At 48.7% G+C, this 71417-nt stretch overlaps 1 protein-coding gene across 1 annotated transcript; it reads right to left on the bottom strand.

Annotated features, from left to right (window-relative positions):
- Window positions 1-15350: 15350 nt before the first annotated feature.
- On the bottom strand, window positions 15351-58545 carry GYPC (glycophorin C (Gerbich blood group)). Its single transcript, XM_082396931.1, has 3 exons — window positions 58343-58545; window positions 18145-18195; window positions 15351-16041 (listed from the first exon to the last, which is right to left on the bottom strand). The coding sequence occupies exons 1-3, from the start codon at window positions 58389-58391 to the stop codon at window positions 15845-15847; spliced, it is 297 nt and encodes a 98-aa protein (XP_082253057.1). The 5' UTR covers window positions 58392-58545; the 3' UTR covers window positions 15351-15844.
- Between the last annotated feature and the right edge of the window lie 12872 nt (window positions 58546-71417).

Here is a 71417-nt window from a genome sequence, read left to right as displayed (position 1 = left end):
TATCCATCTATCTGTCTATCTATCCATCTATCTGTCTATCTATCCATCTATCTGTTTATCTATCCATCTATCTGTCTATCTATCCATCTATCTGTTTATCTATCCATCTATCTGTCTATCTATCTATCTATCTATATTTATCATCTTCTATCTAATCTCTGTTATATCAAGATTGGTGTGCTTTTCAAATATTTTATATCTCTGTTTTATTAAAAATTTTGTTGCTTATTTAATCTTGCTATTCCCAAAACAGTTGTGTCAATACCTCCTAAAATATTGGGTTGGCCAAAAAGTTTGTTTGGGTTTTTCTGTAAGAATGAACATTTTGGCCAACCCAATAATTCTGGATTTGTCTATTTCTCCTTGCAGTTCTATTATTGCTTTATATATTTTGAAACTGTATTTTTAGATGCATTCAAGTTTATAAGTGCTGTAGTAGTTTTGGGGGGAATCAATATTTGCATGATTTATTTTTTACTGTTTTACTTTTATCCTCTCTGTGTCAATATGTTTTAGACTTGTTTCTTGTAAACAACGTCTGTTTTACTTTTCTATTTTGACAATATGTTCTTTTAAATGGAGAATGTAATAAATTACATTTTTTATAGTTCTGATATAGGGTTTTTTTTTTTTTTTTTTGACCATGTAGCTTGTGGGATCTTAGTACCCTGACCAAGGATTGAACCTGTGCCCTCAGCAGTCTTAACCACTGGACCACCAGGGAAGTCCCTATATTTCTGATACAATTGAATTGATTTCCAATAACCTACTTTGTACTTTCTGTCTGATCTTCTCTGTGTTTATTTTTCTTGCTTTCTTTTGAATTGACTGAATAATTTTCTCACTTCATTTTTGCCTCTAATTTGTATAATAGAGGCAAAAATAATGTAGAATTTATACATTTTTTCTGTTATTTTACTACTATTTGTGTTTAACTTACCAAAATCAAAATTTAATTAATATTATTGTCATTTTCCTAAACAATACAAAACCCAAGTATATTTTAATTTTAATTCTCCTTTCTAAATATGGTGTTGATGTCCACTATTTCAGTTTTACTCTACTTCTAAGCACATAAGACATTATTATTATTGTTTTATAAATTTAGCTTTTGTTTAGATTTACTTATATATTTACCACATTTTTTGCTTATCATTTCATCTTGCGTCTTACACTTCCCATTTGGATTCTTTCCTCTGCCTGACGTATTTTAAAATTTCCTTTAGTGAGAGTTTCCTGTTTGTCTGAAAATTTCTTTCTTTATGTTCTTGAAAGATAGTTTTGACAAGTATATAACTCCAGGTTGACACCTTTCTCTTTCTCATTGAAAATATTATTTATTTTTTTCAAATTGTTTCTTTCTTTTTTCTGTTGAGAAGTTTTTTTTTGTCAAAATAATTCTTCATACTTTTAAATTTAATCTATGTTTTCTCTCTCATTGCTTCTGTTTGTCTTCACTGTTAGCAATTTGACTACGATGTGCCTAGGTGTGGGTTCTTTGTATTTATCCTCCTTGGGAATCTTTGGTATTCTTGTACTCTGAAGGTCGGTGCCTTATACTGATTCTGGAAAATTCTCACCTACCTATTGCCTCTTTCCATTTCTCTTCTCCCCTTTTAGAAATCTGATGAAATGTACATTAGATCTCCTTACTCAATCCTCCATTTATCTTTTGTCTCTTGATTTCTCTTTCCATCTTTTTGTTTCTATTTGTCACTTCCTGGATAAGTTTTGCTCAGCACATTGCAGATAATTCATTGCCTTCTGACTTCCTTTGCTGCTATTAAGAAGTCAACCACTAGCCCAGTTGTTATCCCTTTGGAGGCAATCTCTCTTTTCTCTGATTTTTCTGTGGTTTTGCTAGGATATGTCAAAATGTGAACTTAATTTTGCTCATGCTTCATGGCGCTCAGAGGGCCAGTGTTCTCCAAAAGTCTTGTTTTCTGAACTCTGGGTCTCCCTTCCCAGGTGAATACTTTTACTTTCTCTTACCCAGCCAGAGCTATTTCCTAGCAAACAAGCCAGTCCCTCTCTGAATTTCTGATTTTTTTCTGACACCACAGAAATGTCTTCCTTGCTTTCTCCTTTTGTGCTTTATCTCTTATTACCATATGTTTAGAATAGGTTATTCATCTAAAGAGGGAAATTGTACCATCTCAACTGGAGCCATTACTTCTAAAAGTATCTATCTAAAAGTATATAAAAATTATATTAAAAATAAAATAAATGACCTTTCCTATGCTTTGTGAGCTTGGGGCCTGGATTTTCCTTGTCACCTAATCTGAGAAAGGGATGCAGGCTCATGTGCTGTAGGTGTTTTTGTGTTGGTGGGTGCTAAAGTATTAGTAGGTGAGTGTTAAGGAATTACCCAGGGAGATAAGGTGATATACCCAGGGAAGGTATTTGCATGCTGTTAACTCCCTTTCCAGAGATAGTGTATTCTTCTCAATTAGAGACTTTATAAAGTGGTAGGGATTTCCATCACTTTGGCCTGAGGAGGGGGATGATTTTATCTAGTCCATCTCCCCAAATCAGATTAGGCCCGTCCCTGCTCAGAATTCTCAAGCGAGTCCCATTGGTGGCAGAGTGAAAAGCACCCTTCATAGCTTGATACTAAAGGCTATTAGTGAGGTTTCTCCTTGCATTCTCCAGGACCCTGGGCATGCCACACCCATTTATGTCTGCTCACCCATCTCTATCTGAAATTTCTTTTTGTTAATTCAATTAACCGGTAACTCAGTAATTCCTACTTACCTTTTCAGACTGACAAGCAGAATTCTTCCTCCAAGAAGCTTTACTTGATCAACCCCTCTCTTCCTTTCCACCCACACCACCCTTTCTTTCCCTTTCCTTCTATTTTCTCTTCCTCATCCCGCTGGACATGTATGGAAACATCCTGTGGTCCTCTCTCTCTATTTAGCAATATGTGTTGCTTTTGGGTTCCTTTCTATCAATGTCTCTGTCTGTGTGACCTGCTTGAGAGCAGACCTTCATCTCTGTAGACCCAGTGTACGCACAGGGACAGGCACACAGGAGGTTCTCTGCACATGCTCTGTGACTTGGAATGAAGGCCATTCTCCTACCATGGTGGCAGGTGGCACTCTGCCCTCTCAGAGCCGCACAGGTCCTCCTTTGGCAAGGCCAATGAACAAAGCTCTCTGACTTGCCTCCTGGGCAACACCATCCCTCAGGGTTTCCCGCTACCCTGAGAACTGAGTGTCTACATCTAGGTAGGATGTTTCTGGAAGGCAGCACCTTCCCCTCCTCCTTTGCCTCCTCCAATACAAACTCCTCTGGGAAAGCAGGGAACCTCTAAAGGAAAAGATGCCTTATGGTATCTGAGAATGTACTTGCCTGGCCTCTGAGAGTTTACTTGGGAAGTCACGTACGTCAGTCGGAATAAATACCAGCTCAGCAGATAGGAAGGCTGACATGGCTGCCTTGGGGTGCAGAAGAGCTCACTCACCTCATGTTAGACAGGGAGGGTCTCTGGGTACTCTTAGAGCAATTCTCCTGCAAGCCCACAAACCCCAGGTTCCCAGAAACTCACTGGAGCTCTTCCATATCAGATTATCAGTTTCTAAAAAACTGTGCAGTACATGGGCTGAAGCCTGGGTTCCAATCCTGGCTCTGCTGCATTATGCTATGCAATCTGGATGAGGTTCCTCATGTGTCTCTGTCTCAGTTTCCTCATCCATAAAGTGGAGAGAAAATAATAACACTTACCTCAAAGGATCGTTGTGAGCATTCAGTGAGTGAATAGGTAATACCTAGTATGTAGTAAGTGCTCATAAACTTAGAAATAGTCATCACTCACCTTCAGTGCATTGTGTTGTATCAGACAAGCCTTTATCCCACCTCTCTCGGTCTCCCTACCTGTTCAGTGAGAAGCTGGGCTGTGTGACCTCTCATGCCTCTAGCAGCTGGAAGTCCCGGCTGTCTCCCATCTTATCAGTCCACACCCAGGTAGTGTCCAAATATGGGTGGTATGTCTTTCAAGCAATGCCATTGGGCATAGGACTAAATCACTTTCGCCTGGTCTTGATTATAGTTTGGGGGATACTCATGTACTGTTTCTCTGCTTGGTTCTAAAGACCCCTCCTGGGTAGACAATCTTCACTGGGGGAATTCACACAGGGACTCACAGGGAGGGCTCAGTGGGAGGGGTGGGCTGTAAAATACTCTGCATCTATGAAAATGCCACTTCTCGGATGAAGTTCAGTTAATTTATGCTGCTTTTTTTTCTGATTATATATTTTTGGTAGAAGACTTGGAAAGTTTATGTGATAGGAGGGAAATATCCAAAAACAGTGATTGCTACCTATTACTGTTTGTGAAGAAGCTCTGCTTCAGAAGCCGAGGTCCTTGCAGAGCTCCGGGGTGGAGGGAGGTGCCTGGTGTGCAGACTCCCAGGGACCGTATGGGCCTGGCAGTACTGCATGTGGCCCCTTTGACAGCAGGTAGACAGCAAGTGGAGGGGCCCATCCTGAGGGCAAAGAGACAAGAGGCCACAGTGAAGATCCATACTCCAAAGGGAGAGGCGTCTCAGAAGAGCTTCCTTGAGTCATTTGGAAACTTTTCTCATTGGTCTTAACCCTGAGCAGTTACTGTTAATATGCAGGTGAGTTTTCCCATCTTTTCTGTGCCTTTTTAGTGTGTTTGTGTTTGCACTGGGTATGTTGTGTATTTTCATGTTTTTCCAATTTTAGTATATGTGCTGCCGAAGCGAGCACTCATGTTTTTCACGTAATGTTACATCACGAACATTTCCCCAACTTATTAAACATTCTCTGCAACACCATTTTATTGCTGCAGAATATCTAATTGCAAGTCTGCATCATAATTGTCTTAACATTCCCCTAATGATAAACACTTAAACTGTTCTATTTTTTCCTTACTGTAAATAGAGCTATTATGGACCTTTTTAAACTGAAATCTTGGCCTGTATTTCAGGTATTTTCTCAGAACAGACTTTTAGAGGTAGAGTTTCTGGGACAAAGAATGTGAACGTTTACAAGATTCTTGGTGCACTGCCAAAGGCACTGCCAGAGAAGTGATGGGCAGGTCTGCACTCACCAGCGTGTGCCCATTGGACGCTTAGTGGCTTTGGGTAAGCTTCTTTTAGATAATCTCTGTCTTAATTAATAAGATAAAATGTGATATATATGCATATATATGTAAACGTGTGTGTATATTAATACCTTTGATTAGTAATGCAGGTGCACATTTTTTTTCCCTCTTACAATCATTTTTTAATGGCAGGTGATTAACAGTGGGTAGAATAAATAAGTTAGAGAGCTCACTTCTCCTTCCCTGCGGGGTAGCTGCTGTTAGCTGTCAAGAATTCCAACTCAGCTTGGCTGTTTAAACTCTCCAGCTTGTTTTTTTTTTTTTTTTTTTTTAATCAAACTTGTCTGTAGGGGGGAAATCCCTCCGTATAAGCAATCAGAAATAACTTTGTGATGGCACATTTCAACAGGCTGTTGACAGGGGTGAAAAGACCATGGTAGAGGTTTTTCTCTTCATCCTGAGCATCTCCATGTCCCAGGGCACTGGCTCATTCTAACAGTTTCGTGAAGAAGGGATGGTAGGACACTTCATCCCCTTTTAACTAATGAGGAAATCAAGGCTCCAAAAGGGGAGCCTCCTGAATCTGCTCCATGCCATCTCCCAGGGACCAGCTCCTCTTCTTCAGTTAGTAACAACCAACTGAAAGACCCCACGGGTCCCTTCCATTGTCAGACCATGGCTGGATGTAGGGTGCGGGGGAGGGTGGGGAAGCCCAGCCTGGCTTCAGTGGGAGAGTGTTGTCCTCAACTGGCAATGCCTGCCAGGGACACAGGGGTGGGAGGACTTGCACAAGTACCCAGTGCCGTCTAGATGCCCAGTACCACCCAGGTGCCCAGTGCCACCCAGGTGCCCAGTAGTTGCCCAGGTGCTGATATTTACAACATAGGTGGAGCCTGCCCCTAGGATCCCATTTCTTCTTCTAGCAGAGAAATTAGAAGGTTGGACATAAGTACCCCTATTGGTTTCTGTGACCTTATCTGGGCCATGTCCGGTCATTTTGCCTGACTTCAAGCACAGTCTCTTTTCTGTATCCTAGTCCTATGTGGCCAGGATGGTGTTCTGAACTGAGAAGGGTGTAAGAGCTGAGCCTTTGCAAATTAATGAAACGAGAGACATCTCCCTTCTGTGCCCTCTTGTCTCCACCCTGCCCTCCGCCACACAAATATACCTCATCACCTTGTGCTGCTTTCCTGCCTCCAGGCTCTGGTGCCCTGAGTCCTCCACACAGGGAAGAGGGGATGTGTACAGCCTCGCTTTCCCCTGTTTCCCCCATGCCAGCAAGGATGTGTGTGGCAGAGAGCTTTGCAATGTTTCTTCCTAAAGAATAAAACTTGAATTATGGCATTTCTGACTTCCTCGGGGTTGAAAGTTTGGGTAGAAGGCCTTCCGTGGGCATCTCCAATACTGTATAGACAGGCTTTAAGAGGTAACCCTTCTGGATCCTTTGTTTTTGTTTCCCCTCTGGGGTTCTAGCCAGGTATCTTTTGTCCCAGCAGAATTGCAAACATGTCTTTAGGAAGCTGAAGACCTCGGCTCATTCTGTGCAGATTTTAGTGACAAAGGTGGATAAAGAGTCTTCATCCATAAACCCAACACATCTCTCTTGAATTTTTGTTCTGGGGTCCATAGTGTTCTGTACACGTGGCAACCTACAAAGCAACACAGAGCCAGGTAGATTCATAGTTGTGTCCAAAGAGGATTTTGCTTCCATCCTGAGGGATCTGTTATAAGGTGCTTCTCCTTATTCAAGCCTCAACAATTTCTAGGCCATCTTTCTCCCCACAGTATACCTCTAATTCACCTCAACATTGGCCACCAAAGTGATTTGCAAACCAGACCATATCCATACCCTGTTCCCTCCAGTAAGTACCTCCGAGGGCTTTCCACCACCTTTGGGGTAGTAATCAGGCTCCACAGTACGGCAGCCGGGCCCCTCATTACCTGGTTCTTTGCAGTCTCTGGGTCCAGCCTCATCCCTGGTCACTTCCACACATGCCTCATGCCCCAAAAATAACAGCTCACTTGAAGTTTCTGGAACTCACCTCTATTTCTCCGCATCTTTCATCCCTGCATTTGGCTGACTCCTTCAGAACCAGGCTCAGAAGTCTTCCTTCAAAAATCCTTCTCTCAGGGACTTCCCTGGTGGTCCAGTGGTTAGGACTCTGAGCTTCCACTGCAGGGGGCATGGGTTCGATCCCTTTCAGGGAACTGAGATCACACAAGCTGCGTGGTGAGCCAAAAAGAAAAAAGAATCCTTCTCTGACCTCCCACAGGCCTTTTATTTTCTAATTGAAGTATAGTTTATTTACAATGTTTTGTTAGTTTCAGGTGTACAGCGAAGTGATTTAGTTATATATATATATATATATATATATATATATATATATATATATATATATATATATATATTCTTTTTCAGATATTCTTCCCTTATAGGTTATTACAAGATACTGAACATACAGTAGGTCCTTGTCGTTTATCTATTTTATATATAGTAGTGAGTATATGTTAATCCCAAACTCCTAATTTATCCCATCCCCCCTTTCCCCTTTGGTAACCAGAAGTTTGTTTTCCAGGTCTGTGGGTCTATTTCTTTTGCTAGCCTTCCACTGTGGGCCCTTCACAACTTGAGCTGATTCAACACTTTCCCTGTGTTGGTGGGTGTCCTCCAGAGCAGTGGAGTCCTGATAGCCTCCAAATCTCTGGCATTGTGCCTGCAGCACAGTATAAACTCAGAGAACATTTGTGGAATGAATGAAGGTGTTTCACTCCCTGGATGGTGGGGTCTGGGTGCTCACCGTCATTTTGTCCTGACATCTCCACTTGTCACCCTTAGAAGACATTATCTGATGAACAACAGCTGTGCACTAAATGGTCCTTCCCTGGATGACAGTGTGTTTGCCTCTGAGGCATCGAAGGGGCCCACAGGGTGCATTATCTTGAAAGGGTGAATGCAGAACTCTTCCCTAAGTCCTTTTTGACTTAGAGGGAAAAAGAATTCCAGCTAGTTGAAAAATAAGAGTTGGCTGAAGTGTTTGGCTTGAAGTTAGAGACGGGGAGGTCTGTATATCTTAAGCATCCTTGGAGATCTATCATGTTGGCGAGAGAGACCTCTCCATCACAGGACGACCTCAGAAATAGAAGCTGGCGAATTCCATCCAAGCTCATTGCCAGGGCTCTGGATTTATGAATTCACCCATGAACTAAGACTTCCCACAGTGTCTATTTGTGATAGCAAAGCAGCAGAAACAATCACACCCGCAGCCATCTTCCTCATACACTAGCAAAGAGGGACAGAAAAGTCTTCTACTTTAAACTCCCTCATGTGTCTCAGGAAGCAGAAGATGCTTTCTGGGAATTCCCTGGTGGTCGGGACTCCATCATGCTTTCACTGCTGTGGCCCGGGTTTGATCCCTGGTGGGGGAACTAAGATCCCACCAGCCACGCAGCACAGCCGGGGGTGGGGGGAAGAAGCGGAAGTTGCTTTCTGATTTGCTGCTGAGAAGGCAGCGGTCCAGCGGTTATTTAGCTCGTTGCTAGGGGGTCATGGATGTGCACACTTATTCAACAGGGGTTTACTGAGCGCCCTCAGTCCCAGGCACGCGGTTAGGCAGTGCTTACCATGTTGAGAGGCAGTTCTCCATGGGTCTCTCTCATTCCTCACATCGTGTCAGCGAGGCACAGGCTGTCCTTTGTTCTGGACCATCTTTGCAAGAACGTTTGTGGAACAAGTGGCCTTGGAGGATGGAGACAGTGCTTCCCTCCAGAGCGGAGGGTGGGCGTGCTTACTGCCCATTATAATGGACTCAGCTTCTCCTAGCTCAGCACTTGCTTCTGGAACTTAACCCACTCATGTGGAAATGCAGCCACCTGGGACCATTCACATTGCCACGTGGGATTTGGGGACAAAGAGAACTGATGAAAAGGTGCTGGTATTCATGTCCCGGTTGTGCCATGAGTGATGAAGCCCTCGGTCTCTGAACAAGGACTCCCGTGCCTTCTGTCCACACCCCTGGAAGTGTTACAGGCTGACCTGTTAACTCGAAAGCAGGTAAAATCTCAGCGCCTTCACTGTTCCTGACAAGCTTATTGCCTTATTGAATTTTATATTCAAAACACTGTAAAATTAAAATATTTTTATCTTCACTTTGTTCTTTCGAACTGAAACAGAGAAATTAAGTAACTCTTCCTGGGTCGCAGAGCTAGTTTGTGTCACAGGGGAGATTTTTGTTCAACTCTCTCTGATTCCAGAACCACTCTCTCTCCATAACATGTCGAGCTGTTACACTGCAAGCGTTAAAGTGCCTGTAGGTTCATTGTGGCCCTGGGCCAGTTAAAATCCTGTTGGTCCCTTAAAGCATCCCTGTTGCCATGATGATAAAAAAAATACTCAGCAAGGAACGGCAAACAGTTGAGCAGCCTCTCCTCCAAAGGAACATAAACAAGATAAAATCATCATGAGTTCCTTCCATTGCAGAAAAAGTTCTCCTCTAATATTTACATAACAATTGGCTCAAAGCCCTGACCTACTGCCCTTTCTTCTGGTGAGAGGATGAGATCCATTTCCCACCAGGCAGGGCAGGATGGGTTGAGTCATGTGAAATTCAGACTAAACAACAGCGTAGCTGGAGTGAAGGGTGTGCTCAGGGTGACAGACGTCTCGGCCCCTGGGCCGCCTCCAGACATTGATATGCCCTTAGAACCCTTGTACATTTCTACGGTGCATTGCCACATCTTTATGATGGAGACTGACCTGTTCCTTCAGTGGCTCCCTGTTGCCCATGGGACAAAGGCCACAGTCCATCTCTGGTCTACTGTACAACTGACCCAAGCCTTGCTTTCCCTCTGAAGCCTTTCCTAAGTCCATGCCATCCCCCAGGTGGAACTGGCCCCTCCCCACTTGGTGTCCACATTATCTGTATCATTTCTCTTACAGCATCAGTAACACTTTTCCATGTACACTTGTGTGCTTATCTCCTCCACAAAGCCACGCACCCTTAGAGTCAGGGCCTGTTATATTCGGCTATGTCACCCTCACACTTAGATAGGTACCTGTTTGTGGGTTGCAGCTATTCATTCTGACACATACAGACATATATGATCCATCTGTTTCTGGGTCTGAAATGTCATCATGAAATATTCTTATTTTTGAATGGAATACTTTTTAAAAGCACAGATCATCTAATAAGGGTGGGTATGAATGACATGATGTCATCTAGTTGGTCATTTTCCTCTTAATAAGAGTAACCTGGGTGGCAAACTTCGGGGGTGCTTGAGGTGTGGGTGAGGTATGATGGACCTGAAAACACTTACTGTCTCTATCTTGCTAATCGTCCTGCCCAGGGCCAGCTCGCATGGCTCTGAGCTGCCTCTGTCCTTGGCCAGTCCTCAGTGGGAATGGGGATGCTGGCACAGGAGCCCAGGCCATGGCTGGCCGGGCCTGCTGGATGGCAGAGAGCCGGCCTGGGTGCCCTGGCCCCTGGCATCCCTGAGTCCTGCTGCCACCTGCTTTGCTCCCAGGAAGAACTCCCGCTGATTCTCCTCAGCCTGTGGAGGGCAGGAGGCTCCCTTCCCCAGTCCACTGGCCAGACAGGCCTGCATTCAGATGCTCCCTCGGCCTTTAGAAGCTGTGTGACCTCCAGCAAGTCCTTCCATCTTTCTGAGCCTCAGCTTCTACAGGTCTAAAGGGAGGATGGGGCGGCCCTCCTGTGAGGTTATTGTGAGGATGAAGGAGGACCAAGTGCAAAGAAGCTGGGGTTCACATAGAGTGTCCCCTCTTCTTCCAGCCCTCCCCCCTTCCATCACCCCTCTCTTCCTTTCCCCTCCACTTCCCTCCTTCTTCCTGAGCAGCCCTTGGAGACTTGGGGTGTGCATACTTGCTCTTATGTGTCCGGATTATCATCTGTTGCAGGCCCGCTGCATGGAAGCTCCAGTGCGTCGTTGGGGGATGGATCAAAGATAAAGTAAGCATTCTCCCTGCCCAGTGGGAACATTATTTATTTGCACACCCGTGTGTAATGGTTGCTGCGTGCACGTGTCCGTGTCCATTCTCTCACTAAGTTGCTCAGCTCCTTGGTATGGCAGCCTCGCCTATGCAGTCAGCCTGTGACCTCTCCCTCCTGGGTGGCGTCTTCACTGATCCTCCTTGGCCAACCCAGCCTTGCAGCTTCCATGTCACTGAAACAGGAGGGAAAGGGGCAGGGCACAACCTCTAAAAGAATGACATAGCCCTTGAGGACACGACATAAACTGGTTAGAACCAATGAGGTCCAAGATGGCAGAAGATTCGACTTCCAGTGGACCTTGAGCCTCACTCTACGCTCATTGTAATACGTTAGCATCTAAATGACACACCCACAGGAGCCATGACAGTCCTGATGCCAACCATAAAAGGCCAAAAAGTGGGTGGTGGCCCAGTTCCTGAAAAGCTCTGCCCCTTCTCCAAAATTGTTGGAATAATCCTCCCACTCATTAGCCTATGAAATTACCCAGCCTATACAAACTAACCACCCCATATTTTGGGGCCTCTTGCCTTCTGAGTTGGCCCACCCTCTATCTGTGGAATGTGTTTCTTCCAAGGCTGTTCTCGCCTTTTGAGATGGACCACATTCTGTATGCGGAATGTATATCTCTCTAAATAAATCTACTTCTTACCTATCATTTTATCTCTCACTGAATTCTTTCTGTGATGAGACATAAAGAACCTGAGCTTCATTAAGTCCTGAGACCAGGTGTGTGATTTCAATGAAAAGACAGTGGGTGTAAGTCCCAATCTGAGCTGTGCAGTTTCACCACCGCTGCATCTTATTCTGGCTGGGCCTGGGACCCGGTGGGCTGGGGAGCAGGCTGTTCTTCCATAAAGTTTTCCAGGACACTGGGTAAGCCAGGGGGATGAAGCTGAGGGGAGGGGAGGGAAGAAGTGAGGTGCCAGGGAGCGCAGCTCCCGTGGGCCAGTTCTCAGACTGCAGTCAGTACAGACGGACCTGGGGCTGTGGAGGGAGGGAGGGAGGGGTGACTAGTATTCCTCTTCCCACACAGGCACCAGCCCTCAGGGAGGCCCAGGGGCTCATCCTCTCCCTGGAGCCTTTTTAAAGGAAGGCACTTCTGAAACTGAGCCGGACCCTGTGGGGCACCTGGGCATGGAAGCCTTTCTGTGTCCCCCATTTCTTGTTTGTAGGGAATAGACTCCAGCCTCCATGACCTTCCCTGAGTTCCAGTGGGCAGGTTCAAACAGCTGCTAATCAGGGAAGGGAGGGGATGCAGAGACAAGGGAGGAACAGTCAAGAAACAACAGTGCAGCCTTGGGGCAGGGTCCTGGTTCCACCTCGTGGAATGCACATAACAATATCTTTGAGCTCTTCTGCGGAACTAAACCCCCCAACAAATGGAAGATGTTAACAACTTGATGAAGCATTCTTCATTCCAGAGAGAAGGGCACAGTTCGATATCCTTGAGAACCACAGAAGCTCATCAGGAGACCACCTGAGGCCAGATGAAAGGAGCACAGGTTCTGCACTCACCCTGATCTTTATCAGCAACCCCGGCCTTGAACCATTGCTATAAAACTCCTCACCAAATCCTGCCCACCCCCCCAGGTTGGAGCACACAATTTTTGAGGGCATGAGCCCTCTGCCTGGCAAAGCAATAAAGCTATTCTTTTCTACTTCACCCAAAACTCTGTCTCCGAGATATGATTTGGCACTGGTGTACACAGGCCGAGTTTCCAGCATCACTTCTGTGTGTGGGCTCTGTGTGTCCCTCTGTGCCCACGGGACAGTGATCTGTGTTCAAACTCCTTGCAGACGAGGCCATGTGCCCACGTATTCTCAAAAACCTAAAGTGACGTCACAACAGAAAGGAATGTTAGAAGTCATTTAGTATTTCCTAAATGTGGGGAACTCTTGGCCCACAGCTGGCAACAGGTATTCTGGGTAGAAATGGGGTCTCTGGCCAAATACATTTGGGTAACACTGCCTGACTCTCCCTGCCCTGCCGTAACACACACTGGGGTACCGGAGATGCTGAGGAGACTTGGCATTAGTTTAACTTCCCTTAATAGGCCATTTTCCAAACTTATTTGCACATGGAACACCCTTTTGGTTTGGGCTGTTTATCGCCACTTTGCCAAGCTGGTGTTCTATAGCATTTTGGGACATGGATACAGCCAAACCTTTTATTTTATAGATGAGAAAGTGGAGGGCCAGAGAGCTTGGTCCCCTCACCCCCACCCCAGGGAAAGGCCTCAGCTTCTGACCACGTCTCTTCCATTTCTGCTTCTTTCCTTCCCTCTGCTTCTCTCCCTGTGACTTCCAGCTCCCTTAGTTGGCGGCCATCCCTGCGTGAGCTTGGATCCCATTAGTTCTCTAAGGAGAGTCATAGGAGACCTTTTTGCTGCCTCCTTGTATAGATGGCTCAGCCTCAAGAAACCTGAGCCCTGAGAAGTTCCTGGTCGCCTGGGCTGCAGCCTTTAATCTTGGAACTGCTGGTCTCCAGGTGAGGGATTGCTGAGCTGCTGGGAGTCTAGAAAGACTCTCATGCAAGAGGATGGTTAGTAAGTTCACTTTAACTCATGGCTACTCTTGAGGAAGCATTTAAAAGTGATGCACTGAGGAAATTTCATTGACTGATACATACCCACTATACATCCAGCACCAGTTACTGACATCTGAAGACAATTAGTGCTGAGCACACGACACATTTGTTCCTGCCATCAACCATGGGAGTTGGCCAGGGAGGTCAAAAGAGTTGCCCAAGATTCCAGGACCAGGACAGGGGGATCCAGGGCCCAAACCCAGGGAGCAGGGCCCTGCAGTCTGCACTCCAGCCTCTGGGAGCCATTATCACTAATGTTATCATGAGAAGGATGGGGTGATGCTGTGATTCATAAGAAATATATATTTGGTCATTCAGATGACCAAAATACATTTCTCATATATATTTATTTGGTCTTTGTCCACTGTTCCTGGCTCACAGCTTCCAAAACCCTTGGAATTTCCTAAGTGCTGAGAGTGATAAAGGTGTCTTTTGTTATTTGAATGAGGTGATTTTTTGGAAGCCCCTAAGGTTGGGGGCTGGTTGTCAGGGGAACCAACCACCTGACTAGAGGTTTGTAACTTTCAGTCTCACTCCCTTGATTTCCAGGCGGGCGTAGGGCTGGAGGTTGATGGTCAATCATCATTGACCAGTGATTTAGTTAATTATGATTATGTAATGAAGCCTCCATAAAAACCCAAAAGGACAGCTTTTTGGCCCTTTTTCAGAGAGCTTCTTGTTGGGGGAGCCAGAATGCTTCTGTGCCACTGTGCTGGGGCCCTGTTCAGGACCTCATCCTACGCTATCACTTTACCTGGTTGTAGATTCTTAACCTTTAATAACCTTACATATATATATATTTTTAATTGAAGTATAGTTGATTTAAAATGTTGTGTTAATTTCTGTTGTACAGCAAAGTGACTCAGTTACACACATATATTCTTTTCCTCAGTTACACACACACATGCTTTTACGTTATGATTTATTGCAGGATACTGAATATAGTTCCCTGTGCTATACAGTAGGACCTTGTTGTTTATCCATTGTATACATAATAGTTTGCAGTTTGGGGTTCAATAACTTTTGATAGTAAATCGGTAATCTGTGAGTAAACTGGTTTTCCTGAGTTCTGCAAGCCCTTCTAGCAAATCAATTGAAACCCCGGAGGGGGTCGTTGGAACCTCCAGTTTGTAGCTGGTGGGTCTGTCACTGACGTCTGTGGTGAGGGTGGTCCTGTAGGACTGAGCCCTCTACCTGTGGAATCTGATTCTGTCTCCGGGGAGACAGTGTCAGCATTGAGTTGAACTGCTTGTTGCTGTAGGGAAGCCTCCTCCGCACGTTAGAATTGGGCTTGGGAACCCTTTTCCGATGGGGTTCACTCGTATTTTTAACAGGTCCATTCTTTCTAATACCAGGCATTTGGGAACCAGTGCTTCAGCTAGTGCCCTGGGGGCTGGGGCAACCTATTTCTAAAGGGACACTGCACTCGTGCATTTGTTTCCTGAAGCTGTGCCCAGGTGGGGAAGACGCATGCTGGTCACTGGGCCCTCCCTCTCTCCCTCCCTGGTGGGGCCCAGGAGCCATCTGTACACACTGTGTTCTCTGACAACCGCCCCGTGGAGCCCGAAGTGGCCGTCCCAGTATCAGCTGGCGGAGTCGATCAGAGAACACAAAATTGCACGGATAACACGTAAGCCCTGGACAGCCTTCATCTTTCCCTAAACAATCACAGTCATGTCATTCGACTCTGAATGCTCCATTACGTTTCAGATTTATTTCCAATCATTCAGAGCTGCATCCATGGGAGACAAAGGTGCCTTTGAGCTCCGGCACCTGCTGTTCCCCCCAAATGTCAAGGGCTGACATTTGATGTCTTTATCCGCAGTCGGCGTAATGATGACTCACCCCTTGCTCCCCAGCTCCTAGGCCCACAGCCCCATCCACACCCAGCGCGGACTTCCATGCCCCGCACGCCGGTGGCAACGTGCACGGCCCAGGAGGAGCCGACCTCCTCCCGCTCTTCCCTCTGGCAGAGCTTGCCTGGGTCCCCGGGAGAGGCCTCTCCAGCTGGGTTCCTCCTTCGCTCCCTCCCACACTGAGCGGCACCCAGTGTCCCAGGCGAGGTGCGTGTCTTGGGGTGCGAGGGGGGCGCTCGCGGGCTTCCTGGTGCTGCAGGTGGGGGGGGGGGCTTTCTCTCCTGGACGGAGAGGCGCTGGGGGGAGGTGAGTCCTGGTAAAGTCCTTCAGATGAAGTACTCCTTTCTGCTGCTGTCACCGTTGTCCTGGAGGGACGGGTCGTCCTGCAGGGCCGCGTCGGCGCTCTCGGCAAACTCCGTGCCCTTGGCCTCGTTGGTGTGGTACGTGCCCTTGTGCCGGTACATGTAGTGCAGCATGAGGAGGAGGAGGCAGACCAGCACGAAGGCCACGGCCGCGATCACGCCTGCGGGAGCGGAAGCACAGGGCTCTGTGTCGGGGGGGAGAGGCCGGACCGCGATGGGGGAGGACGCAGGCAGGACCCACAAGGTTGTGCTGGGACGGACACACTGCTGGACAGACACCAAGCCCAGACAGGCTGGCTCCTTCCTGCCTCACTCTTGCCCTGCCCAGGGCACTTGCCCCTCACCTGTGCCCATCTAAGCTACCCCTGACCTCCCCTCTCCCTCCGTTCAGCATCCTCAGACTGAGGCTGGGATCTTATCCCATAACTGACCCTGCTCCGAGGCGCTCCCATTCCACTGACGAAGGCAGACCTAAGTGCACCAGCCACAGAACGCAACTCGCGGGTGTGCCTAAAACTGGTAGGTTCACAGGACTTGGAACTTTCAGGGAATTTTTTTTTTTTTTAGAGATAAGTTTAATTCAAAGAATTAGGTATTTTATATGTAGTTATTAAAAGGGTGGAAAAATTATTTTATAAAGACACAATCATTTTTTAAAGCCTGGCAAATACAGAGAAACATAAATGGACGTTAACATGTCCTTAATCCTTCGGCTCAGAAATCACCGCAGTTAACAATTTCATATCTTTCCCTCCCAAGAAGCATTCATGTTTAATCGAAGTTCTACTTCAATCTTCAAATGAATGGCCCTCTCTAAACCTTTGTAACACTTCAGTATTTAGGACTTGCAATCATTTTCAAACTCTTCTTACTGGAGTCCCTCTGGCTGATTTACGATTCTCCAAACACTTTTTATTTGACCATTTTTCCATGTCTTTGCACATGTTCTCTCTGCTGAAAATATTTTCCCCTCCCCTTGTCTTCCTGGTAAACTTGGATGCTGCCTTCAGAATCCAGCCTCTACCACCTCCTCTAAGAAGACTCCTTTGCCCTACTCTCCTGGCCCTGCAGAGCAAATCACTCCATCCCTTAGCGTTTCTTCTATACTTTGTAAATCTGATAACTCTGAGTTTTAAAAGCAGGACAATCCCAGCTGAGGGGTTTCCTAGGCATGGGATTGAAGTGTTAGAACCGGGAAAGTGCCGGGAAGACTGGGCTGAGAAGGCTGCCCTCTGGGCACCAGGAGCGGGCGGGGGCGAGGGCTGCGCCTGGTGAAGTGTGATGTGTGCTCCTCAGCCCACGGCTCCCCTGTGCTCCTGGGAGGTGGGTCTGCAGGAGGGGTTGGGAGGTGTGGCTAGAGGGCCGGTCAGAAGGAGCGGGTCACTCAGGCCTTTGGAGTGATGGGGTGAGAGGGCAGGACAAAAGAGTTTGGGTAGGACTAACGGGTGGCACTCTCACGTGGGGAGGTTCAAGTTCAGGTGTTTGCTTTGAAACCCCAGAACAAACCCTCTGCCTTGACTTGGAAGGTGGGTTTACTGGGGGAGGGGCCTTTGGAGAATATGTGGAGGCTATAACCTTTCCCAAGTCCCAGCTTTGTGGGACAATTTCCTCAACTCCCCGCTGCCTTTAGGGGACACTTCTGTCTGCATGATGTTAATGGTATTGTCTAAGAAAAAGAAGGTCCAGCCGTTCAGTGAGTAGGAGAACATCAGGGTGATTGCTTGCTTTTATTTGTTTATGTTGAAACGTGAAGTTCCCTGAGCTAGCAATGAGCTAAGGAGAAGTGTAAAGCTCAGAAGGACACCGCAAGCTATAGCTCACGGACTTAGTCTGTCCTGAAACACAGTTTGGGGTCACAGCTGTGACCAGTGGGGGCCAGTGTGGGGTTCAGAGCAAGGCTAGGGCAGGGTTAGGATGGAGAGACAGGGGCGTGAGACCTAGGACAAGGAGCAGTGTGGCTTGAGGGAGCCGGGAGAGAAGTCAGGGAACCCTGGTCAGCCCTCCAACCGCACCCCTCCCTCACCAGAGCGGATCTCCCTCCAGCCCCCCTTCCCTGTGGATCTAGGGTCCTGACAGGCCCTGATGCAGGTGCCTTGGCACCTCACCCACCAGGATGCTGTGTTGGACATTTTCTTACAGAGCCAGAGTCCCCTGGTCCACCTTCAAACCACCCTTGAGGGAAGGAAAGCAGGGCCATGGCAGGTCCTCCCCTGAGTGTTTCCTCTGGCCCTCCTGGCTGTTTGAGGGGACCCCGGACAGCGTACCTGCAATGACGGCGATGTCTATCTCACTCGAGGCCATCCCGGGGTCGGGCTCTGTGGACAGAACAGAAGAGCCTGAGGTGAGAGAGGACGGCTGCCCATGCCATGCACTGGCCCAGGGTGCATGGGAAACTGTGTGGCACGCAGACAGGCCTCCGGCCGGGGGCGCACAGAGCCGGGCCCAGGCTCTCCATGTCCGCTGACCGTTGCTGGAGCGCATCGTGTCACTCCCAGGGCTATCAGACACCGTTATGACATCTCCAGGACTGCGCCAGCCATATGTGAGGGACCTCTGCTGCATCCCTGACCCAGAGCCCTGCCTGCACCTGCAGATGCTCACCAGACACCTGCGGGGGTGTGAGGGCAGGCACGACTGTGTTTAGTGCAGTGTCACCTGCCTCTTCAGGCCTCAGCTTTTCTCTTGATGATGGTAAAAACAGGCCACCTGTGGGGTGTCTACACATGTCAGGTGTTGGTTTAGTTGCCATCCATCTAGTACACCAGGTACATGGTATTATTAACCCATTTCACAGGTGGGACACTGAGGCTCAGAGAGTGATGTGCCCACCGTCACACAGCTGGTCTGGTGGGCGAGCTTGAGGCCGAGACGTAAGGCTGTGCTCTCTGGGGGGCACTTTCTCTCTTCTCACTTGAAGATGCCCCTCCCAGGAGGGCTCCTATCCAGAGATCCCTCCCTAAGACCCTCTGCAGGCCTCTGCATCCTTCTTCTGAGGGAAGGGCCACTCGGTGGTGCTATCCAAGTTACTAAGTGCGTTTTTCAGAAGCTCAGTGGCCTAGCCAGAAGGCTACGATGTCCAGGAGAGCAGGGACCTCTCCTCTGGCATATGTGTGAGAGGAAGGATTTATTAGAGCACGGAAATATCAGTGTTCACATGGAAATCCCATGTTCCCGTTACAAGGGCTCCACGTATTAAAGCAGAGAAGGCTGCTTCATAATAGTCATTTCCGCTCAGATAATCACTTTAATTATAGCGTGATGAGGTCATTCTCCCCAGCGCAGCTGCCAGATGCCTCTTTCTGATAAGAAGCTGGCTGGTGGTGGAGGGAAGTGGGGGGTCCAGGCTTGAGGCCCGGAGGAGGAGAGACAGGCTGGGAGCTCTGAGGCCAGCACAGAGCCTAGAGGTGGGGGAGAGGAGAAAACAAGGCCTCAAGTCAGCAAAGAGACAGAGCAGGTATCAGGGCAGGGGGAGGGAAGTACAGACAGGAGAAGGTCAAATGGATGCTGGACTTTGCAATCCAGGGTGGTCAAGTGCAGCCTGGGACTTAGTATCTAGCACATAGTAGGTACTCTAAACATTTACTGAATGCATGATCGAGGGGATAAATGCACACAATAAATGAATGCATACAGAGGCCAGAGTTCTAGAACTTACTCCATCACTGAGCACCTCCCATTTCAGCAAGAAAGAATAGCCCCTTCCTTAAGTTGGCATGGATGGTTGTAGAAGCTCAAATACCCAGGATTGCTGTTAGGAATTTTCCAGGTGAAAGCAAGCCTTCCTTAAGTCAGTTTGTCCAAGGCAGCCAGGATTAGAAAGGACTGCTATTTCTTCTTTTAAAAACAATTAGCAATTGCTTACCATGTGCCAGGTACTGTTCTTAGCACCTAATGTGTTTTAACTCAAATAGTCCCTGTGACAATGCCATTCAGTGGCAGTTATTATTGTCCCCTTTCTACAGATTTGGAAGCTGAGTTCCAGAAAAGTGTAATTGATTTCTCTGGGTCAGAATCTCTCCTGCTTGAGCCTGAGCAGCCTCAAGATGACATGCCTAACCCTGCAGGGCCCTGCTCAGTGGTGAGCCTGGGTAAGCTGGGTGAGGACCAGAGGTATTCGGCTTGGATCACTTGGAGTGAATTTCTTGGCTTGGGCGTAAGGACCAGAGCTGAATTTGTTCAAGTTGCACCATGTGACTGGACTCCAGGGTAGTGACACTTCAGCCTGGCCAGACCGGCCACCTAGGTCAGAACTGGCACAGAGGAGGAAGCTTGGGCATGTCTGGGAAGGTGGGGATGGTATAAGACAGTGGTTGTCAAAGTGTGGTCTCTGGAACAGCGGCATTTCCTGGGAGCCTGTTAGAAATGCACATTCCTGGGCTCCACCCCAGACCTACTGTACCAGAAACGCTGGGGCTGGGGCCCAGTAATCTGTGGTAACAGGCCTGCAGGTGATTCTGATGCACGCTCAGGGTTGAGAACTGCTGGTGTAAGAGAAGGCTTCCCAGAGAGGGTTTATCAGGATGGGCCGTTGAAGGATGAATAGGAGTTTGTGGTACAAACAAGAGTATAAGCATTTCAGGCAGAGAGCTTAGCCCTTACAACAGCCCCTCACCTCTCTCTAGTTCTCAGTTTTCTCCCCAAATGACTGTTTGCCATCCATGGTACCTAGGGTCCTGAAACCTGGGCTTTGATCTCTTGCTTCTGGAGATGCTGCAGTGAGAGTCCTCACTGGCTACACCACCTCATGCTGTTTCAGCCAGCAGCAATGGTATGGGATATTTGCAGAAGGCTAGTTGGAGTGAGCTTGGATCCCTCCCAGGAAGTTGATGGGTTGCTGTGCAACTCGATTACGAGCCTGGAATGAGAGTCCAGCCCTTGCTGAGTTTCAAGGGTAAGTAGGAGCTTGGGATTAGAATCACTCTGAGCTCAGGAACTGGGGTGGGGGCCGATGAGCAGCTTGAGGGGGGTGGATTTTATGGCAAAGAAAGGTGTTATTTATGGCCAAGTGTGCATCTGAGATCAGAACAGACAACGGTCTACTCCTGAGACTGGACAAGCATGAGTGGCCTCCACCCTTTCTATAGAGACCCAAAGCGCCCTGCGCGTTTCCTTCCTAGCTCTCCTCAAGGTTACAACGTCCCCACCGGAGAGAAAGCTCTTCGAGTCCCAGAACCACATCTGTCTTACTCATAGTCCTGCGTGCCTGGCACAGAGTAACCGTTGTTGAGAGTTATTTGAAAGCCTAGTCCTGTCTGGGGAACAGAGGATGAAACTGCGCCCTGCACTGTCCCCATCACTCTGATGGCCCTTGGGTTCAAATCCTGGCTTGACTGACTCAATGGCAGCGTATTCAGTGAAAAGCTTAATACCGACTGGCTTTAGTTTCTGTGTGTGTAAACAGGGATAACAAACCCACTTTGTGGTAAGTGTTAGAAATGATACACACACACGTGACAAATATTGTATATGTGTTATATAGACAGTGACTATGTGGTACGTAGCTCAGAATAGGTGTTTTTCAGTTGTAGCCACTGTTTTGATTGTGAGTCTTATTATTACTCTGGTCTGCATGGAATTCAATGCCATTCACCTAAGGGACCAGTTCCCAGATGCTGTGGGTCCAGGCAGACGCTGGATGCTGGTCGTGAATTCCCAGCATCGTCCGGCTGACAGTCAGACAGCACCGGATGCTCAGTGTCTCTCTTTCCCATATCACTGCAGGGACCAGGAGAGCTTCCAAGAAACAAAACGTGAGTCTCTGACCTCAGGGGGCTTACAGTTTCCCTGGGTGGTGTGTTTGTGATGGATGAATTATTTAGGGCAGTGTTTGTCACACAGGAAGCCCCAAGTCACTGGTGGGTCACAACCAGCTAGAGAGAGAAAGAGGCAAAGAAAGAGAAAGGGAGGGAGAAATGAAGAAAGAAACCAAAACAGGAAAAGAGAGAAGAGACAGAGAAAATAGCTTAGAAACCACCAGATCCATCATAGGCAGTCGGGATACTGTTTGGGGAGCTCTGATTTCTTTTGTGCACACACACCACAAGCATATGCATCTGAGTCACAGTGTAAAGGGGGTTTCTTACTGAGGGCGGCATTTACCACGATTTTCGGAGACCGTGATTTAGACAACAGCACGACAAGAGGGAATACACGAAACCCTTCGTGTCCTACAGTGTCGGGTTCAAGGGTAGCCCGTCTAAGAGATCAAGCAAGGAGCAGGCAGATGGAGAACAAAGCACAGCCTCATACCAGTGAAGGCTGATGTGGGTGATGGCGGCGGAATGGCCAAACAGCCTGACACCTCTGGGCTTCTGAACACCCCCATGTGGCCACTCAGCTGCAGGCCTTGCCACAAGGCCAGGGCCAAGGGCAGGGACAACAGATGTTTCCTGTAGCTGTGGATCCAGAGAGGGAGAGGAAGGGAAGGGTTGTTCCTGCCCCCAGCTCACAGGCAGGGAAGTCACCACCTCCCATGGAGGCATGGTGGGGAGTGAGGGCAGGGATCAGGGAGGGAGACCGATGCTTTCCTAGAGGCCTTGGGAAATTTCGGGGGTGGGAAGAATGTTCCAGGACTAGGGAAGTTCTGACACAAGTCCTGGGGGCTCAGCCTCAGGGGGAGCAGGAGGGGGAGGGGGACTTACTAGGCAGCAGGCTCTGGGTGAAGTTGCCACTTATGTTCCTCATAGCAAGCGAGCAAAAGGGAAGTGTTTGTCCCCAGAGAGCTTGAGCAAGGGGTCGACATCTCACAGCCAAAAGAGGCAGAGTCTGTGTTGTAACCTGGGATCCCCGGCTCTAAAATGTGTGCTCTCTCCAGAGCGCAAGCTGCCATGGTTGGGAACGGCTTCTCTCCTGTGCCATCTGCAATGTGGCTGCAGCCAGAGCCCTGCTGATTCTCTAGGTCTGCAGGGTGGTCAGCCGCGTGTTTCCTGGTCAAAGGCAGCACCCCTGGGAGGTTGCAGGGTGCAGAGGTGCTGTCCCTTCATGCAGGCGACATTCTCCGCTCCAGCTGGCAGCTTGGGCACAGCTAACAGGGTGCAGCACTTTAGCAGCAGCTGGATCCTCAGGGCTCCAGGGGTGCTTTTCAGACGTCAGCAGAGAGCAGTGCTCAGGCACTGGCTCCAGGGACACAAGTCGACCCTCCTGTTGCCACCAAGAGCCTTGCTTCTCTTGTGTTTTCCGATGAAGCTGTGCTGGGAAGTGCTTTTTCCTGCAAGGGTTTGTCTTCAGCACCTCCTGACCCACCTCTAATGGTTTTTCCTATTGCCTCAGGGGTCCTGCAGGAAGCACCCCATTCCTGTTTCCCATCGCCCACCTGGTCCAGCCAAGAGGAAGAATTCAGGCACGGGGCAGAAGACTCTGGGAAGAGTAAGATTATTTGAGCCTTAGTAGCACGAAGGGAAACGCTTGTTGACCAAAAGGTTTGTCATCAAGTCCTTGAAGAATTCATGCCATGACAACGGTGTCAATGCCAGCAATTGGCAGACATGGCAACCACATCTGCTGCTTGATGGTTTGCTCTGTGCTACTTACACTGGGAGCCTTCTTTTTCAGGGGGCTTGGGGGGTGGTGGCTTTGCGTGAGGCTGGCTTGGGTTCAGGGGAAGGACAGGAACGTTTGTGACCCTGGATAGTTCTCCTTGGCCCACACTGGAGTTTCTCCTTCCTTTTCTAGATTCTGGCCTCAAAGGCCTGATGCAAGTGAAGTAGAAATCAGCTGACCATTGACGTTTACTAACTGACTTTTCTTTGTGGTAAGAAAAAGGTCAACGACATTTAGTTTTCTTTGATGGTCTGTTGTTATCTCGCACTGAAAGGGTGTAGCATTCAAGCTACAACAGGGGAAGAATTGGTCTCAGAATATAAGAGCCCCAAGGAAAGAAACGGATAGCTCACTATCCACTGTCCATCTCTCTTGCAAGCCAGCCAAGGTTAGCTGAGCAGTTAGCATTTGCCCAGCCACAGGCTTCACCGGATGCAAAGAGGATGAGGTCTGTCCCCAGAAGGTTTAGGACTTGACTGAGGAGACATGACACATTTACATGAAAAGTTAGACTCTGTGTGTTTAAGTGTCAAAATGAGCAATAAAGACGTGCCTGGGAAATAGAGTCACAGATGGAGAAACCAAACTTATGGTTACCAAGGGGTACAGGGGGAGGGATAAATGGGAGATTGGGATTGACATATACACACCACTATATTTAAAATAGATAACTAATAAGGACCTACTGTGTAGCACAGGGAACTCTACTCAATACTCTGTAATGGTGTATATGGGAAAAGAATCTAAAAAAAGAGTGGATACATGTATGTGCATAACAAATTCACTTTGCCGTACACATGAAACTAACACAACACTGTAAATCAACTATACTCCAATAAAAATTAACTAAAAATAAACTTTCTTTAGCACCTACTACATCCCAGCAACGTGGTGGATAGTTAAGGCAAGGCCCCTGCCTTCAAGGAGCAGACCATATAGCAGAGACAAGGACGTCTGTGGGTAACTTTGGAAAGGGTAGGTTTCTGGGTTCTCACGAAGGCTTCCTGGAGGAGGTGGTCCCCAAGGCTGGCCTGCTGAGGTGCTGAGTGGTGATGCCAGCAGCAGTGGTGAGAGAAGGACGTGGAGGGAAAGCTCACGGTGGGGAGGTGAAGCAGGAGGACCTCCATGTGGGCCTGCCTCCTGGGATCCTGGTCGTCGGGTGTCGGGGTCTGGGGTCCCGGCAGCTGCAGGTTGTATGCTGGGGAGGCGGGTTACCTGCCTGCAGCCTCCAGCAGGTCACCCTTCCTACCTGTGCAGAGAGCCTGTGTCCCCTTCCCCGGGCTTGCAGACCAAATTCTCCGGACAAAGTACCTGGTCAGGCGAGGCCAATGTGGATTTGACCTGCCTTTTGTCAGAATGTGCCTGCCATTCTCAAGGTCAAAACTATTGCCCTCATGGTCCCTGTGTGTCACCTTATAAACAATCTCCCCAACCCCAGGGCTGCCAGAGTGCTGTGCAATGTGATTACACTGCTCTGAAACCCCATCCAATGATCCAGCCACGCTTTCCTCCTCCTGGCTGTGATCCTGCCTTCCCTGTTGCCCTGGTGCCTGATGCTGCTATATAAAAAAGCACAGATGTCTGGCGGGTACCGAAGCCTTGCAGGCTGCAACATGCCAGCCACGTCAAAACACTGGTGGGTGAAGCACTGGGGCCTGTGAGGGGGCAAGGAGAGGTAGACTCCCTGGTCTGGAGAACAGAGCCATTCCCGGCATCAGTAAACTGGGGAAGATGCAGCCTGGGGGCAGAGGCAGGAGAGGGGGTCTTCCTGCCTCTGGATCCTTGCTCAGGGAGTTTTCATACTCAGGCAGTGTCGTTTGGGGGATGTGCTCAGGGGAGGGGAACTGAAAGTGAGGATGCTGTAACTCACAGCCCAGAGTGTCCAGGCTTTCCTCCACCTATATTTCCCTGCTATTATCCCTGAGATTTTTGCTTTTTTTAAATTGAGCCTTATTCCAATACAATGGCCAGTCTGCCTCAGTTAAGCTACAGGGTCTAAGTAAAAGGAAATTTTACTGCTTTGTCTCTGTTCCTGGGGTCAGAGTATAAAAAATGGAGCCCCTGTCTCCCCAGCCCAGGATGGTGGCAGCAGTGGGAGTCAGCAAGAAGCCCTAAAGGCGGGGGGGAGGGCACATCTGGGGAGACAAGGGACTGCTGAGCAAGATGAATTCGCCACTGTCCACCTGCGGACGCTCCTCTGAGAGAGGGGACCTTGTCAGCTTGGGCTGTGTGGGGTTTGGGGTTTGTTCAGGAGGCAGCAAATATCCTCCGGGCACAGAGTGAGGAAAGGGAACCACCGTTTCCACCCCACACCCTGCGCCCACCGCCTCCTGAGGATCTGAGGGTTTCTAAGAAAATGGAATTCAAAAGAGGCAGGAAGAAGGGGAGGAGAAGATCCCAGTCCGGCTGCTGTGCCTGGTGCTGGGGAGGATGCTGGAGCTTGGTCTCCGTCCGCTGCGCAGGCTGGGGTGGGGGTGCTGGAGAGGGGTCTGGTTCAGCAGGCGTCAACAGGGGCTCAGACTTGAGACAATGCCGAGACCGCCGAAAGGAGCTCAGCAGGTTTGCTCTTCCCGGGAGGAGGAGAAAGCCTGCCCCGGAGACAGCTGGTGTGGCTTTGCTCACTGGGAGAGGAGACCCAACTATTCAGCTTCTGATTTGCACCTGTCTGTCTCCTTATCAAGCCCACTGATCTTCACGGTGAAAGGAGCACAAGTTTAAGAGGAAACGGAAGCTGAGGAGGAGAGGAGGCGGATGTCACCCGAGAGGGAGATAGCGTCCCTGCTCTGACCAAGGTCAGGGTCCAGGCTCCGGAGGCCCTCACACCCCTCCAGGAGAGGGGCGCACTGGATCCCTCCTCTCCGTGTGTGCACAGGACCGCGCTCAGCCTCTGGGGTTTGTGCGGTGTCCGGGTCGGTGTGTGGAGCTGGTGTCAAGGCCTCTTATGCTGTGGCCGTTCCCAGCTGACGGCCCTCTCCTTCGTCTTACTCTGTCCGGCTAGGTCGAGCGGCACCTCGGAGGTGGGATTTGTCCTCATGGGCAGTTCTACAGCTCTGTTCCCGATCCCTACCCAGATCCAGCCCATTTCCTCAGCCTCAGGCTCCCCAGGCTTGGCTGGGCTCAGAGGTCCCCAGACACAGTCCATTCCCAAGGCCCCATCTTTCTCCATCCTCCCGAGAGGGGCTCTGCCTACTCAGAGCTCACTCCTCGACTCCCCTCTGGACTCTTACACGTGCTTCAGCAGCTCACACAGGGGTGACTCTCTGACCTCTGACCTCTGATCCCTAGAGGAAAAGAATGCCTGATTCCCAGGGCGGACACACGTGGCAAGCCTGGCACGGAATGAGGGTTCGGTATGGCGGGTCCTCCAGGGAAACAACATCCTTCACGCCTCTGTTTCTCTTTCAGGGCTAAAGGGACACTGGGAGCCTGGCAGCACTTGGGAGGAATTTGCTGAATTATGGATAAAGAGGGAACAGATAAATTACTCACCATCCACTGAGTACAAGACGCAAGGCCCTAAGGAGGGAAGGAATTAAACACCCTTAGGAGTCTTACTAGTCTTCTCAAATGGCACGTTACCCATCCTTCCCATCTCGAGGTAGGATGACACCTATGGCATAGCGCAGACTTTCACAGGCAAGTTACCCCACATCTTGGAGCCTCCTTTCCTGTCTCTGTTACACAGAGATAGTAAAACCCCAGCCTAACAGGACTGACAGCTGAGGCCCTGGTTCTCAAACTTGACTGTGCATCAGAAGTGCCTGGGGGACGGGATCTGTTACATCCCAGCTCCCTGGGTCACTGCCCCCGCCGCCCAGATTCCGAGTCAGCAGGTCTGGGTTGCACCCGAGATTCTGCATTTCTCACGTGTTCCCACGCAATGCTGCTGGTCCAGGAGCCTCCCTCTGAGAATCGCTGAGCTCACGACCGTTAAGTGCTGCTTACAGGGCACGAGGCTCTTTTCAAACACTGTTACACACCCGCCTTTGCAAGGGTGTGATGTGAGGCTTCAGCAACTAGAACTTGGGGGGGCCTGGTACCCCCTCAGCAACACAGACAAGCAGCCACCGTCACAGCTGATCTGGCCACGGCCTGAGCTCAGCACCCTTTCTTTCAGGACCAGGTGATGCAGCTGGAGACCTGGCACAGTAACACACTCTGAGAATTTGTCACCTCTGCCGGCTCCCCTGCCTGGCTGGGCGAGGGAATAGGGACCCTGTGGCAGGGTCTGGTAGCTGCCCGCGCCCTCTCATCAATGACCCGTCAGGAGACTGCAGCCTTGTTCTCTGGAGATTCTGAAAGGGCCCTCAGCTGCCCTGGATGCCCATGTGTGCCCTGACCGCGCTGAGACCCAGGGAAGGAAAAAGAGCCACTGCTGACTCAGCGAAGTACACCTGGGCTCCCACGATGCGGCAGGAAAGCGCTTCCCCAAAGGAAGGTGTCTGGGGCACCAAAATGGCAGAGGAAGGAAGTGGATTCTTGGAGATATGGGGCTGGCCAAAAAAGTTTGTTCGGGTTTTCCCATAACATGGTACGGAAAAACCCAAACGATCTTTTTGGCCACCCCAATATTTTGAGGCGCCAGAAAAGGCACTGTGTATCTCAATCTGCATTGCTTGGCTTCCCAGATCCCAGCTCCACCAGAACCGGCGGAAGCTCAGCAGGCTCTGGACATGCGTTTTCCAGCCCCAGCTCCATCTAGGTGTGGGAAGACCGAGAGTATCCAGAAAGCTCCCCTGCCTACCGGTGAGCTGAGCGTGGCGGCCAGGCACAGAGTGGATGGGGGCAGCGCGAGGGGCGGTCCTGCAGGGCGACTGAACCCCCCGCCCCACACCTAGACCACCTTGGGAAGTGGCAACCCCAGTCTCCTCGTGTGTCCGATGTGATGGCACACCTCTGTAGGCTCCTTGTGAGCTAGTACGTGGTGAGCACCTAGGACAGCGCCTGGCGTAGACTGGCCACTTGACTGTCACTTATTATCCTTGACCGCAGTGTTGGCACAGCTTCCGTCAAAGTGGAATTCTCACAAATGAGCAACTTTCATTCTCTCATATGCTCTATGGCCAGTGTATCACCCTGAGCGTCAAACACTCCATTTCTAGTCATTGATCTAGAGAAATCATCCGAAACAGGAACAAAGATTCATGCTTGGCAAAGTGTATTGCCATTGGGTTTAAACTGGAAAATAAAAGAGGACAATCTAAACGCTCCATGTCGAGAAACTCGTTCTGTCAATTACGATACACCCACAGGATAGAATGTTCTGCAGTTACTGAAGGCATGGGTGGGAATTCTGAGCGACAGGAGGAAATGCTTACAGTATGATTTAATGGAAAGGAACAGGACTCTAAATATAAACTATGTTAAATATGAAAAAAAAGTCTTAGTAAAAGGAATGAAAGGAAATATACTTTCCTGAGATGGTGGCTTTTGGGTGGTTATGGGTGGGGGCTAGGTTACGGGGGTATTGTTTTCTTCTGATATATAGTTTTCACACACATCCACACCCACATATACATTCATGCACACACATGGCTTCCCGTGACCCGCAGCCCTGCCAGTGACCCCCCTGGGCTGACGCAGGGGCTCCTCTAAGGCACGGTCCCCAGCCTTCACTGGCAGGACCGTGAGCATCTCAGGTTGGTGACAGTTATGTCCCAGCCAGGGCCAAGGATGTGGCTGGTGGGTAGGATCCAGGTATGATGGAGAAGACAGTTCTGCAAGGAGAAGCTGTGCCTCCCAGTGAGATTCGGAAGCCCAGGAAATGGGCCAGCAATGCCCTTCCCAGTCCTGATTTCAGGCTGGGGGACCAGCGTGGGGACCAAGAACTTGACCTCTCCAGCTTAGGGAAGAGCAGAGGCCAGGGTTATAAAGCCTCTCCCTGGGGGCACCTTGGACATCTGGCTGCTGTGACGCTTTGTCTGAAGAGAATGTCACCTCCTCCACACCCCTGTGAAAGCAGGGCCAGACCCCTGCTAGATCTGTGTTTGTGCTTTTGTTTGTTCTCCCATTCACACCCCAAGGCTCCGCCGCTCCCCTGGCCTCCACTTCTCCAGGGACTATATTGCCTGGGGCTCTCTTCCCACTGGAAACCCTCCTTTCTGGATATAGATAATGATGTAATTGCCACCATTTGGGGGCTTGCTTTATAAGTGCATGTATTGGTGCAATTTCTTACAAGAGCCTCCGAGGTGCATGCTATAATGCCTATCACTTTACAGTGGAGGAAACTGGAACTTGCCCGAGGTCACACAGTGGTGACAGGAGGGACTGCGATGGGGTCTGTCTGATTCCAAAACTCATTCTAGAATCATCCCTTCAGAGAAGGTTCACTGAGGGTCTGTCATGTTCCCTGTTTTATTTTTATCTTTTATTTTTTTAAAGTATAATTTTTTATTATATTAACGTTCCCTGTTTTAGATCCTGAGGGTCTAACAGTGAACAATGCAAAGACCCACCCTCAGGGGGCTTCCATTCTAGGGGCGGAAGCAGATAATAGGGAGTTAAAAATATGGATCCATGCTATAAGGCCAGGGGGCGATAAATCCTGAAGAAATAAAGAAGGGAGAAGGGGAGAGAGAGTGAACAGAAGTGTGATCAGGGAGGTCACCCAGAGGGGGCGGCTTTGGGGCTGTGCTAGACTGAATGCTTGTATCCCCCCCAGATTCACATGTTGAGACCTAACCCTCAATGTGACGGAATTAGGAGGCTGCTGGGGGTGACTGTGTCATGAGGGTGGAGTCCTCATGAATGGGATTAGTGAGTGTCCTTGTAAAAGAGACCCCAGACAGCTCCCTCAGCTCTTCTGCCACGTGAGGACCCAGAGAGAAGACGGCCGGCTATGAACCAGGAGGTGGGCCCCCCACCAGACACCACATCTGCTGGTGCTTTGATCTTGGACTTCCCAGCCTCCAGAACTGTGAGAAATACACATCTGTTGTTTTAGCCCCCAGTCTATGGTATTCATTACATCAGCCAGAAAGGACTAATACGGGCTGAAATAAGGGAGCCCTGCAGTCATCGGAATGAGTGTCCCAAGCAGACACCAGCCAGGCGATGTGTTCCTGGGTGACCCAGGGACCGTGTGGCTGCTGCAGAGTGAGTGAGAAGGGGCAGAGTGTAGAAGGGGCGGTGATGGCACGACAGGCTGGACCCTATGGGCCTCTGCGAGGGATGGGAGGCCAGGGCGGGGGATCCGGCGGGAGCCGTGTGAACTGTGTGTGCTTGAGGCCCGTCACTCTGGCTGCTGTGCTGAGGACAGACCCTGGGTAAGGATGGGAGAGGCTACAGCCATGGTCCAGGCAAGTGCTTGGACCAGAACCATGGTGGTACAGGTGATGAGGGACAGGGAGATTTTGGATATATTGGGACTGTGGGGCAACTTGGGCTTGCTGAAGGATTAGATGTGGAGTGTGCAAATAAAGAAAAAAAAAAAAAAATAGAAGAGTCAAAGTTTGGGCCTGAGCAGGAAGGATGGAGTTGTGGTTCACTAGGAGGGGGACCTGGGGGCAAGGTCTTGTGGGGGGGCGACATCAGTGCTGGCTGAGGATGTGTTATGCTCAGGGAGCCCGTTAGATGTGAAATGCACAAAGGTTAGTTTCAAAGACTAGTTAATAAAACTATTTTCTTTTTTTTTGCACAGAAGCTGGTAATCTAGGACCTACGTGTGAACAACTTTATATATGAATATTTTTTGTGCTTGGTTTACTTGGGTTGGTATGATACATTATAGTTAAGTTCCTTGAACACTGTGGATCCCCCTAATGTGTATGAATGACTGAGACTTTGTAAATCAAGGGACGTTTCCTCCCTTGCTTGGGGAGAGCTCGGGGAGAGGTGAGGGCTGAGGGAGGGGCTGGGGGGAGGCGGTCTCCAGCATCTTGATGGTACTCACAGACCCCCGCGAGTGTGAATGAAGGAGAGGACCCAGAGCTGAGCCCTGGCGCTTGGACACGTGGAGCCCAGGACGAAGCAGGCAGTGAGCCAGGAGGAGCCCAGGGGGAGCGGTACCTGGGAAACAGGGCCACCCACCCCTGCAGCGGCTGGGCGGCCCCCATCACAGCTCTCCTCCTGCTCTGTCTACAGCTGCCCCGTGCTCCCCGGGGCCTGTGTGTGTACCAGACTCCACCTCCTCACACACTATAAACATCACCGCTGAGATCTCCCCCCTCTCTCCTGCGCCATCAAATCGGCCCCCCCCCAGCAGATCCCCCCTGACAGCATGCTGTTCTCCAAACTTAAGAAAAGACAAACCTCCCTTCTTCACACCCTGTCTCTCTCCCATTCCTGGCCCCTTTCTCTGCCCTCCTGTACAGCAAAGCTCCTCAAAAGGATTTCTACACCTTCTTTCCATGTTTCAGGTACTTATTTTTTCAGTGAAATAAGCTGCCTTGATAATGTTTGTGCTTGGAGGGGTGAGCGGGGGAAGCAATTGGACAGAGAATTCAGGTTTGGGATCACACCAACAGGTGGGACCAGTCAGTGTGAGGATGTGTGAGTATGTGTGTGTGTGTGTGTGCATGTGTGTGTGTGTATGTGTGTGTGTGTGTGAGAGAGAGTGGGGTGTGCTCCCAGCCATGGTCAGCTGTTTGAATTCAGGTACACAGGAGGGGGAAGAGCTGTATTTATTGATCCAAGCCTGGGCCAGTAGGAGAAAAGGTTAAGAGAGTTCATTGGGCATTCAACAGAAACCGTCTGGGGATACAGCAGTAAACAAAATAGCTGAAGGTTCTTGTCTCTCTGGAGTTTACATTCAGGGAAAAGGATACAGACAAGAAAAAGGAGAAATAAACTAGCTATGGAGTATACTAGATAGTGCAAAGACAGAAAACAAAGCAGAAGAGAGGAGGGGGCTGTGAGTGGATTCGCAAATTTAAATACTGTGGCCAGGGAAGGTGGCATTTGACTTAGCCCTGAAGGGGGTGAGGGAGGGAATATCTGGAGAAGAGTGTCTCCCACAGCGAGAACAGCAGGTGTAAAGGCCCTGGGGTGGGAGCAGCCCCAGTGTATTTAAGGACCAGCCAGCAGGCCAGTGTGGCCGGAGTGAAGTGAGCCCGGGGTGAGCTGTAGAAGATGTAGTCAGAGACTTAAAAGTGGCTGGATGATGGACCTAGAGATCACTGGACGAGCGTCAGCCCTTATTCTAAAATAGACGGGGGCCATGGAAGGATTTTGAGCAGAAGAGTGACATGAAGTGACCGTCATGCTGTCAGGTGCTCTGGCCGCTGTGCAGGGGAAGGGGACCAGCTGGGGGCCATGGTACCATCCAGAGGAGAGAGGATGGTGGCTCGGACTTCCGTGGGAGAGGCAAGAGGTGGTGGGTTTGGAAGGTCTTTCCTAGGGACTCTGATGATGGGCTGTGGAGTCTAAGATGCTCAGGGGAAGAAGTGAGGCGATGGAGGGTGGTGGACGGCAGGAAGTGGTCAGGTACTGGATTCGCGGTGCCCACGCGGCTGAGGAATTGCCAGAGTGGAGATGTGAAGTCAGCAGGGGCCCGAGCTAGAAATGCCAGGAGCTGTCGGGGAGCAGGATGGTTGAAATGAAGACTTTGGAAGTCTCCGGGCATGTCTCGTTCTGGTCACGACTGCAGGAGCAGAAACTGATGCCAAAAGCGGGGAATTGAGGTAAGTAGTGTGTGTGCTGGGGGGGTTGGGATGCTGGAGGTGATATCTGAGAGAGATGGCGGATGATTGCCTGGAGGTGGAGAGCATGATATGTGCATCAGGGAGAAAGGAATAACAGTTGTCTCCAAGTGGCCCATCTCCACGCTGCGCCTGGTGGTAAAGAGCGGGAGGGAAATGGTCACCACCTAAGGGGGTCAGCAGTGTCCTGAGGAGCCAGGCGTCTGCTGCAGGAGAGGGAAGCTGTGCTCAGTGGGGCTGGGGTGGGAGGCCGGGTGGTGCAGCCTGTGGTCCCCGTGGGCTGAGATGTCAGGGAGATGGCAGGTCTGGGGATGGGGGTGACCGAAAGGCCTGGGGGGTCCAGGCGTCCTTGGCATCTGTGTGCCCTTCTCCCTTCCCTGTAGCTTTTCTCTTCCACATCATTCAGTCCCCAGGACGGATCCTCTGGGGATTCAAGGGCTAATATCACTGGCGTCAAGTCCATGGGGCCTGAGAATCTGAGTTGTCTGTCCCTTCCCATTGCCTCGGTGTTGGGGACCAGCCAGCCACATCGAGTCCACGTCCCACTGCCCAACATTTCAGAATCTCTGAACTCTCCCAGCCCTCATTTCAGGTAAAAATCCTCTGAATTTGTCTTTTATTGTTGTTTCTTGTGTGTGGTGAGCCAGCTGGCCAGAAGGAAGCTCCTGAGAGGTGGAGATGCTGCACCGTGCTATAGATGTTCCTGCTCAGTCATGGAGTTCAGGTCACGTCACCTCCTCTGAGAAGCCTTTCCGGATTTCTGCATGGGGCTTGTGTGCTCCTTCCTCTATTCCTGCAGGGGCAGCAATCTTTCTCGTATATGTTTTAGGCTTTGCAGCCCACATATGGTCTCTGTTCCATGTCCTTCTTTGTTTTATCGGTTCGTTTGTTTATCTGGTTTTTTTCACAACCCTTTAAAAATGTACAAACCCTTCTTAGCTAGTTGACTGTACTGAAATAGGTCACAGGCTGGGTTTAGCCCCCAGGCTGTAGTTTGCTGAACAACTCGTTCAAATCATCATTAAAGTGCCTTGCGGTCGTCTGTCTCTGCACTAATTTTTGAGCTACTAGAGGGCGAGGATTGTATTTGACCCCTCACCATCTGACACAATGCTAGGTGAATGAATAAGTGATGTTGCATAAAATATCCTCTGACATTTCCCAACTGACTCTTTTATCATTATTTTTTCTACATACCTGCCTCTCACATGTTAAATAAATAACCTCCCTAAGAGTCTCCAAGTCAGCTATTAAACAGTCACTCTACAGATGTACACAAAGCTCCCAGTGATATTAATGGCTGTCATTTATTAAGTTCTTTGTTGGCAGCAGACTGTTGCAGAGGTGAAGCCAACATTGTGTGTGTGTGTGTGCACGCGTGCGAGCGTGCGTGCCTGTGCATGTGTGCATACGCACACGTGCTCACCCATGTGATTCAAGTACAGACCACTCGGCCTCTGTGCATCCCATGGTCATGCTGACGTGCCCTCCACGGTCCCAGCTCTCCAGCTGCATCAAGTACGCTAATCCTTACCACTTCTCCAAGCACTTAATTCACTTAAAAAATCATATAATTGCATTTTCAGCATAATTAGGTACCTAATTACATGACTAAATGTCCTCAATCAGGCTGCATGTGTAAAGAATGAGGACGTAGTTAGCCACGTTTTGTTATTAGGTTTCCAGGAGGCTCATCAGTTAGTGAACAGGAGGCAGAAAATGTTTTTCTCTTCCCTTCGTGGGGTTTGACAGGCAGGAGAACGAGCGGGACAGTGAGGGTGGTGGGAGGTGGCTGGGGACTTGTGCTGCCCTGGGATCTCGGTTAAAGCCTCGGGAGAGCCTGTCAGATGAGGGCATGCAGTGCTCGCGGTCTACAGACAGACACTACCACTCCCCTCCAGGATGTGCTAACGGGAGGCCAGAGCGACCTAGAGACACAGGACCTTCAGTTCATGGGCCCAAAAGGTGAAGATGGAGCAAAGGATCCTCAACGGAAGGAAAGCGTGTTCCTCCTCCACTCCCTGGAATGCTTCTCCTCCCCTCAAGCCAGGGTAGGGGCTGCACTAAGAGTTGCTGCCTTCTCCCCACTCTGGGTGGAAGGGTCCTGAGCCTCACCGTTCCTACGTGTGCAGTGGGGCCATGAGTGAGCCTGCCTCTGGGGGCGGTTGTGAGGATGACGTGAGATGATGTGTATGATGGTGTGGGATGAGTCTGTGAGCAATACACATTAGCTGATAATGAATGATGCCACTGTGATTTGTTTTTTCTGCTGAAATAGTGTGTGAAAAGGGTGTTAGGAAAGAGAGGGTGCATTCTGATCTAAATACTGGGAGAGTGTTGCTTGGGGTGGTGGTAAAAAGAAGGGCGAATGTACATCAGCAAACTGCTCTTTATAAAAATCGTCTGAAAGTGCTTCAAGGGGGCATCTTGTTGTGGGTGAAGGGAGCATGGGTTGCAATGGCAGAGAGATATGGCTGTGAGTCCAGGCTCCTCCACTATGATGTGTGACCCTGTTGCATATGACCCTCTCCAACCCTCAGCTCACTGATCTGTAGAGAAGGACACACATGCCTGGCTCCCAGGGGGTTGGTACCCAACACATGACAGTTCTTCTTATTATCCACATTTATTTGAGAATAGCTCCTTCTCACACACACCCACACAAATACACGTATACACACACTTGGCCTCTGGATGCAGGGTCCCTAGGGGGGAAGCACAGGGGACCAGTTCCTGTGGCTTGGGGGTCAGGGAGTGCTTGTTTATCTCCTGGAAGAGTTGGGCTTCCTGAGTACTTCCTCTGTGCTGTTAGCCCTCTTCTGTCCTCTGGCTATCAGGGCAGGAAATGGGCTTCAGGAAGTCACCAGTTCACCTCCTCATTTTGCATCAGGCAATGGAGCTAGGAAGTTGCTCACCCCTGGCTCAAGCCCCTCTGCTGTCTCGGTGCTCGGGGAGGAAAAGCCATTTCTCTTCACTGCTCCTGCCCCACCACCCCTCTGTCCCATCCTCCCACTGTTTCCCTGGCTGATGGAGATACTCTATAATATGTCTCAATCCATCACCCTGGAACACTCCTGCTCCATTTCCCCAGCATCTCTCTCCCCTAAAGGTCTTGTGATTTATGTTTCGCCCACATCAATCTTTTAAAAGCAAAGAAGCCATAAACACACACATAACTCTTCCTCCTGTCAGTTGAAATCCCATGACACAAATGCAATGCCATCTAAATTAAATGTTTCTTTCATAGAAAGTGATAAATGCTCTGGAGACTAATCAAAGAAAGCCAACAAACTTAGAGTTTGTTTCACTTCAGAATTTTGTAGGTGGTTTGTTTAAAGTCCGACAACTGGTTTACGTCTAATGACTGATGGGAATGGTGAGTTGCACCCTCCTGCTGTTTTAATGCAGCCAATATAAACAGGATGCATTGCCCATCTTGCCCCATCAGGGATCTTGGCACCTCAAAATTGGGTTTGAAATCTAACACATATTATGGGGAGAAGGGTAAGTACAAACACAATTTACTATTCTATTGGACTGGTGTACTAATTTCTTAAACAAGCTAAGTAAGAGAGCAAAAACAGTTACCAAAAAAGACATTAGCCAGTTACATGGTTGGATCTATTTGAGTGATCAGGACTAGGGAGGGACTCCAAGATAAGCCAGATGGTCTAAGACAATAAAGATTTCAACTAACTTTATCCTTATTACTATGGATGATTTTACATTGAAACAAATGTGATTTTTAATTTTACACCTTTCAAGTAACTGTTTGGAATAGAAGAAGGAAGGAAAAATATGAATGACTAAATTCAGTACATGTCTTGAGTTTATTTTCCTCTCCTCCTTTTCCTTGTCTTATTACTTCTTCTACCATCACTATCCCATTCAATATCATTAATAAACTTTATCATTCATCTGCTTAGTGAGTAATGAGCAATGAACAGTCTTAATGGTCAGGTTAGAGAAGGTGAGTCTTCTCTTGTAGGCAATGAGCAGGTGAGAGATTATAGAAAAAGGGAATCTCTAGAAATTTTGTAGCACAGGGATGGAGAGGAGGAGAGCTTTCTCTCTTTTAAGTTTAGAAGAGTCATTGGGAGCTATCAAGAAAGGATCAGCATGACACAATGGGAGATCAACAGGGCTGACAGTAGTGGACATGGAGAAGGTGGTATGGGTATGAGGTGGGGGCTCCAGGAAGGCACACCTGACAAGGCTGGGAGTCTTGAGGGTTAGAGAGTTTGAGGTTCTGGAAGGAGCATGGTTAGCAGTTAATGAAGGAGCATTATGAATAAGGATTTATTGTTTTGTATTTAAATATATCCAATTATTGAATCGTTTCTACAATTACATCATTTAAAGCATTAAAAAATTAAGATGGGTTTCAGATTTTCACATTTACACAAAAAATAAGTTTTTCACTACTGTGGGTGGCATCCATGAGATAGATGGAAAGGATAAATAAAGAGGAAATCTCAAAAGGTTCCCCGAAGATGTTTTTAAGACTGGAAATGCTCCATCTACTATAAGTCCTTGTAGTTAGGGACCTGGCCAGGGGCTCGAGATGGTGGGCTTGCTCACGGCAGTAGGAGCCTCTGACTGATGGTCCTCAGCTCTGGCTGGACATTAGCATCTCATGGGACCCTTTACAAAACACCCATGTCCAGGCCCTGTCCTCCTAGGGTTGCCAGAAAAAACACAGGATGCCCATTCAATGTGAGTTTTGGATAAATAACAACACAATTTTTAGTGTAAGTATGTCCCAAATATTGCATGCCACCTCCACAGACTATTCAGTTCTTTTGTCAACGTAACAGATGTACGGTGAGTTTCCTAACAGGGATTCACCCAGAGGAGAGCCCTGGGAGCTCCCGGGCCTGAGCCCAGAGCCACAGCCTCAAGCAGTCGGAATTCCCACATTGTCATCTCACACGTTCACAACCTGCCTGTCCCTTGTCAGCCCCCTGGAGGTCACACGGACTCCAATTCTAGTTTACACCCCCGGGTACTGGCTCATGCTGTGCCTTCTCCCTGGAATGTCCACTCCACCTGGCTTATCTGGGGAATGTCCACACGTCAATCCACTCCGGTCCAACTCCACCCACGGAGGATGTCTGTTCTGACCTTCCAGGAGGAAGTGACCTCCTGTTTCTATGGACAAACTCATCAAACACATCAAAATAACTCTGGGGTACAGGGAGGGCTGTGGCATCTTCCTGCTGGTGTCTGGCATTTTGCAAGGTGACCGGCACATAGAAGGTGGTCATCAAAAGCTTACTAAGTAAAAGCTCCTCCCAGCAGTCCAGTGAAATGCAGCTGTAAAAATCATCCAGACGAGTAGTTACAAAAGCAGGAGTGTGCAGTGATTGTTAAACCAACCAAACTGAACTGAGCACCTACTAGGTGTCAGGTGCTAAGACCATCTCTTGCTTTTATCTCCCCATCCTGCAGAGAACATTTACACATGCTGGTCCTCTGGTTCTCATGATTACCCATTGATACTTTGACTGATTTCAGGAGAGAGATTTGAGGGGCCCCACTGCTTCTTCCCCAGACACTAGCTCACGTGAGCAGCCAACCTGGCTGGCCCTCCTGCCCGGCTCCTCAGCTTGCCCTTTCTCTGGCCTTCAGCGTTTGTCAGCCCTGCTGTCTGGGAAGGCTGGTTTTTTGATACTTCAGCTCTAAGCTCTCAGGCCTCCAGCTCAGTGTGCATCTCAGGGCCGACCACCCGCACGGTCCTGCTTTAGGGATTAAAAAGGCAGGAGCTGCTCCTCCCAGCAATGCCGCCAATCCTTTCCATGACGTTTGCTCTGACAGCACTCCTGCAATTCATCTGAAGGCAGCCGCGCCCCTCTGCACCCATCCTGCGGGCCCCCTCGGTGGCCGCACCTCCGGTCGCTGGCCCATGGTGCCAGGTGGCCCTGCCTGACCACCCTGCGTGGAAGGCTACTGTCTCCACGGGGTCTTGGAGGGACCTTTAGCCCTGTATACATCCATGTGCATAACGGCCTGGAGCAGAGGGCAGCCAGGAGATCGGCTGGGCTCCTGCCGCTGTTTTTATGGGTCTGCCCTGTGCTGGGGCTTCACTCACGTCATCTCACACTCAAGATGCTTCTCACTCAAAACCCGCTCTCGTGGGACAGCCACACATCACAAGTACCTCTCATGAGCTGAACTCCCCCGAACAAACTTGCTAGCTGGGCATTTCCATCCTTGCTTTAAATAGGAAAAGACTGAAGCTCAGAGACAGCAGCCAAGGACAGAGCCAGGATTGAAACCCAGACTAAGGCTCTACTGCTGACCCTGCTGCCAGGCCCTGGCCCTGCCTTCCAATGTAGGGCGGACTCTGGCGGCCAGTCGTGGCGAGATGCCCTCCACCTGTGAAATCCTGGGTGCTCCCAGCAGGGCACTGGACACGGGGATGACCAGCCCATTTTATAGATGGGACAACTAAGGTCAGAAAGGCCAAGTCACTTTTCACAAAACAGTCAGCTAGTCCAGTCTGTCCTACTCTAAGGACAAGGAAGCTTAACAGGGATCCAAGCTTAAAGGAAAAGAAGTTAACGTTTGAAGGTAGAATTTCTGTCTTCCAGCGGTGTGTGTGGAGGGTCGGGGGAGGGATGAGCTCCTTGATCTCCTTCAAATCAGAGTTTCCAGGAGCAGGGTGGGCAGCCTGAGCTTTGGGGGCTGCAAACCTGCTTCAAAGCCGATCACACCACATTAGACCAAATGCCTTAACACCCCTCGCTCCCCCTTTCCTAGCCTCAGTGCCTTATCCAGGAATTGGGAGCAGTAGTGCCTCACAGGGAAGGGCTCAAACCACACACTTGATCCCGATACGCCCCTGGGAGGACCCAGCTCCCACTGCCTTGTCCGGAGCCCTAAGGCCTCCTGAGGCCCTTTCCCCCCATCAGCCTGCACGCCAAAACTTTGTCCCTATTTGCTCCCCATCAGGTCCTGTGGCCTGTGGTCACTGGAAGTCAGCTCTCATGTCTAAGAAAGCAAAGAAGCTTCCTGGGTCTCACTGCCCCCACTTCTGACGGGTTGGGCCCTGGGGGCAGGTTGAGAAAGCATCTGGTGAGCGCTGGGCCCAGGACCACTTTATCAGCACCAGGCCCGCCCAGTGCTGGCACCAGATCCCCTGCTGCTGCCTGATAAGAAGCTCAGCTCTGCTTTCTTGAAACTGCCTGGAGCCTTATCAGAGGCAGACCTTGGGTGAAGGAGCCATTTCCATCAGCGTGAAGAAAGGGAAGGAAAAAAAAAAAAAGCCGGAAGAAATGCAACGCCTTTGCACGCAGACACAGCCAAGCTATGTGCGCTGCTGGTACAGGGCAGCGCCACGGGCGACCCCGCTCAGGAGCGAGGCGGGACCTGAGCTGAAAGCAAAGAGGTGCGCTCCCTGAGGGTGCTGCCGGCCAGGTCTCCCCACCTGTGTGTGTTCAGGGGGGCAGGCCATGCTTAAGCGTGAAGCATTTATCCCCTTAGATTTTATTTTTTTTTTGAAGCAGAGTTGATTTACAATGTTGGGTTGGTTTGAGGTGTATAGAACAGCGATTCAGTTATTATATGTATGTATATATATAAATTCTTTTCCAGATTCTTTTCCCTTATAGGTTATTACAAAATGTTGAGTAGAGTTTCCTGTGCTATACAGTAGGTCCTTGTTGATTATCTATTTTATATATAGGAGTGTATATATGTTAATCCCAGACTCCTAATTTATCCCTCCCCCCTTTCCCATTTGGTAACCATAAGTTTGTTTTCTGTCTGTGGGTCTATTTCTGTTTTGTAAATAAGTTCACTTGCATCTTTTTTTTTTTTTTTTAGATTCCACATATAAGCAATATCATATGATATTTGTCTTTCTCTGTCTGACTTCACTTAGTGTGATAATCTCTAGGTCCGTCCGTATTGCTGCAAATGGCAGTGTTTCATTCCTTTTTAGGGCTGGGTACAAAAGCCCCTTAGGCTTGTAGCACATAAAGCACACGGCACCATGCGGGGAGGCTACGGCCTGCCTGTAGGTGAGCCTGCCAGGTGCAGAGTTTGGAATCAAATGACACCGGGACGTGGGCCTGCCTCTGCCATCTGCTGTCGGTGTGGCCTCGGGACAGTCACTTTATCCCCTTTCCAGGAACACTCAGGACACCGAGTTGTGTGATACCCCGACCCCTCTTTTAAGCGGTGTATAGGAGCACTCCCCTCCCCAGTGGGCACATGGACAGCCCGCCCTGGCACCCTGGCTTAGAGAGACTCAGGAGATGCTGACGCCCTATCCACGCCCTCCGGCCTGTGTCAGGCTGCGGTGAGGACCTGGCGAGATAAGAAACGTGCTCGTGCCTTGGTATGTGCGAGCAGTTCCGAGTACAGATGGGTGCCCGGTGGCCCGACTTCCAGCAGGGCTGTTCGTGGAGGTGAGAAGCCAGTCGCTTGAGTAGCACCTGGAGTCTCGTGCTGGGATCACGTTATCCGAGGACAGGAAGCGCCCAGGATGAGCTCCTGGGTCGTGTTTACGCGGCCCTGGTCACTTATCTGGACGGCTCTCGGGCTGCTCAGCAGATTAAACACAGCAGTGTGTAAATATAAAGCAGAGGAGAATAACCCCTCTACCTCCGTTCCCGCCTTATGAACCTGGCTGCTGGAGGGACCTGCCTCTGCAGAGAGTTGTATTAATTTGCGCCTCTGACATACGGGTTGCAGAGAGACTGAGGTGGTAGAGTCCCGGCTTCCAACCTGAGCTGTAGGAGCCTGTGCTGGCCACCTCTCCGATCCCAGGGAGAAGGAGCCTGTGTTTCTAGGCTGTTCTTTCATCCCGCTGGGGAGGCAGGCACACGCGTGCACACACGGACAGAGGCCGGCTTTCAGAAGCCTCTCTGGGATTGCCGGTTGTGTCTTCTGGGTGAGGCTGAGGGGTCTGTGGGGACCTCCTTCCCCAGGCAGGTGGCAGCATGGGCCCCAGGAACCTCGGGCTCTAGACCACCCTTGTTCACACCCTTTCCTGGCTCTCTTCTCCTCCCCTGCTGGGCCAGACCCTCCACCCCTGGGGGCTGCTCCGGGCCCTCTGCTGGGCTGCGTCCCCGGGGCTTGCGTGGTCTCAGAGGGGCAGGGGAGGGACCAACGCACCCCCACTCTGGCCCTGGGTGGGGCTCTGTCCCATCTCTTCACGCTCCCAGCTGGTTCCCAAGGGTCCAGAGTGCCTGTGACGGCAGGTACTGGGGACCCCACATCCACACTCATTCTCTGTAGAGCCCGGCACGGTCCTGCGGAAAAGCTCTACATGAAAGATGCAACTAGCAGTTTCAGAGAGGCTCTGAAAGCCGGCCTCTGTGTGTGTGTATGTGCGTGTGTGCACACGAGTGCCTGCATCTGAGGCGTCTTTCAGGGCAGCTGAGAGCAAACGGGGCACTTGGTGAAGTCGCCCCGTCTCCCCCTGCATCTCAGGCACCGCTTGGGAGTTCTCTGCCATCCTCTTCCCTCCCTCTCAGCTCCTACCCCGTGTCACGGCTCACTCAGGGACTTGCTAGAGTGTTAGCGGAGATGCTGAGGGGCTCCTCTCTCAGGGTTAGAAGCCTTCTGGCAGGGGAGACCCAGGAAGGTGCTCCAGCGGGTACTGGGACACAGTCCCATCGTCCCTCTGCCGCCTTACCTGTCTGACTTCATCTCCTAGTTACCACTTTCCACTCTCCTCTCCTCAGGGCACTGGCCTCCGTCAGTTCCTTGATCAGGCCAAGCCTGCTCCTACCGCAGGGCCTTTGCATGTGTTGTGCTCTCTGCCTCTCGTGCCTCCTCTCAGATATTCCCGTGTTTGGCTCCCTGGCTTCCTTTAGGTCTTTCCTAAACATCACCTTCCCCAGTGAAGATTCCCTTTAAAATGGCACCCCCTCTCGTCCCTCCGCCCTCTCTCCTTTCCTGGCTTGACCATCCTCCCTGCACTCAGCACCATCTGACCTACTGAGCATCCTACCCACGTGTCTTGCGTCCGTCTGTCCATCCACACTAGAACATAAGCTCCCTTTTGGGATGACTGTTGGTTTGTCCTCTGTCACATCCCCAGGGCCTGACACACAGTTGGTGCTCAAAACAGGCTCATGCACTGTGAGTTCTGGGCTAAAAGCTTGCTGGTGCCGGTGGCAGAGGCAAAGAGCGTGGGTGTAGACTCAGGGAGACTGTGGTTGAACTCAGGAGCCACTGCTTTATAACTGGTGAGGTGTGGACACACTTTTCCCCCTGAGACGCCATATAAAATCTGAAAAGAGGGATAATAACCTCCTGAGATGTGGAGCGATGTCAGTAAGTTTGATAAAGAAGATGTGGTACATATATACAATGGAATATTAGCCATAAAAAAGAATGAAATAATGCCATTTGCAGCAATCCCACTCCAGGGCATATACCCAGAAAAGACAAAATCTCTAACTTGAAAAGATACATGCACCCCAATGTTCATAGCAGCACTTTGCACAATAGCCAAGACATGGAAACAACCTAAATGTCCATCGACAGAGGAATGGATAAAGAAGATGTGATACACACACACACACACACACAATTGAATACTACTCAGCCATAAAAAGAATGAAATAATTTCATTTGCAGCAACATGGATGGACATGGAGATTATTACACTGAGCGAAGTAAGTCAGAGAAAGACAAATATCATATGATATCGCTTATATGAGGAATCTAAAAAAAAAATGATACAAATGAACTTATTTACAAAGCAGAAACAGACTCACAGACTTAGAGAATGAACTTATGGTTACAGCGGCGGGGGAGGGGAGGGGTGGGGTGAGGGATAGTTAGGGAGTATGGGATTGACATGTACACACTGCTATATTTAAAATGGATAACCAACAGGGACCTACTGTATAGTACAGGGAACTTTGCTCAATATTATGTAACAACCTAAATGGGAAAAGAATTTGAAAAAGAAGAGATACATGTATAACTGAAGCACTCTGCTGTACACCTAAAACTAACACAACCTTGTTAATCAACTATACTCCAATAAAAAATAAAAAGTTAAAAAAAAAAAAAAAAGTTCAGGACAATGCTCCTGGCCCAACACCAGTCTGGGTCCTAGTGAGAAGCCCTGTTTTCTGAATGAGGGGGGAGAGCTGGCTGGTCCCGGGAGAGCCTGTCTGGTGTGTGGCCCTTTTTCCTACACCTGCCTAGTTGGGGTGAGGATTTTCTGCAGGGCAGCAGGAGGGCCCCGGCTGCCTGTGTCTACAGAGGGGGTGACAAGAGGGCAAGAGAAGGTGAAGGCCAGGAGAGGGATCCTCCCTTTGGCAGCCTGGGTGGATCACGTCAGGGGAATGAGACACTCCGTCTGCACCCAGGTGAGAGCTGGGCCTGGCCTGATGGGCCTCCCTGGCTGCTGCTTGGTCCCTGGCCTCGGCTGCAGGTCTTTCTTCCATGGTTTCTCATCCACCCATGAGGGTATGGTTTCCCCAGAGAGAGGTGCAGTGGGGCCAGGTAGGCTCTAGGCCTAGAAGTCGAGCCATTGGAGATGCTCCTATTGGTTCAAGACAGAGGTCAGAAAACTTTTTAAATAAAGGGCCACATAGTAAATAGTTTAGGCTTTGTGGGCCATGTGGTCTCTGCTACACCTCTGCCATTGTCCCATGAAAGCAGTCATGGACACGTGCAAACAAATGGGTGCAGCTGTGTTGCAATACAACTTTACTTATAAAAACAGGAGGCAAGTGGATTTGGCCTGTGGGCCTTTGTTTGCAGACCCTGGGCTTACGTCTCTGTGTCACTGAGTCTCTCTCTTCCCTCTCAGGCTAACGTTTGCATTGTGCTTGCCCCCTGCTAGGCCTGGGCCTTTACCTACATCTTCTCATTTAAGGTGCCCACGGGGATGGAGCCGTTGAGTGGCCGACCTGCACCTTGAACCCAGGTCTGTCACACTCGCAGCCTTATACTTTCAACCTGTGTGATCATTAGCTGTTAGAGCACAGGCCACTGTCCACTACTGTGGCCACTTTATATAGATTCCAGAGTCAGGCCACACCCAGGGCTCACTGCATTTTGAACACCCCATGCGTTTGAGAGGATGCAGGCACCAGGGTAGTGGAAGCCAAAGAGGGTGAAGTCACCATCCCAAGTTCACCTGCACTGGTTAGTGGTGGGGTTAAGACAGTGGTTGGCGAGGTGGCATGGCCTTTAAACCTTGCACGGGGTTGAGGCCATCTCTGCTGGTGAGGGCTGTGGCCCGGGCCTCTCCGACTGGGCCCTGGGTACCTCCCCTGGCTGACTGTACTGACTGGCAAGGCCCCGTCATAGAGAGTCTCTCCAGGGAATCCTGAGCCCTGAGATGTCAGGTCCCAGAACAAGACAAATGGCCTATCCAAGTGGTCACATCCTGGCTACATCAAGGGCTTGCTCCAGGGAGGCCAGAGGAGGTCTGGGCAGCGTCCTGCTGCGGTTCAAGGGTCCCTGAGTGGAGCTAGTGGGCTCAGGAGACGTCAGAAACCGAGTCAGAGGAGAACTCCCACCCTCTTCTCATTTCTCCTCAGGGAGGGCCCCACTCAAGGGAGCTCAAAGGAGAACCATGGGGCCCCTGGGCAGGAGGCAGGGCAGTGAGAGGTCAGCCTTTTATCTGTGTAGACAGTCAGGCCTCTGTTTCCAGAGCCCCAGGGCAAGGAGGGCAGGAACTCAGATAATTGTGCCTTCAGGGCAGTGTGACCCCCGTGGCTTTTACCAAAAGCACAGAGGATGGTGAAGATTTGGCCACAGGCCAGAGCCTCAGGAAATAAACAGCCTGGAAGTGCCCCTGTGTGGGAAACACAGCCTTCCAGAGTGTCTGAACTTGGACGGAAAACCATGGATTTCATCTGCCTTTGACTGCCTTGTCCTCAAAGATGCATTCTGAATTTCTCTAGCATTGTTTGCTTTTTCAGTGAGTGAACAAACATCATTTCACTCAATTGAGTTCTTTAAAAATAGCATGTTCCAGAAGATCTTTTCAGAAGCTCCAAGATTCTTAAATAGGAAATGACCCAGGGGTGGTGACCAAAGCCTGATATGAATAAGTGTTGTTTAAAATTGCGTTGGGACCAACTTTCTTTCACTCCTGTGAAAGAGAATTTTGTTCCCCTTTGAAACTCCCCATTTCCAACACATACAAATGGTGACGGTGAGCAGGGCTTAAAAGACAGCCTCAGGGCTGGAGCATCTGGGTTCGAAAGCACAGGATACTGGCCCCAGATAGCTGAGGTGCATATCAAAGGAATGATTTCAATGAGCCCAGACTCTTGCATCTTCCCATACATAGAAAAGCACTAAATTCATTAACATGAGATGTCTGGTTTTCTTTGATTAACAGTAATCTTTTGATGTTCTGACTACCTGGTCTTTTGTTGCGAAAACTCCTATATATCTTGGCTCCCCACCTTGCCTCTTTGGAAAAGTTTCTCACAATTATCTGGAATGCTGTGTCCTGGGCTTAAGTCCTCAGATTTGTCCACTGAATAAAACATAACTCTCAACTTTTAGATTGTGCATTTTTTTAAATTTTATTTTTTAAATAATTTTTTAAATTTTATTTTATTAATTTTTTTGGCTGCATTGGGTCTTCGTTGCTATGCATGGGCTTTCTCTAGTTATGGCGAGCAGGGGTTACTCTCTGTTGTGGTGCGTGGGCTTCTCATAGTGGTGGCCTCTCTTGTTGCAGAGCACAGGCTCTAGGCGTGTGGGCTTCAGTAGCTGTGGCATGCGGGCTCAGTAGTTGTGGCTCGCAGGCTCTAGAGCACAGGCTCAGTAGTTGTGGTGCACGGGCTTAGTTGCTCCACGGCATGTGGGATCTTCCCGGACCAGGGCTCGAACCCGTATCCCCTGCATTAGCAGGCGTATTCTTAACCACTGTGCCACCAGGGAAGTCCCGGTTGTGCATTTTTTTCAGTTGACAGGTCACTTACAACTTCTTCAAGCACAAAGTCTTAATTCAACAACATAAACCTATATCTGGTTAAGGAGAAATTCACCATAATTTAATACCAGCTGTCAATATTAGCTAATTTTAGATAGCAATTTATATTTGAGAAGTTATCTTACTTTAAGTTATTCTTTAAATATCAAGATATCTTCTTTAAATATCAAGAAGACACAGGCAATTCGATCTGAAACCTGAATTCCTGTGATAAGAAATTTCTCACTAGGAGGATGGGATGCTTTTTATTCCTGTCATGATGTGTGTCTTGCTGCCCCAAGAAGCCCAACGATGCTTTGAGGGCAGGGATCCTGTCTTTTAGACTTTCTTTGTCTCCTCCTGCATCCCTAGGGCAGATGACAGGACGGACACATCATAAGCCTACGAGTTTCTGTTGATGAACCACGGATGTACACGGTGGTTAGTAAACATCTGTGGATAAATTGTTTCCCTAATGGAATTATCCATCTAGTTTCTAACTTTTCAGATTTTCTTCATGGACTCTCGAAGTTTGATAAGAACCTTTCTCAGGGAATTAATTGGTAAAGTGATTGACAGTTAGGTGTACACTACAGTCTGGCTGTAGGCAAATAATTGAACCATTGAAGTCATTTTACGGCTTCATGTGATGGAAATGTCTAATACGGAAGGATCCTCTGAGATGCAAGCCCCAAAGCGTCATCACTGATGACGAATAGTGACTGGACATCAGGTGACCGTCCTGGGAGGCACCGGCTAGGAGGCTGCAGACTGGGTTACGTGAAGCCCTCAGTGTCCAGCGATGACTTGAGAGTGACCGTCACAAGGGGGCCCTGGAGTGAGGTCACCAGGCCTCTTCTCCCCCACTCCACTGTAACAGATGGGTTTTTATTGCTTTCATATTTCCAGACTTCATCTAAGAATTTATGTTGTAGAAATGTCATTTCTCCTGAAAAGAATTGCAGTGGAGATTTGTAGCTGTGACATCGTTTCTTAATGTGTGTGTTTTTCGGGGTGGGGACCCCAGGCGGGAAGCCACTGATTTTGGAGATTCAGGGATGGGTGGCTTTCATTCCTTTTGGTGACTCTGAAGTCCCAGCACTAGCTCCTCCACATCACCCCATCCTGTCCCCACTTAAGAACCTGATGAGTGAGTTTCCATGGCAGAAACAGTGCACCCCCAAGGGAAGCAGACACCCGCATTCCATGTACTACAGCTGGCTGTGTAAACTCTCCTAACTTCTCTGAGCTTCGCTTTATTCACCTATCAGAGAAGGCGAGTAGTGCCTCTTTTTTTTTCATTTTATTTTTTATTGAAGTATAGTTGATTTACAATGTTGTGTTAATTACTGCTGTAGAGCAAAGTGAATTAGTTATACACATATATATATATACATTCCTTTTCTAATATTCTTTTCCATTATGGTTTACCATAGGATATTGAATATAGTTCTCTGTGGTATACAGTAGGAGAGCAGACTGGGGGTTGCCAAGGGGGAGGGGGTTGGGGGAGGGACGGACTGGGGGTTGGGGTGAGCCGATGAGCCGATGAAAGCTTGCATATACCGAATGGATAAAGAGTCAGTAGTGACTCTTGAATGAAGAAAGGAACTAGATTTGAAAGTGCCTAGCAGAGGAGAACACACAGTGCAGGAACGGTCCCGTGACTGGTGATACTTCAACAAAAGACAATGCTGCCGGCCCAGGGGTGGGTCTGGGGTGGGTCTGTGGTGGAGGCAGCCCAGAAATTGGCCAGGAATTGGTGGAGGCGTTATTCTCTCCTGGTGCCCTGGCAGCTGCCCGCTGCCTCCCCGGGGAAGGGTGGGAACTGCGTGTGGGTTGGCCTCAGCTGGCTGCACTTGCCCGGTCACAGCCCAGCCCCTGTGGGCCACGAGGAGCATTTCATCAGCAGCTGCTGGGCCGCCAGGTGGGGGCCAGCAGAGGAGAGGGGAGCCGGCACAAGTGGCCCGGGGTGGGGTGGATAAAGAATGCCTTTTCTTCTGAGGCAGGAGAGTGACCTGAGGGCCGCGTGGAGCTGAGCAGAGGGGCAGGGGGTCATGGGCAAACCCCTCCCAGCCCGGTGGGCTGACACATCCCAGAGGCAGAAGGACACACCTGGCTCGAGGCTGGACAGTGCCAGTAATGCCCAGTGAGGCCCTGAGGGAATAACCTCTTTGAACCCCAGTTTTCATATTTCCATGGAGCTAATAATATCTATTTCTGGAGTTAATAATAGCTACATCCAGGTAACATCTTCCGGTTGAACAAGGTACCATGTGTATCGTCCCCAGGCGTGGCCAAGAGCACTCCCCACACCGCCTCTGCACCTGTGCTGAGACCCACCATCCAGAGAGATCCGTGCGGCCTCAGCAGGCGCTTCGTGGCTCCCCCCGGGCCCCTCGCTGTGTGGCCTCTGTACACTGAGGTCCTCCGTCTTTATCTCTGCCTGGGTCTCTTTCTGAACTGCCTTCCAGCTGTCACCTGGCTATCCCACGGGTACCTGAAAGTCACCTCTGCTCTAGAGAGAATCTTCCTATATCCCTCTTCTTGGTCTTGTATATATAATTATACAGTGAACAGGAATTGTTTCTTTCATAATGAAACAGGGCAAAGGAAACTTACTTTTAAACTTTGAAGTGAAGAATAGCCTAACTTCCTCGTTTAAAAAAGCAAGAGGATAAGAGAAATACAGAGATAGACATAGAGATAGAGACAGAGATAGATAGAGATAGAGATAGAGATAGAGATAGAGATAGGAAATCCCCGGTGGTCCAGTGGTTAAGACTCTGTGCTTCCACTGCAGGGGGCACGGGTTCGATCCCTGGTTGGGGAACTAAGATCCTGCATGCTGCGTGGCCAAGAAAAAAAAAGAGAGAGAGAGAGAGAGAGAGTCCTGGGTATCCTCAAGCATTTCCTTTGGATTCTCGCAAGCTCCTGCGGGTAAAGGCAAAGAACAGGCACGGGGCAGATACTGCAGCTGCCCAGCCCAGGGGCCCTGCCGTGGTCGGGCAGGGCAGCACTGCTGGGGGTGGGGGGGTGTGAGGACTCGAGATGGAAGCCACGCAGAGGTGGGTCAGGGCTCTGGGCGCTGGGCAGGGAGAGCGGCCGGGCCGTGCAGGGACCAGTGGGCACCCAGCCCCGGGGCCTGGATGGGCTGAGCCAGGGCCACAGGATGGCCTTCGTGGGCCTAGGTGCTCTGCCTCCCTGGTCCCTTCTCCCCCCAGATATTACCAATTGTATTTTAGAGGGGCATTGATATAAAGACAAATGCAAGGTTTAGTCTTAAAAGTTCATTTTTCCCGTTTGATTTTAAAAGAACCAAAGCTTTTTTGTGGTTCTCTAAAAGCTCTAAGTGTTGTGCCTGATGTGTGAGGTGGCCCTGCCTAAGCCCCTCCTAGAAACACCTGCTGTGCACGAGTGAGGGGTCTCGGCTGTCAGCAACGCACGTTGCCTCTTGAGTTTCTGTATCATCACATGCAAAATGGAGATAAAAATACTTGCCGTAGGGCTGCTAGAGGGTGAAATGAGATAACTTAAGCAGAGCGCAGCCGACTTTCTACGCTTTGAGTCAGGGAGACAGTCGGTCAGGATACTTTACAGAATTTGTAGAAAAGAAAAAAAAAAGAGACTGTAAAATTAAAAAAAAAATGACAGCTTGGGATTTTCAGCCAAAGCTGAAATGAATTCATTAAAATGAGAACTTTGGCAGAAGCTGAAGGAGGGCCATTCAAATGACAAGTCAGTCCCACTGCACGATCAAAGGAGAGAAGGCCCAGCTTCCTCGCAGGAGTTCAAGCACGGGGAAGAGGCTGGAAAGGGAGAGAAGGGGCCCCTCCCAGGAGAGAGGGGAGGCCCAGCTCTGCACCCATCCAATGGCAGCATCAAGGGAAAGAGAAAAACGCTGGTGAGAGAAGACACTGAAAGATGGAGCGGCTGCGGGCCAGATGGGAGGGAAGGGGCCCCATGTGCACACAGGTTGGGGTGCACAAGGCATGCCAGGTGGGGAAAGGTCAGTGGGCTGAGCCAGAGGCCACTGTGGGCCCCCGAGGGGGCAGGGCTTACACAGGATTGGGAGAGGACGCAGGTGAATATGGGACCGACAGCACTCTCTGTGTAGACCAGGCTTGTCTACACTGGTTGGAACTTCACATCCCTCCATCCATCCATCCATCCATCCTTCCATCCATCCATCCCTCCCTCCCTCCCTCTGTCCCTCCATCCATCCCTCCATCTATCCATCCATTCATTCATGTTTTTTTTTTTAACATCTTTATTGGCGTATAATTGCTTTACAATGGTGTGTTAGTTTCTGCTGTATAACAAAGTGAATCAGCTATACATATACATATACCTCCATATCCCCTCCCTCTTGCATCTCCCTCCCACCCTCCCTATCCCACCCCTCTAGGTGGTCACAAAGCATCGAGCTGATCCATGAGTGTTTTTAAGGAGGCTACTCTTCCCCAAGGCAGCTGAGACCCCTATTGTTAAGGGGCTGGCGTTCAGGTGAGGCTGGGGGAGCAAGTGTGGTCCTCCTCGGGTACTAGGTAAGGAGACTGAACTGCAGAGGGTAAAAGGTTTGCTCAAAGTCACATAGCTGGTGGGAGAGGACACATGCTCTCCGCTGCTCTCCGACCACCTTGCCCACTCTGATAAATGCAGGAAGGAGCAGATGCCTTGGAGGCAGCTGTCCTAGCTCAGAAGGGAACAGCATCCCAGGGCTATTGCAAGGACAGCTACCCTGCTGGGTCTGAGGGCCTTGCCCACCTGGAACCCAAGGATCAGGGCACACTGTGCCTCCTCTCCTTGGTATTATTTTCCATGGCAAATGAGCAAACAGGGACAGGAGCAGGGCATGCGGAGGGAGCTGGGCAGTGGGGAGTGAGCCAGAACTCACTGAGGACACCCTCAACCACTCAGGCAGGGGCAGTGGTGAACTCGGACCAGGCACTATACTAGGAGTTTTATCTGTGAGCTGAGATGCCACGGGGCGGGCGCCATGTTCAAGGCCACGGCCAGGTCAGAGCTGGTCCACATTCAAACCCAAATCCTGAGCTCTAAAGCTGGTATTCTAACCTCCTCATCACTAGCCAATTGAGGCCAAGTGTAGCTGTACTAAATGTCTTCAAAAAGCACATCAGGGGGAACTGAGCTCAAAGCCCCCGCTTGCTAAAGGCTGTGCGTGTTGTGTACGGTTCCAGTGAGAGTGCTTGGTGAGCATCTCCAGCGAAAGGGCCTTTCATAGCCAGTGGACTTTGCTGCCTGGTGAACACAGAGGTCACAGACCGGAATCCAACACAGAAGGCAGGCAGGCAGGATTGTTTACCTGGGTTTGATCTGGCGAACCACAATTCCCTTCACTTTAAGACACTGCTGAGAACACATGTGCCCATAGCTATGGGTAAAATAGGACAACTCTCCATTCCAGCGTCCATGGGGGGAGTGAGGGGCCCAGGGTCAGCTGGCAGCCGCACACTTGAACCCTCATAAAAGTGGGCGTTGTATGAAGGAGAAGGAGGGTAGAAGGTCCCAGCTGTGCTCCCTGCAAGTGGCATGCCAGTCCGTCCATCACAGTGGAGATAAAATGCCTCCATCAGGTGTGGTGGGTGCAGTGAGATGATGGGGCAACCTTGCCGAGAGCCTGTCCCTCCCAAGGGCCCCCAAATGCGAGCCTCCTTCCCTCAGAGACCTGGCAGGGGTCACAGGTGTGTCTGCTGAGCCCCAGAGAGTATGCCGACCGCAGTGTTTTGGCAATAAGAGAGGGGATATGTGGCGGATACAAGACAGGGACTGTAATAAAAGCATCATAAACAGTTATTCATTCCAGTTGTTTTAAACTCTCAGTCTGATAATTCCCACATCTCTGCCATGTCTGGTTCTGGTTCTGACTCTGTCTCTTCAAACTGTGTGTTTTGCCTTCTAGTATGTCTTGTAATTTTTCTTGGCAGCCAGATGTCATATATTGGGTAAAAGGACCTATTGTAATGGGGTGGCGAGGTGTGGGGGAGGGGAAGCACCCTATGGTCCTAGGATGAGATCTGTAGCCCATCCCTCTGGAGCGTGAACTTCACAAGTGTTCCTCCGTGTTTTCCTCTCCTTGCAGGTGGGCCCAGATGGCTACAGTGAGCTGGAGTTGGGTATTTTCCTTCCCCCAGGTCAGTTATGCTCTGATAGTATCCCATCGGGTTCGGCTCTGGTTAACTAGCTTCCCTGAGGCCAGGCTTTGTTAAGAACAGGTGCGCTGGTCCCCTCCTTCCTGCCGGAAATTCAAGAAGACTTTACTCCGATATTTACCGTGGGCACCTGCTCAAACTCCAGGAGGTGGATCTCACAGTATTGCGGGGGGCCCCTAATGACTAGGTCCCCCTGGAGTTTTTAACTCTCAGAGGAGTCCACACTGAGCCTCCAGCAATTCGTCAGTCCTAAAGAGTCATGAATGAGAGCTGCAGAAGATTTCGGGCCAGGAGGAAGGGTAGGACTGCAGAGTCAGGCAGGTGGGCAGCCAATGATGCTGACACCCATCACCGGGCCAGGCAGGTGGGTGCCTGTCTGTGAGTGCAGGGAACCAGAACACAGGCTCTCTGGTGGCTGGAGGGAGGGTCGGGGGAAGCTGTGTGAGGCTGGGTCTGTGAAGGGACCTAGCATCTTGGGCTCAGGCTCTCGCTGGTGTGAGAGAGAACTGGCCCCTGACAGTATCTGCCGTTGACTAAGATGTGGCACGCTAACGTTCGTTCTGAAAGGAGGTACCCAAATTAAAATTTATAATGACTAAGGGCAGGAAGTGGTGTTCCTGCAGAGGTTCAGATTACATAATGATGTGAAGGAAGCCCTAAGCAAAGATGGGGGAGGGCGGGAGGGGGAGGGGATGAGGAGTAAGGAGGGAGAAGATGAAATACCCAATCAGTGCTGAGCGGGAAGGGGAGCTAGGCGGTGATGGCTGGGGCCCATCAGCATGTTCTGAGAATCTGTTTTGGTTTGACTCTTTGGTCCATTTCAATTTATTTTATGCTGCCCTCCAAGTTCTGGATTAGGAGCTATTGAGCAGATGATTTTTAAAAGGGGCCTTTGGCCTCTGGAGCGGACATGGGCCTGGAAGTGTTGGCCTTTGGGTTGTCTGTGCGGCCACCTGTTCGTGTCCAAGTTGCTGGCTGAGCTCCTCTCTGAGCTAGGCCCCGGTGCCGGGGGGACAGGTGGGGTCACAGAGCTTCTTGGAAGTCAGAATTCCTGGAAGGTGACAGACTCAGAAATCTGTCGGGGCTGCAAAGTGTCCCCAGGGCCAGGGTGGGTGGTTTTCTAGTGTCAGGAGGGCCCAGGGAGGCCTTAACTGACCAGTAGGTGTATGTGTGCAGGGTGCGGTACCCAGAGCGCCCAGGGGCCTGAAGCAGGCAGGCGTGAGGGTGAAGCTGGAGGGACAGGACCATCCAGGCACAGAGATGGGCCCTAGGGATGTCAACCTGAGCGGGCTGTGGAAGGCAGGGTGGAGGGCAGCAGCTGGCCCAGTGTGGGTCAGGCCCGACCACAGAGATGGGAGTGAGGGCGGGCAGCCATGGGCCGAGGTTAGACCACAGGCCTGGCTGAAAATCTGTGGAGTCGTTAGCGGGTTCTGAGTGTCTGTGCAAAGCCGTAGCCATGATTTCCTTGGCACAGTTCTCACGGTGTGTGGGCAGCAGAAGGCCCCGCCTGGCACACAGGGCCAGCAGGCCCACATGCACCCTAACGCCCCCCTTAGGTTGGTCTCTGTTGGCTCTGGGGTCTCACAGCCTGTGTCCACAGGCTGGCTGTGCCCTCGGGACCTGGGAGCCCTGGGGAAGGCCATCACCCTCCAGCCTCCAGGGCTTCATCTGCAAAACAGGGGAGAATATGCCTGTGGGGCCAGGCTGTAGAGGAGTGACCCATGCAAGGCTGGACCACAGGCCTTGGCATAGAGGTACTGACGTTGTTCTTACATTATCAAAAGCAAACCCAGCTGCCGTCTGCTAAGGAGACTCTGGAGATGACTAGCACCTGCAGGCCAGGATTGCTTTGATTAGCTCTGTTAACAACAGCCGCAAATAACGCTATCACTGGGCGCGGTGCCAGGTCCTTAGTCTCTGGTTCATCACGCGACTCCTGCCAAGCCACTGTTATCCTTCCCACCTACAGATGAGAAAACCGAGGCTCCGAGGTATTGTGCACCTCCCCAAAGCCAGTAAGTGTCGGGGATGAGATCACATCTGGTCTGACTCTACAGCACAGCCCAGTGTGGGCTCTGGTCCACCCTCTTACTCACCATAAGAGAAGGGACACATCATTTAACTTCTGGGGCGTGTTTCCTCACTGGTGAGGGACCTGGTAGGAAGCGGGCAAAGGCCACACAAGGTATTTCCCAGCAAAACAAATACAATATCTTACAGAGGTACAAAAACATGTGTAATTACAGAGGCGCACTCACAGGTGACAACATGGTGTACTCATCAGATTGGCCAAGATAAAAACCACACAGTGTGAATGAGGATGTGGGGAAATAACGATTTTCATTGGCTACTGGTAAGTGTTAGAAATTCATGTGACCTTTTGGAGGGTAATTTTTCAGTATCTACTAACATTGTAAATGTACATACTCTTGGTCTCAGAAATTAAAATTCTGGGGGAATTTATCCTAAAGGTATACAAACACATGCATGCAAAACCCTACTTACAAGGGTTGTCATGGCAGCCCTGTGGCTAAAAAAAGAAATCAAAGACTGTACACAACCCAAATGTCCATTTGTGGAGGAATTGGCTAAATAAAATAACCAATTCGTTTATAATATTCATGCTGTGCAGCCCCAGAAGGATGAGTCTATATACGGTGATAAGGTATAATCTGTAGGATATAGTCTTATGAACAAAAAAGATGAAGTCGAATATGTGTTTCATTTTGCCAATGAAAAATTAATTGTATATACATATAACACTTCTAGAAGCAGTCTCATAAATGAATAAAGTTACTGCCCTGGAGGTGGGAAGAAAGTTATTCTTTTCTATCATGAACTCTTCACGCGTTGTTTAACTTTGTTTGGTTTGTAGCTGTGCTTACTGGGCCTGTTGTATTTGCTCACTCTTTGAAAGGTGTTTTGGTTGGGGTCTCCGAAGGGCATTTGATGGACTATATATCTGCCACCCAAAGACGCAAACCGATTTTATTTGCCAGCCTCTCTGTGCTAGTGAAGGGCCTCTCTGTGCTAGTGAAGGGCCTCTCTCTCTCTCCCCATAGTGGATGGGCGGATGCGCTCCCACTGCAAACACAGAACACCTCTTACCCCTCACTCCTGTTTCCCAGAGGGCACTGCAAGTCCCCAGAAATAACTGCGCAACTCTGGGCACCCTTGTAAGGTCCAGCTGCTGGCTGTGCCGAGGCCATGTGACTCCCAAAGCCACGGATATCTGGAGGGGTTGCGCAATGGCTGTGATGGAATGTCATCTGGCACTGAACGAAACCCTCCCTGCTTTTCCCAGAGGTGGCACATTCTATATAAAGCTGCCAGACCTGGCCATCTCCTTGCTGAGCCTGACCCCTTCCCTCCAAGGGCAAGGCAATGGATTTCTGCACAGGACTCCTCCGCAATAATGTGGCCTTTGGGCTTATGGGAGTTGGCTGAACCCATGAGCCCAAAGGCTAGGCTAGGGGAGGCCTGGCCGGGAGGGAGCAGAGGGTCCTCTCTGTTCTAACGTCTGGCTCTGAGGGGCAGTGATGTAAACTGAGACAGGATATAGACACATCCTGCCTGAGTCAGCAGCGCGAAATAGGGCCCCGTGGTTCTCCCACGGCAGAGATCCTGCCAGAAAGTCAATCCTAAGGGTAATCTGGAATGGTATGCAAGTAAGGGCTGCATCCCCACCAGTTCCGGAAGGGAAGTGTCTGCAGTCATTGGTCAAGGTCTGAAACTTGAATCCTGGAGAATTGCCGCAGGGGGAGGAGGGGGGCGGTGGCGGGCAGGACAAGGCTCCCGGAGCAAGCCTGTCCTCTCCAGACAGGAATGGCTGTAGGCCTGCACTTCCTCGGTGCCTGAACTGGAATAATTACAGTGCCTTGTCCCCTTAACCCTGGTCCCGACACACACACACACTCGCTCACTAGTGTCTGACTCACCCTCACAGACACACACACGTAAACACTAACTCATGGATCCACAGTATGATGTAAGATGAAAATAAGGATGCCCGACACTTATCAAGCACTTAACACGTGTTCATCTCTGCGCTGAGCCGCTGACATGCACTTAATTTTCACAGCCCAAAGAGGCACACTATCCTGCTATTCCCACTTTGCGGATGATGAAACTGTAGCTAAGAGAGGTGGGCTCGCCTCAGGTCCTTGTAGCAAGAGGTCCCAATGCAGGCAGCAAGGCCCTGACTCCACGAGGTTCTCTGTGCACGCCCAGATGGCGCCGAGGGCCCTCACCCACCAGTACACACGTGGCCACGTACACACAGAGGCGCAGAGCATGCAGATACAGACCCAGCCGCGCTCACCCAGGCTCAAGTTTGCCGCCTAAGGCCACACAACCTTGTTCTTTTTTTAAAGACGTATAAACCCATATCATGATCGTGTTAATTACGTAACGTGATTACATTCTAGACTCAGAATGTCTCCTCTCTGACAGTTTCATACGATCAGACCTAACCAGGGAGGGATCAACATTCTTTTTTTTTAAATAAAATTTTACTTCTTTATTGCAAAAGCCCAGTGGCGGGGGAGGCCCAGCAGTGTTTCGGAACATTGCTTTTGAGATTCACAGAGAATCTCACGGCGATTTCCTTTCCGCAAGAAAGCATGTGATGGTTTTAGAAAGAAAGAAAACAGCCTCTGAAGAACTGCAACCGCCCGAACGGTCAAGGCGAGCGGATCCCTGCAACATGGGCGTGGGCGTGCGGCTGGTTCCCGCCCCGGGAGAGAGTCGGGAAGTTGGCGGAGTTAACCCAGAGTTTCTGCGGACGCGCCTCCACCGTCCTGCCCGGGCAGCTCCGGCAAACAACTTTTGCTTTCTCTCTGCGCTGCTTACCGATCTGCCTCTCCCCCCTTTATTCTCTTAGGGGAAAAGTTCTGGCCACAGGCGCGTCCCCAACAGCACACAAAGAAACAGAAAGCCAGCGGATGGCCGCGGGGGCGGTGGTGGCCTCTCCAGGCCCAGGGCGCGCGGAGCCCGCTTACCAGGCTCGGGGCTCCGGACCGGGACCCCGCGATGCCCGGGGCGCTGTGATGCCCGGGACCCCGCGATGCCCGGGGACGCGGCCGGGCGGGCCCCTAGTCCCCCAGGAGGCCGGGCGCGGCCGGAACCCCGGGGCTCCTTGCCCACCACCCCCAACCCGGCTCGGCCCCCGCGGACCCGTCCCCTGGCGAGTACTCACCTTGGCGGGGCGGGGACGGGGGCGGCGGTGTGACCTGGGGGCTGCTCATCGCCGACCGGTGCGGGGCGCGGCCCGGGGGACGGTGGTTGGCCCTCAGCAGCCGGGAGGAAGCGGCACCTGTGTCACACTCCTCGGCGCGGCCCGAGGGGAGGGGCTCCGGCCCCGAGATAGGCAGACTTCATTTAGTTTTTTCTGCAGACTTGGATGGTGGGGTTTCCACCCTTTTTTTTTTTTTTAACACAGACACCCGCCCACTTCTGAACTCTTCTGTGCTCCGACTTCCCTGCGCAAGAATCACATTTTTCTAACTAGTTTCTGTTTCCATCTGCAGCTACCACATACAGAGGTTGTGGTTGAGAATTACCCCCCACGTGTGGGCTGAAAAACTCCCAGATGTGACATGATGGCCTGCCCCGCCACCATCCGGGACGGTGACCAAATACGGCCAGACCTGCGTTTCAGTCTTGGCTGGTCCTTATGAGGCCTCTCAGATCCGCGGGGCTTTTGTGGCCTGGGAAGAGTTCCTGGCTGGCTGGCCCCTTCCGGCCCACCGTTCTAATCCATGGGCTAATGTCTGAGAAAGAGTCTTAGGGAAAAAGGATTGCTGGACAAAGGCCTGTGACTTATTTGGATCACCTTTGTTTGAGGCTTCCAGACAGAGTGGAGTTTGTGGAGAATTCACTTTATTAGGCAATTAAAAACTCGACATGGATTTTGACACTCTGCTTAGTTAAATGCAGTCTACCCATCTCAACCAAAAAGAATGGTGTGTGATATGCAGCATTAAGTTCTCCTCACCCCGCAGAGAGAAAGGCAGGGAGCTTGAGAACGTGTCACCCTTGTTTTAAATCCCAGTCCCAGGAAACACCCTGTCCTTCTGTCTCATGTCTGATCTTTCCCGCGGTGCTTTTCATTGCTGTTTACCTGACAGTCCTCACCTCTGCTGCAATCCCAGGGCACCATTCCAGCTGTCTGTACAATGTGTATGCTGTTGGGAGTACCCTCCCGATTGAACACAACTCAAGGCTGCCCCCTGGAGGTGTGCGATGCAGGTGCTCTGCCCAGTTCCTCCCAGGCTGGACCACTCCAGGCATCTCTATTAGAGCTGCCTGTTTGACACAGTGGGAAACTGTTCCTAATTCTCTTGAGTTAGATATTGCTTATAGATCTTTAATCAGACTTCCATGCTCAACATGTCCATGTTGACGTGAAGTGAACTATTCACAGAATGTCTTTGGCCAGGTGTGGAAATTTTGAGTCTCAGTTTCCTCATCTGTAAAATGGAGACAAGAACACCTACATTCCAGAGTTTTAGAGAGACAATGTCTATAAAATAACAGTGGGGCAGAAGAGGCATTTAGTAGAAGCTGGCAGTGATTACTGTAACCATGTAACATTTTGTTTTGTAATAGATATAGGTCCATGTAGGATAATAGTATCCGCTGTGTTCAGAGTTCACAAATAAAACAACTTCAATTATCTGAAATGCAGCTGGGGAGCTGAAAGGAAGCCAAAGACCCGCCAGGTAACTGAAGAATGAGTCCCTAGGCCATCCCACCTCACTTATGGGAGAACTTCTCAGAGGCTCATTTACAGTTAACTGGCCTTTAGACATAAGCATAAGAGGTTTGTTTAATTAATTTCTTGGGGTAGGACAGGTTAAAAGCACCAAAAAGTAACAAGAATTCCTTATAGACAGGAAGCCAAAAACTAAGTAACTAACTAAACGACTGAACAGCAAAGGTAGAAATCCAGACAAACTAAAGAGTTCAGATACAAGAACAAAGTAGCATTTGTTATACAACTAAAACATCTTTGCTCCATCCTTAAGTGGAGGATGTGACTTCACCGTGGGGTACCAAGGAGCTAAGGCTTTGGGACTCCATCTGGGTTTGAGTCTTTACTGCCTTCCAACTGAGTAGCCATCAGCATTTTACTTAATTTCTCTGAGTCTCACTTTTCTCGTCTATGAAACTGAAGCAATCTGCAAAGTTGTTGTGAGTGATACATTAGACAACTAACCATTAATGGGATAGTACGATGTCTTACTCAGCACATAGAAGTTAAAGATATCGGTCCCCATCCCCTTCACAGGAACACTTGGTTTATGTTAAGGACCCCAGGCCATTCTGAAAAGAAGGTAAGTAGTATTTAATAGTGAGTAGTTCAGCTAGCAGGGACACGTTTGGTATATTTTAGAAGATTTAACCATGGAAGTGTCTAATTTTAAAGAAATGAGGGCTATTTTAAAAAGGTAAAATAATTATATGAAACATTAGATTATATGGCAAGAGTCTGACATTACATCGCAGAAACACATTACTAGTGTGTCTTCATGTGTAGGATGTTTATTAATGGAGTAAAGAACTCAGCTATATCTTATAAAAATAAGACAGTTCTTATCTCACTTAATTCCCATAAATACCTTCAAAGAGGATATTGCCAAGAGCCCACTTTTAAGGTGAGAAAACTGAGGTTGGGAGCAGTGACAAGAACTTGTCCAAGGCAGTGGAGCCAGGATTGAGACAGTATAGTACCTTGAAAAGTACAGTAGTACAGTACAACAGCTGGCATCCAGGGGCTGGCATCGAGTGAACAGGCAAGAAGAGTTACTGACTGGAGGAGGGAGAGGAGGTGGGAGATGGTAGAGCTGAAGGATCGTCAGCAATAGGAGAAGGAGGGCAAGCTGCAATTTCACTCACGCCTGACGTTGATGGCACAGGTTCTGGTTCCTTGCTGGATTCAATTCTATCTACCCTCTTGAAAAAATGATCCAGTGATGTCTGGGTAGTAGCTCTTTTCTTCTCATCATAGATGACACGGTAGCAATGGATTGCCTTTTGAACAGCTGCTGCAACCTTCGTGTACCATTCTAGGTTCGGGTCCCGTGCCTGAAAAACTAACAGTGCCTCCTCAAGTAAAGAAAATCCCCTTGCCATTTCCTGTGTCGTGAATCTCTTTGATTCTTCAGTTACTTCTTCCTCTTGTCTCTCTTCATCCTTTCTCTGGGCACGTTCGCATCTTTGAAAGTTCGCGACTTGAAGGTTCCTATGTAGGGGACTTACTGTATTGCAAATACAGTAAGTATTTTTTCCCTTTGGGTCTTTTTCTGGTTCTTTCTCACTGGCACAGAAATAGTTTGACTTATCTGATTGGCAAGTTGGCAGCTTTTAAGAAAACTAGACTGCGGCTCTATATTTTAAGAGGAGTGGAGAGAAGAAACAGGGATTTGGTTCAGTAATGCGTTCACAAACTGTGAGTAATGAGTGTGGAGAGCGGAGTGGAGAAGGTGGGGTGCAGAGAAGCACAGAGAGACCTAGGGTGGCAGGATCCGCAGCCCCCCAGGAAACTTTCCCCTTTCCCAGCAGCACACAGGTCTTCCTGAGGAGAATCCTTCAGTGAGACAGTGTGAAGGCTGAGAGGGAGGAGACCTAATGACGGTCACTAACACTGAGCTGCTAGCCCCCTTTGGTCTAGACCTTGCTAAAGGCTGGCTCTCAGTTTGCCAGGCAGAGCCCCATGTTCAAAGTCGGTGAGGCTGCAAGACCCCGAGCTATAGCCCATGCCCCTACCTTACAGGGCGCCTCATACAAGGGCAGATCTTTACGCATCCATAATGGCCTGTCTCTGGAAGTTTCCAAACCATACCTAGAGAAGAGGGGCAGCACAGAAACCCAGCAGGAATACCAGGTGGTCTGGGATAGTTTGAAGTGACCCTAGGCAAAATCTCATCCATCAGGGACGTATCTAAAGGCAACCTGTTATGGGCTAGGATTGAGATGCTAGGAAGCTTCAGGCTGGGAACCAAAGCAAACAAACAAACAAACAAAACCGACAGAAAGAAAGAGCACAGAGAAATGTGGGAGTGAGGGGCTGGCTTGAATCTTAGAAGAGTCTGTGAAAATGGAACAGCCTGGAGGTCAGCCTGGGTGATTCCCACACTGTAAGGAATGTGTGAATTTCCAGGGAAACATATCCCAGCGGGCATAGGGGCAGATAGGGACAATTTCCTGAGCACCTAGAAAGTGCCAGTCCTGATGCTACGTGAGGACCTCTCACATGTGATTATCGCTAATGTCACAGTGTCCTTACAGGGCAGGTGGTGCTTTGTTTTTGTTTTTTTTTCCTTTTCCATCTTCTTCATTTTACAGGAGAGGAAACTGGAGACCAGAGAGGTGAAGAAACTGCTCGTGCTCACACAGCTACTCAGGGACGGCTCTGCTGTGGTGGAAGGGCTGCCAGGTCACCCTCCTCAGCACCCCTCCTGCTCAACCCTGTGTCCTGGTGACTCCCTGGTTTCCTGCTCAGCTTGATGGGGCTCTTCATATCAGAGACCCCAAGACACAAGTAAAGAGGAAGAGAGTTGCTGGACAAGTTTCCAGTGGGTCCCATCAGAACATAGGGAAACAGAATCTTCCAGCACTTAGTGAATTACAAACTTCCAGGGAGTCCTGTTTGGGTCACAGCCCTTTCCCTCTGGATATAAGTTATTGGTATGAAACTGAACTAAAAAATGGCTTCTCCAGTTGCTCCCAGTTGAGCTCGTGGACCCAATAAGGGAAGAGACAGCTTCCTCCTTTGACTTTCTGTTGCGGCTTTTCTTGTCTTGGGCCAAGAGGAGGGAGGAATTCTGGGCATGGAGCTCTGTGACCGGGAAGAAGGAACTGGAGTGGTGACGCTATTTGGCAAACGTTTGCTGTGAACTCTGTGTAGTTTACCTCATTTAATCCCTAGAGCAATCTCACCAGCAAGGAAGGACCAGGACTGGGAATGTGGCGACATGACATCTCATTAGTGGCTCACCACTTGCCACTTTGCTAAGGGTCTGTGCCTCCAAATTTCCTCATGTGCAAAATGGGGCTAGTGATGCTTACATCTGGTGTGCTTCTAGGGAGTTGGTTGGTGCAGGTCCCCTTTGGAAGCTCACACATTCATTAAGATAATAAACACAAAGGACTGTAGAAAAACATTTTAGATATCATGTGAAGTAAACACACACATAGACATAAATGTGCCATGATCACCGCTAGATATAATTGGTCCACCTCCAGATGGGAATGGTCATGGCAAGGCCCTGCAAACATGGGTGACTATTTATCTATTTCTCCCCTTTATAAGTTTCTTCAGGTGGATGGCTCAAGACAACAAATTTAGCATATTTTATACTCTCTCACTTTTGATAGCCCGTTACAATTATGTGAAAGGAATAATAAAAGAAGTTAGCTTCCTTGCAAACTATTCTATATAGAATGGATAAACAACAAGGCCCTACTGTGTAGCACAGGGAACTATATGCAATATCCTGTAATAAACTATAATGTAAAAAGAATATGGAAAAGAATATATATATGTATAACTGAATCACTTTACTGCACAGCAGAAACTAACACAACATTGTAAACCAACTATACTCCAAAAAAAAAAAGAAATTAGTTTCCAAAGTGAAGAGGCTTTAAGGGGATCCTTCAGCATGTATGAGATTTCAAGAATCCCGGGAAGTTGGATGGGGTGTGAAGCATGTTGAGGGGAGGAAATAGGGAGACGGAAGCTCCAGCCCAGAGAAGCTCAGGGGGAGGCTGGGGGGTTGGCCATTGTGGGCTGGGTGGGATGGAGAGGGTGTGTCTAAGTCTTCCAGAGACACAGAGGTTTAGGCTCAGAGTCAGCAGGCTGGAGGGTGGGAGTGAGAAGTGGGGGTGGAGACAAGGAGATTTGTGGAAGGTCCACCTCTATTTGGGGTAGAGGAAGCTCCTCCTCCCTCCCAACCTCAATCCCCCCACAGGACTTTGGCCCAGGGACAAAGAACATGTGGATGCATTTAGGAATATTAAGAAACCGTGTTAAATGAACCAAGGCTGCTAGTGTGGGAAGGAGTTTTTTTTCAGTAAAACCCTCCTCTTTCTGGGATTTCGGGGTCCATAGCCTGTCAGGAAGCTCCTTTTCCACACACCCTAAAACAGAGACCACATAATTCAGAATCACAGATCTCAGAGCCAGATTTTTCCTCCCCAAAGAAAAGCTGATCAGGAAGCAGATAGATTCGGCAATAGAAGAAGAAGTTCTTAACACCCCTTTGGAATAATCAGCCTGGTCTTTCATTTTTAGATGTTGATAGACAACTGTATATGACAACCAAGTCACATACAAGAACCAGAACGTGGAAGAAAAAGGCCAAGTTGAAAAAAAGAAAAAACTAAGCTCAGCTAAAGAAACAGAAATAAATAAGAAAATAATTTGAAACAAAGGAACAAGGCAGAATCTTAATATGTTCAGAGATTTGGGAAAATATTAAAACCATAAAATAAGAGTAGTGTGCTATGAAAAGGAAAAACAAATAATAAGCAAGAATTCTCAAAAATTAACAGTATAATGGCCGAAGTGAAAATTCAGTTAAAGAATTGAAAGTTAAAGCTAACGAAATTCTCCTAGACTCAGGGCAAAACAAGAGAGAAAAGATGAGCCATGACTTAGGAGGTCCAACTAGTGTGAATTTCTCAAAGAGAGAACAGGGAAGATGGAAGGGAGAAAATTACATGTAAATTACATGAAGGAGACAAAGAAGGAGGAAATAGTCCAGAGCTAAAAAAGGAATATAGGCCTTCAGACTGGAAGGGCTGAATTTAAAAAATGCATATATCTCTATTTTATATAATTTCAGAGCAACAATTATGAAGAGAACATTTTTAAAAGCTTTCGGAGACCAGTGGGTGTGGGGTTAGCCGCAGGGACATCTTCTACAGAAGAGTAAAATCATACTGGCATCAGAACTCACATCAATAGTACAGGATGCTAAAAGACAACAAAGCAGTGCTTTCAAAGTTCAGGGGGTGGAGATGCCCTTGAACCTTTAATCTTACTCCTGGCTGAAAGAGCAATTGACTATGAGAGAAGAATAAAGGCATCTCTGGATACGTACAGACTCAAAACATTTAGTTCTTAAAAACAGAAGAGAGCTCTTGGAAGATAAAATTTGCCAGAAAAAGGAGAACGCCACGACAGAGGAGCCCTAGGATCCAGGCGACGGTGGGTGTGGCTGGAGGGCAGGGAGGTTCCAGGCTTTCCTTTCCTTCTGGGGGTTCATGAACTTCAGGAGGGGTAACGCAGTGGGAGAAAAGACGCCTGAATAGCTGGATACACCTGAAAATGTCATGAAAATGCACACATAGCTTCTCCACAAGGAAAAAAAAATGTTGGCTGAAACCCCAGGGAAACAAACAAAAATCTGTACAAATAAGTCATGGTCCAACTATGAAGCCAACTAAAATATGTCATCATTTGGGGCCATTTATGGAAGATGAGAAAAGATCATTCATTTTGCCACAAGTCTGGGGACATTCTCTTGAAAAATGCTGGGACCAAGATGTTGGACCCCAAGAACAGGAGGCATAAACCATCCACACCATAGGGCTCTGCAGTGGAAATGATTCTGTGGCTACCGCACGAAGGCACTGTTAATTGGTATTCAGGTTCAGAATAAGGCTATAGGAAAAAAAAAAACATAGAAAACAATTGGGGTCAGGGCACAGACTGCACTTTTTGATAACATTTTGCAAGTGCATGTCAATCGGTGATGGAGGTAGAGGGGAATGATGCTGGTATTTTTGATTGACACAGAGGGCATGGGGGTGTGGATGGCATTTGATGACACAGGAGTGCACCCTACACATTTCCTTAAAAGTTGCAAAGACAATCAACCAAGAGAAAACCAAACATAATGATACAACTACTCGATTTTTGGAGAAAGAAGGGAAAGGAAATGGGGGTGGTGCCACAGTGCTAACCTACCACTGTTCTCAGGACCCTGGAGTGACAGTGATGAAAGGCATGGGCTCACAGAGAATTTTGAGCGTGGACTGGGTTAAGGGCCTCACTCCACCTGCCTCATGTGGGTGTCTTCTTTGGCTGAACCTAAATGTACACTCTGCTGATAAGCCCTTACAAGCAGTGCCCTTCCTCTGGGCATAAGTAAGGGGAGGATGGATCTGGGGTGGGCGTAAATGAATAGTAACTGGCATGAAAAGTCAATATGCGTTGTCTGAAGCTGGCAAGTTAAAAACTGAGATAATTAGTATTTTATCTAGGAAAATGAACTAACCCACTGGAGACCTCCTATTAGTGATGGTCAAAGAGCCTTTTGAGAGCAGGCCTGTGGGTGGGGGAGTATGTGGTGGGAGAGGGCTGCTTTTCAAACAAAAGCCCTCTGTAGTAGTATTTGAATTATTATTTTATTTTTTTTTAAGTTTTGAAGAACACTTGGGAAAACCTAAAATATCAAAAAAACCTCAGCTGGCTGAGAAAATGGGCTTGACTTAGCAAGATGAAATTTAGCAGCAATTAATCTGAGTCTATGAACTTGTTTCAATAAAATGCACAAGGAGGCATAACTTAACTCAGTCTCCCAGCTTCTCCTCTGCATGATTTAAGGGGAGGGGTCACCGGGGGGTCACTGGGGGAGGGGGGAGTGCCATGGGGGTGGGTCTAAATCTCTGTGATCTCCTTGAAGGACTGGTCCTCCCCACCCCCCAGGCAATTCCAGGTGAGGCTCTAAGTAGAAATGGTAACCCACCTTCTCCCAATGGACCATCCAGATGAATACCATTGTGCCTTCCTGCTTTACTTGAGTCATCACCCAAAGTTCAAGCTGCCCAGTGTCTTCATCCCATCCAGCTCTTAATGCTTAATGTGACTCTGTTGCCCATTCCTCCTGATTCTCCAAAGCCTTCCACCAGTGCTCCAAAACTCACAGTCCTACCAGCCAATTTCCCTGTATTCTGTAAATTTCTGTTAAATGTTATCTTTATGTTCTTGCTCCTTCAGGATCCAGCCTTTCTCTAAGGACATTTCTCCCTCTTTAGTCCTCTCAAGTCAAGATTTTTTTTTTTTTAATATTGTTTGCTTATATATCTACGGTATGTCTATGCCTATATCTGTATCTATATCATCTACATCTATATCTCTATAGATCGCATCTATACCTCTATAGATCGCATCTATACTTGGGAAGATTGCTTTCCAAAGTGCCCATTTCCATTGTCACTAGCAGTGTATGGAGTTCTTGACACTCTACATCTTTAACACTTGGTATTTTGAATCTTTTAAATTTAGTTTTCCAGTTTGGTGTGTAGGACTGTTTCATTGTGGTCTTCATTGGCATCAGTCAATCAATCAATCAATCAATCAGATAAGATGATCAATAAAACTGAGCATCCTAAGAAGCTGGAAAGGGCTCGTGGGCAATTAGATGGGCTGCTGGAACTGGGCTTGCCATCTATCTCTGGCATGGACTTAGTGACATTGGATTAGATACTTCCTCTCTTTGATCTGTAGCTTTCTCATATGTAATGTGGGCATAACAACTCCTACCTGATATATCTGTAGTGAGAATTAAAAACAATACATATATATAAAGTGGCAGGGACATACTAAGTACTCAATAAATAAGGATGCTTTTTCTTATTATCTTTACTCATTGAGTGGTAAAAGTCACCAAAACATAAAAAAGCAGGCAGAACTCCAGGGGACTGTGAGGAGGCAGCAGGGGCCTTGAGAGTTAAGTTTTGAATGACCCCCTGTGATAGCTTGTACTATTATCCAACAAATATTTACTTTTCCCTTCCCCAGCATGAACCCAGTGTACTGCCCTGCCCTATGGGTATTGGGCTGGCTGTGAGGTTTGTTTTGGCCAATGGAATGTAAGTGGACATGACCTCAGCCAAATCCCAGCAGAGGCTTGGAATGTGTCTACATAGTTTGACTTGGCCTCTGGTCCTCCAGCCCTCCACCATGGATGAGCATGCCCCAGGCAGCTGCTGCTTCTTCAGTCTGAGCCATGCTTCTGGAAGTCTCACTGGCTCTTCCTATGCAGTTTTGATGCCTTGATTCAGCTGTGTATGATTGTTGAGACTTGCTGGCAGTGATGGCAGTCTCACATGTATCAGGATTTCATTGTCTATGGCGATAATAAAAAATAATAAACAGAATAGATTTTCTTTACAGATAGAAATTAATATGACAGTGGACAAATAATGTTCCTTGATAAGTATGTTTATCCTCGAAGCTGTTAGTGCTTGTTTTCTCAGAAACACAAAATAATAGGTAAAAAAGATCTGTCTGTTTTGAGAAGAGAAAAAGCAGCTAAAGTAAATGGCACCGTTTTAGTTGTAGTTTTCTCTGTACTGGTGAAGCTTAAAGAGTAGAAATAAATTCCACAAAACTGGAATCTTAAAGGGTGGAAATAAGCAAGATGAGAATATAGAAGTATTTGTAGAACAGTAAACTTTAGACATCATCTAGTGCCACCTTCTCATATACATATAATAAGAAAGGGTTAATACTAGACCCTGCCATCCACCCATCTACTCGCCTATTCATCTATCCATCCATGGGTTCAACAATTCATGTATTCAACAGCCATTCACTGACTATCCATTGTGTGCCAGACACTGATAGGTGTGGAGGATACAGAGATGAATCAGATAAAGAGGGGCCTCGAAGAAAAACAGAGACAAACAGTGGAGAGAAACACTTGACCGGAAATTACCACGTGGTGCTCTAGATTCTGCCTAGATATCTTGGCAGGGCTGTTTCTTTGGGAGGCTGGAGCAGAGTGGACAATATTTCTACACGATGTCCAGACTCTTTGAGACTAAGTCTTGTAGTTTTTCCTCAAGCCCCACAGCATTTGGCACTGTGGAGTCCACAGAGATGGAAGGTGATTGAAGATACTTGGTGTGAATGTAGTGGAATCTTCTCCCATAGGTATCAAATTTTAGGTGACTAGCACAGCCCTGTTGCTTTAGCCACCTGGTTCCATGTTATGACCCTTGACCCACCTGGGCAACACATTCTGATTTATACCTCGTCTCCTTCATTCAGTCATTCTTTTTTAAAAAAAATTTTGCCTCTTCTATGTAGCATGTGAGGCAAAACAAGCACTATATTCCTTTTTTTTTTTTTTAAGCTTTAATTTCCTACTTCAACTATCATTCATACTGGGATATATGATATATCTATTGCTTCTATGTCATTTGGAGAATTATATGAGTTAATACACATATAGCACTAAGAACAGAAACTTAGCTAATATATCTTTGTGTACTTTTATGAAAATTTCTGAATGACAGAGTCTTAACCATGGAATTGCTGAATCAAAGAATAAATAAATCTGAAACACAGAGAGAGACCTACCAATTAACAATTTTCATTCCCAAGTCCTTAGGATATGAAAGTCCCATTTTTGCCATCATAGATCACTGATGTATTAATTTGTAACTTAATGCAATGTATAAAAAATAGCATTTTATTGCTATTTTAATTTTGCATTTTCTTGACTAAAAACAAGCCTGCGCATCTCCAGATATATTCTCGTATTTGTGTTCTCTTTGTGAATTGTCTTTTAGGTCGTTTGTCCATTTTTCCTTGGTGGTGATTCTCTCTATTCTTATTGATTTGTTAGAACTCTTTATATATTGTTAATAATGATTATATCTTGATATGATGGGGATTACATGAGGGTATACACATGTAAACACCCATAGGGATGCACTCTTAAGATTTGTGCACTTTACTGTATGTTAGCTATAATCCAGTTAAAACTTTAAAGATAGGAAATCAGACAATAGAAACAGACACACAGAAAATTCAAGTATTGGGCTTATTAGACATGAACTCTATAATTATATGTTCAAGGAATCAGCTAAAGTGGAGATTTTTATCAGGAAACTATAAAGAAGATTATATGAACATTACAGAAATAAAAATACAACAACCTATATTAAAGAACTCAACAGATGAGTTTCACAGCAAACTGGAAAAACAACAGAATTAGTAAGCTGGCAATCAGGTCAGCAGAAAATGAAGAGACTGAAGCATGGAGAGAAAAAAAGATGCAAAATACAGAAAAAGAATATGAGCCATGTAGAGCATGGTGAAAATATGGAGCACAGAATTATAATTGAAGTCCCAGAGGGAGAAGAGAATTAAATGGTAAAGAAGATATGCTTGAAAAGTCATGGCTGATAATTTTCCCCAAATGACAAAAGACATCAAGTCACAATTTCAAAAAGTGCTATAAACCTTAAGCAAAATAAGTGCTAGAAATAAACCTATGTCTAAACTTATCACAGAAAGACTGGTAAGAACAAAAGACAGAGAATCCTAAAGGCAGCTAGAGGAAAAAGACATGTTACCTTCAAAGGAGCAACAATTAGACTGAAAACTGACATTTTTTTTCTTTTGGCAGTAGGATTAAACTGGATTTTCTTTTTGTCTGTGTACATTTTAAATATCAGCAGAAAATAATATAAAGCTACTATTTAGGGGAAAATCCAGGTATAGAGGCTAGAACTCTATTTCAGTGATATGGCTCTTCATGGAAATGATTTTCCACATCATCTCAACTTTGCAAATTGTCTGTAGATTAATTTATATTCCACATAAGAAAAACCATTAAACAGTCTACAAATAGCAAATGCTGGAGAGGGTGTGGAGAAAAGGGAACCCTCCTATACTGTTGGTGGGGATGTAAGTTGGTGCAGCCACTATGGAAACAGTATGGAGGTTCCTTAAAAAACTAAAAATAGAACTACCACATGACTTAGCAATCCCACTCCTGGGCAATATCCAAAGGAAACCACACATTGAAAAGATGCATGTACCCCTGTGTTCATAGCAGCATTATTCACAATCACCAAGACATGGAATCAATCTAAATGTCCATCAACAGATGAATGGATAAAGAAGATGTGGTACCTATATATAATGGAATATTGCTCTGCCATAAAAAGAATGAAATAATGCCATTTGCAGTAACATGGATGGATTTAGAGGTTACCATACTAAGTGAAGTAAGGCAGAAAGAGAAAGACAAATACCCTATGATATCACTTATATGTGGAATCTAAAATATGACACAGGAGGACCTTCAAGATGGTAGAGAAGTAAGATGTGGAAATCACTTTCCTCCACAAAAATACATCAAAAATACATCTACATGTGGAACAACTTCTACAGAACACCTACTGAACGCTGGCAGAAGACCTCAGACTTCCCAAAAGCAAGAAAATCCCCACGTACCTGG

Source organism: Balaenoptera borealis, assembly GCF_965194805.1.
Source record: "Balaenoptera borealis genome assembly, chromosome: 6".
Classification (NCBI taxonomy): Eukaryota; Metazoa; Chordata; class Mammalia; order Artiodactyla; family Balaenopteridae; genus Balaenoptera; species Balaenoptera borealis.
Note: the sequence above shows the minus strand (reverse complement) of the source record. Positions and strands in the feature narration are given on the sequence as shown.

Coding starts and splice junctions, on each gene's coding strand:
- GYPC (XM_082396931.1), bottom strand. CDS start 58,391: ATGAGCAGCCCCCAGGTCACACCGCCGCCCCCGTCCCCGCCCCGCCAA. Junction 18,196..58,342: donor CCCGTCCCCGCCCCGCCAAG/GTGAGTACTCGC, acceptor TTCTGTCCACAG/AGCCCGACCCCGGGATGGCC. Junction 16,042..18,144: donor AGACATCGCCGTCATTGCAG/GTACGCTGTCCG, acceptor CCGCTCCCGCAG/GCGTGATCGCGGCCGTGGCC.